The 72,089-nt window shown below is 37.2% G+C and overlaps 1 protein-coding gene and 1 pseudogene across 2 annotated transcripts; one reads left to right on the top strand and one right to left on the bottom strand.

The window, feature by feature from the left end:
• Window positions 1-18,716: 18,716 nt before the first annotated feature.
• LOC143570011 (ubiquitin receptor RAD23d-like) lies at window positions 18,717-27,023 on the bottom strand. Of its 2 annotated transcripts, none has more exons than XM_077055778.1 (12): window positions 26,884-27,023; window positions 25,669-25,830; window positions 25,546-25,593; window positions 25,389-25,456; window positions 24,672-24,728; window positions 24,398-24,572; window positions 24,136-24,294; window positions 23,938-24,012; window positions 23,797-23,844; window positions 23,599-23,705; window positions 23,444-23,522; window positions 18,717-19,007 (listed from the first exon to the last, which is right to left on the bottom strand). In XM_077055778.1, the coding sequence occupies exons 1-12, from the start codon at window positions 26,947-26,949 to the stop codon at window positions 18,891-18,893; spliced, it is 1,161 nt and encodes a 386-aa protein (XP_076911893.1). In that variant the 5' UTR covers window positions 26,950-27,023; the 3' UTR covers window positions 18,717-18,890. The 2 variants fall into 2 exon arrangements, with proteins under 2 accessions (XP_076911893.1, XP_076911894.1); XM_077055779.1 differs by having other exon boundaries at window positions 25,389-25,452; window positions 25,551-25,593.
• Window positions 27,024-67,974: 40,951 nt separating this feature from the next.
• Window positions 67,975-68,950, top strand: LOC143570009 (NAC domain-containing protein 72 pseudogene; annotated as a pseudogene).
• Window positions 68,951-72,089: the final 3,139 nt, after the last annotated feature.

Below are 72,089 nucleotides of genomic sequence, written 5' to 3'. Positions count from 1 at the left end.
GAACGACAAATCTCAGGGTCCAGATGGCTTCACTTTTAAATTCATCAATCACTGTTGGTATATATTGCAGCATGATTTCTTTTTGTTTGCCAAAGAGTTTGAACAACGGGGCTTTTTGAAACATGGTTGCAACTCTTCCTTTATCTCTCTCATTTCGAAATCTTTAAACCCCATCCCTCTTAAGGACTTTAATCCTATTAGTTTGATCGGTTGCATGTCGAAAGTCATCTAAAAATTTTTAGCTTTAAGAATCAAAAAGTTATCCCGTATTTATTCGGGTATGAGCAATCCGCCTACATCGAGGGTAGAAACATTCTTGATGGCCACTTGATTATAAACGAGGCTATCTCATGGGCAAAGAGTCGTCACAAAAAATGTTCGTTGTTAAAGATTGACTTTGACAAAGCTTTCGATTCAGTGAGTTGGGAATATTTGGACTCGGTTATGAATCAAATGGGATTTGGTTCTAAGGGTAAACTTTGGATCTCCTCGTCCCTTGAATCGGGGAGAGGCTCTGTTCTAGTCAACGGCTCCCCAACTTTAGAGTTTGATTTCAAAGGGGGGGGGGTGGTTAAACAAGGAGACCCCCTTGCGCCTTTTCTCTTCATTTTGCTATGGAGGGATTAAACGTGATCATGAAATTTGCGATTAACAACAACTTGTTAAAAGGTATGAAATTACCAGATAACGGCCCGATTATCTCTCATGTAATGTACGCGGACGATGTCATGTTAATTTCAGACTGGAACGCGGTCGACGTGGTAAATTTAACTCGTATTTTGCAGTGTTTTCACATCGCTTCCGGCTTGAAGGTTAATTTCAATAAGAGCAAGGTATTTGGAATTTGTGTGACTAATTCTGAGGTACGTAACTTGGTGAGGATAGTTCATTGCGAACCAGCATCCCTTCCTTTCACATATCTTGGGTTGCCGGTCGGATCGAACATGGGACTTTCTAAGCACTGGAGACCCGTTGTTGAGCAGGTAAAGAATAAACTAAATCAATAGAAGGCTTCCTCGTTGTCTTTTGGAGGAAGGCTCACACTTATCAAAGCCGTACTTGGTAGCTTGCCTTTATATTTTCTCTCGATGTTTCACGCCCCGTTAAAATCTATTGAAGAGCTTGAGAAAATTAGTGGACATTTTTGTGGGGCGGTCCTGGAGACAAAAGGAAAATTAACTGGGTAGCTTGGATTGTTTCGTGAAGCCTTAACGGTTTGGCGGCTTAGGTGTGGGTTGTCTTAAAATCTCGCCAAATGGTGGTGGAGATGGAAAACTGAAAAGGACCATTTATGGGTTAAATGTGTGAAATCTATTCATCATTCACCATTTTAGGTAGTTGGGAAATTGGCGAAACAATCCATATGCGGACCTTGGCAAAAGATAGCAAAAATTGGTAATCATTTCTTAAACTACGGGATTGATTTGAACAGGACTTTTGTTAGACATGTGGGTTCGGGTAACTCGACTCGTTTCTGTTTAGATGTGTGGCTTGGGAGATTTAAGTTGTAGGATTTATTCCCGAATCTTTACAAATTGTCAACCAAAAATAGTTGCTTGGTTAGCGACTTCATTGTATCGAATGGTAGGGGGCTTGTTTCGGTTGCTTTCGAATGGTCTAAAGTAAACTTATCTCCTGAATAGTTGTCTGATATATTTGACCTCAAAGAACTGATTGAATTGTTCTCCTTTAATGGAGGCAGGGAGGATGTGTGGCATTGGTCCGGCGACTTTTTAGGCAAGTTCACGGTTCATGCTATGAGACGGGTCATGGCAACCGCAACTTATGGTGACGGAGTTCCTATTTGCGGGTGGGAAACATGGGTTCCAATTAAAGTTAACTGCTTTGTTTGGAGGATGTTACAAAACAAAATCCATGTTGTGCCTAATCTAATCGCATGAGGGGTGTATTTGCCATCGAGTGACTGCCGAGTCTGCTTTTCGGAGGTTGAATCGAAGAAACATGTTTTTTTGGATTGCTACCGGGCCAAAGCGATTTGGAGATTAATGTTAGTTTGGTGCAGGTGGGACTTTACTGGTCTAGACAATTTGAAACAACTATTATACATCGCTGAGGAACCACAATGTAAACGTGAAAGGTGCTTATTGACATCGATTGTTACTCTGTTTTTTGGTTCATTTGGAAGCATAGGAATGAGAGGGTGTTTAGTGCTCGGTCATTGTCTGTAGATTTCACGGTTGAAGAAATTAAAAGGAGTTCGTTCGGTTTGTTTAAGCTTAGGTCGAAGCACAAGGAAGTTATTTGGTCTATTTGGGCCAACTCTCCGTTGCTTTGCACCAAGGATTGAGAGGCTCTTCGGGTTGCTTTAGTTGTTTTTACTCGTTCTCTTGTAGTTTCTGTTGGAACCCGAAATCAATCCTATAACTCTAAACAGATCTCAGATCTGTGTTAATACGAGAATGCCTTAACTCGGATCTAGCTCATAATTACGTTTGATTATGTGTTGTATGTGTATATATATATCAATATATTAGTAGTTGTATATGTGAATAAAATTAAGATGAAGATCGAGAGCGATTTGGACAGGGCTTCGTTAATTACTCTCAAAACTTAAATTAAACGTGAACAGTGTTCACCTATAAATAGAAGACGGACCTAGTTCGTTAACATCCCCTAACGAACTATAGTCCGCTTCGTTACATACATTACAAAGCAAATACCTTAACGAATCAACCCCTTATTCGTTAAACATCCTTAACGAATCAGGGGAAACTTAACTTAAGTCTTAGTTCGCTAAACAACCTTAGGGAACTAGACACTTACAATAGCGAACTAAACATAACTTAATTGTTTATTACATTAAACCAAAACGACAAATACATTAATGATAAATACAAAGACTCAAGACGCAAAACCGTGCACTAACAGACACCCCCTCTTCTTGAGCTCTTTGTCTTTGGTCTTCACTTGAAACGCTTGGACTGCCATTCTCTGCAACTATGAATTCCATTTTCATGACAAACACGCACAACGCGCTGGAATTGCATAGCCAGGTCATAGTATTCATCGCGCTCAAACAGAATCTTGTTCTTATGCAGCACATCATTGTCGGTCTCAGATAAATTAACCAACCACATCGGGTCAATTATCTTGATAAGCTCAGTCTTCAATCCTTTACCAAGCACAATGAGGGCCTTGCCAGTACAATTTTCGTAGTTCCAGCGGTCAAACGAGAGATGCATGTGTTGGCGCATCGTTTTCACAGGCACCCGCTTCATCGTCTTTGGCGGATTTACCTTAAGAACAAGTTTCCTCCAGCCAGTCCTTGGATCAATCTCGTCAATACGTTTACGTCTCGGGACCTGTGGCTTGAAGAACTTGAAGCCATGATTGACCTCGAACAGCAAGTGTTGATGAAACCACTCAGCTGTCCGGTCGTCACCACGATTGATAAATGGACGACTCGTGAGGGTACGAACATCCCAACGCGGTAGTGTAAGGACGTCCGTTATCGTTTCGTAGTAATGGATCCCCTTTTCCCATTTAACTATACATACCTTAAGCTCGGAATCATATAACCATGAGACGATATCACCATGTACCTTGGATCCAGTCCTGAAGGAGGTCACTTGGTTTGCTTTGACCCAAGCTGCAACTACGTCTTTTCGTTCTTGATCAACATACCGATACGCCTTGATAATTTTACCCGCAGCTTTGTAACTGAACCACTTAGCAATATCGGCATTGGTTGGATTTTCAATCGAGTTGAACCGAGTGTCCACAACCTTCTTACCCTTTGACGTCTTTTCCAAATCATCTTCAGCTGCTTTAACCGTTTGTTCATCGAACACTGGAGCACCTTGATCAACATTTGTGTGTTGAAACAAGTCAGGGTACTCCTCAGCAGTGACATCTTCCATCTCAACATCCTTGTCTTCATAAACAAAATCCGTATTCATTTGAATAGACGGATCATCTGTTATACCTTCCGCATTCACCACCTCAATGTCAGGCTCAGTCTCTAACACAGTCAATTGTTCATCATTTAACCCTAGCAGTATGGAAATCTGCTCACGTGTCAGAGACCTATCAACGAACTCACCAACCTTGATCTCATCCCTGTTCACCACACTTCTAACCACCCCCGATCCATCCAAAAATATCACAGTGTTGGCTTCAATCATTTCAATTGGCTTAACAGCAGTTGAATCCTGATACACAACAACCTGTTTACCTGAGTCATCACCGCCACTTGTACCAGCACTAGAAGATGAACCGTGTGCTTGTTTAGGCACACCTCCTGCACCAGACTCGTCAGGATCTTGATCATCATTCTTGAGTTTCTTTAAGGCATCCTCTTTGCAAGTCAACTGCAAGATTAGATCCTCTTGTTCCTTCATTTCCCTTGAGACTCAACAATCGCACGCAGCGCTTTAGTCTCCTTTTGACAAAATGAAATATAACTCATCATTCGTCTTTGATTCTCCAATAAACGTTCTTGATTCTAACGGTCAGCAGACATTTGGTTTTCATACAAATGAAGAAGATTTAATAGCATATCTGTCTGACGGTTCGGTGACAAGTTGTACAGGGATGGATGAACTGGTTGGATTGGTCCATGAGGCCGAGTAATTCTCATAAAAGAGACATCACTAGGAGGAGGAGGAGGAAGAGGAGGCCTCATGGATGGTGTTGGGGGGACAGTAGACGATGTAGCAGGAGGCCTTGGTATTTCAGATAAAGCCATCTGTGGAATCAACCAAGCCTTTCATGAGACACCATCGTCGTCGTTAATGTGAGCATCGGAGTGCTAGTTGTGGACGGCACTACCGGGTGTTGAGGCGTTGTTTGAAGAGGCGGTGGCACACCGATAATTACTCCAACCCCAGCTGACACACGTCTCTTATTTGATGGCTCTTCAGTTGCCACTCCTTTCCCTTTTCTCTTCCATTCTTGTTGAGCTGCAATAGTGGCAGCTAACGCAGCATTTACTGCATCTTGTTGCTCTTGAAGAGCAGCATCACCAACTCCAGCACTACCACCATCACCATCATCATTATCATCATCATTGTTCCCACCTTCTCCCCCCTCACTCTCGGAATCCGAGTCATCGTGGATCCAACGTTCATTGGGAGGACATACATAATTTGGATTAATGATATGACCAATCATCCGTTTGTCCTTAGGTTTCTCCTTACGGTAAATCTTCATTCGACGAACAGTGTCGGCCGTCATGTGTTCCATAGGAAGCACATCATTCACCAGTGTTTGATCAATAACTAAATTTGGTATCAAATCTTGAATGATCAGTTGTAGAAATCGTAGATACATTAAAAATTTCTTCTTCTGAGTCGTTTGCTGAACTTGTTCTTTCAGGTATAGATGTGATCGTCTATACCTTAGCAACACAATGATATACTTGAAAGTTCGAATTTCGAAGGTCGAAAAATCAGAGAAAATTTGAATAGGGTTGCTTTAGGTATAAGGAAGATGGTGAATAGTGAAAGGACGGTTCGTGTAACCTGTCTTATATATATTCTTACATGCTACCCAATGTATCCTATGTACGAATCAAGAGATTCGTTTGAATTCTCAACTAACGAATCAGGCAATTCGTTATCCCAATTCGTTATATCAGAGTAGCGAACAAGACATGTATCGTGTCTTGACTCATTAAATATGTATAACGACTTAGGACTGGTTCGTTACAGAGTGCGGAAGCGAAATAGATGAGCGAACTAGAAAGTATTTCTCTAGAAAACCACCTAATTTGTTATCCATACTTAACGAATTAAAATTTATTTAATTAAATAATGAAATGAATTAAATAAAGAATTAATTAAATATTATCCAATTAATAAATAAATGATTTAAATTAAAAGAATTACCGAGGACCTTTATCCCAATAATCAAATACTTTAAAAACGTTTCACATTTTCGAAACATAACTTAAAAACATTAAATAATATGTAAAGTAAAAAGATAAAATATTTTTGGTATTTTGTGAAAAAATTAAAGAATGTATTTACAGAAATATCCGAATTAAAAAATAGACAATATTTTTGTGTTTTTCTATATTTTTCAAAAGCAGTACATATTTTTATGTTTTTGTTGAGTTTGAACAGAGAATCATATTGACCAAAATGCCCTTCCATCACAGTTTTATATTTCAGCGATATTATGACTGGCGTTAAGTCAGTCATTGATATTGTTGTCCACTTAAATCTTATAACAAACCTTCGAACATTTTTGTGATATGATTTATGGTTCAATTAGCGCACAGAATATCAGAAACTATCAGCCTCTAATCTCGGTTCAAGCTTAATTTGATTTTTGCCAAATCACCCCAACTTGACTTAAACCATTATAGTGTTGATCAAAATTTTTGAATACCAATTGTGAAATTTTGAGCAATGCATCAAGTTTCCTTTACCGTGAGTGAGTATGCACGAGTCCATCTGTCGGCTTACATACATTGTATCCCTTGGGGTCCGTTTCTTATTGGTATTAAGACGCGCACAAGGGAGGAACAATTGTATGACTAACAGCGGTTTTTGATCAAGTCAGTAATTTGGATTGTACGAAGTACAGCAGTGATCAAGTTTAATGACTTTGGGTTTGCTCTAAAAGCGAGTGAAATATTCATGCATATGAATACCCAGATGATTAAGCTGCATAAAGACTCACAGTGTCCAGAATCCTAACGCTTGTTAATTGCTTTATTATATTTTTAGGTGACCAACAACTATAAGGCTTGAGTATGATCGGTTATTACATTTCTGTCATCCTTACCGAGACTTTTGCTAGAGACTAACACCTCTTTCAATTTGGCGTTTCTTTAGGTTTATATCACCTACTTTACTCTAATAGCTTGTTTAAGACCTATCAATGCACCAATGATTAAGCACTCAGTCTTTTAAGCTTATTTCTTTCTGGATTTGGGGTTAAATAATCAAAGTACTATCATTTTCTCTTTTTGCTTCAAAAACTCAAAATTTTGAGGAGCATAATAAAAAAGTATTTAATCTCCTCAGTTACTTTGAGTCTATGGATAATGGCTATCCTATCCATCTACAGGTAGATAACAGGACCAAAACATGCAAGCATGCTCCACAAACTTAAATAACTGATAAAATTTTCAGCGAGAAAATAAAGTAGAAAGCTTAACGAACGCCCCAAGTACTATCCATTTTTCAGGTAAATGGCTAACCTGAAGATTTACAAGAAATTATCAGGACCAAACATATATAAGTATATGTCCTTCAAAATAAAAGCAAATGACATAATTTTCAGCGAACATAAGCAAAAAATCTTTTTGGTTTTTCTCTTTACAAACTTAAAACACAATATTTTTGTCTTTTCGGATTTTTCTTTACAAAAAGAGAAATTCACATTCTTTTTGACTTTTTCAAAATTTTCTGTACAAGCAGAAATCACAATCTTTTTGATATTTTCTAATTTTAAAATGTTTTTGGTTTTTCAAAAAATTAAAATAAAACAAGAAAGAACACAATATTTTTTATTTTTTCAAAATTTTCTAATGTTTTTGGGTTTTATATATACAAACTAAAAGGCACAATATTTTTGTATTTTATAAGATTCACCCCTAAAACTTAAAAACAAAATAAAATTGAAACTTGAACAGACTAAAATAAAAGATAATCATCCTAATTTTAGGATCTCAGCAAGGGCCTTCAATCCATTTAAACCAAACAGAAAGTTAAAACGTGTTTTATCAAAGGCTTTGGTAAATAGATCGGCTTTCTGAAAATCACTATGTACTTTCTCAAGATCAATTAATTTCTTTTCATAACAATCCCGTATAAAATGATATCGAATTTCTATATGTTTTGTTTTAGAATGTTGTACGGGATTTTTGGTGATACTAATAGCAGCAGAATTATCAATCAAAATGGTAGTAGTAAGAAACTTCAAACCGTAGTCGCGAAGATGTTGTTGTATCCACAAAACCTGGGAACAGCAACTCGAGGCTGCAACACACTCAGCTTCGGCGGTTGAAGTGGAGACCGTTGTCTGCTTCTTACACTGCCAGGAAACAAGCCGGCTTCCTAAGAATTGACATCCCGCTGTAGTAGACTTAAAATTGATCTTGCATCCTCCATAGTCTGAGTCTGAATAAGCGGTAAGATCGAAAGTATCATCTTTGGGGTACCATAACCCGATGTCAGGATTTCCCCTTAGATATTGCAGAATATGCTTGACCGCTGCCAGGTGAGTCACTCGGGGACTAGCTTGGTACCTAGCACATAAACAAACAACAAACATTATGTCGGGTCGAGAAGCAGTTAAATACATTAAAGAACCAATCATAGCACGATAGAGGGTTGGATCAACGGTATCCTCCAATTCATCCGGTGATAAATTGTGACCCATGGGAAGAGGAGTAGAAGGGATTTTTCCGGCAGTAACCTTGAATCGGCTCAAGACATCGTTCACATATTTTGTCTGATGAATGAAGATTCCCTTCGCAGACTGATGAACCTGCAACCCTAAAAAGAAATTCATCTCTCCCATCGAACTCATATGGAACTTGGTTTGCATAGACTTCTCGAACTCCTTACACAATGTGTCGTTTGTAGACAAAGATTATGTCATCAACATAAATCTGAACGAGTAGAAGATCATCACCAATATTTTTATAAAACAAAGTGCAGTCGACAGTTCCACGTTTGAAACCATTATCCGTCAGATGGTCGGCGAGCGTGCCATACCAAGCTCTCGGGGCTTGATGTAGACCATATAATGCCTTGTTTAATCGGTAAACACGGTCAGGATAATCAGGATATTCAAAACCTGGAGGCTGTAAAATGAACACTTCCTCATGAAGTTCACCATTGAGAAACGCACTCTTGATATCCATTTGATAAACTTTAATATTCTTGTAAGCAGCATATGCCAGAAAGATTCGAATCGACTCTAATCTTGCAACTGGAGCATATACTTCAGTGTAATCAATACCTTCTTGCTGATGAAAACCTTGCACAACTAATCGTGCCTTTTTTCTCACAATTACCCCACAGTCGTCTTTTTTACACTTGTATAACCATTTGGTCGGAATCGCTTTCTTGACTCTAGCAGGTTTGTCGATAAGATCCCAAACACCTAAACGTGCAAATTGCTGTAATTCTTATTGCATAGCTTCAACCCAAGAATGATCTTGAAGTGCCACACGAGGAGTCGTTGGCTCAACTTGAGATAGAAAACAAGTGAATTTAGCAAGATTTGCAATCCCAGACAAGTGTAAGTCAGCATAGGCAGATAGAACATTATTTTCACTTGATGAAGCAACTTGATGTTGTGTTTGAACTCCCACATCAAGTTCTCCAATAATGTTTTCTTGTGGATGGTAATTATGAATCCTGAGAGTAGGATTCTCAGAAACAACAACATTTTCAAATAAATTAGTGTAATGTTCACCCAATTCAGGAGATGAAACATCACTATCAAGTTCAGTAACTTGATCTATAACTGCATTATCATCAGATGAAGTAGAAGCATTATCATAATGAACAGGAGACTCATTATCAGGTTCTTCAGTTGGAGCAACAATTGGAGCTTCAACATCATTTGAACTTGCAAACCTTGGAATTTCCAAATGTTCTTCAAAATAAGCACGAACTAAATCTTCATCTGGATGATCGGTTGTTGGAGTAAAAGAATTAAATAAGCCATCATAGTCAAACATCCAGTCGGGACCTTTTCCTTGAGAAGGAGTAGTGTACTTTTGACAGTCCACATGGTACCATTCTTCAACAAAACCGAATGTAAAGTTAAACACTCTTTTCTTAGGTGACGCATACCCCAAGAAATAACCTTTCAATGGATTTTTCATCAAACTTTCCCACATCCTTTTTCAACATAGTACAAGGACACCCAAATGGTTCCAAGTACTTTAAATTAGGTTTACGATTATTCAATAATTCAAAACTGATCTTCTTGAGTCTTTTAACAGTTAGAACTCGATTGAGTGTATAACAAGCAGTATTCACCGCCTCATTCCAAAACTGGACAGGAAGCTTTGAATCAGCAAGCATCGTTCTAGCAGCTTCAATCAATGTTCTATTCTTTCTTTCAGCTACACTGTTCTGTTGTGGTACATATGGGGCGCTGTATTCTCGATAAATTCCTTTTTGAATACAAAAGATGTCTAATACAGTATTTTTAAATTCAGTACCATTGTCACTTCGAATTCTCCTCACCTTTTGTTTGTATAGTGATTAGATTTTGAACAAGGCCCGGTGTTTTATCTTTTGAACTCATAAACAAGACCCATGAATATCGTGAATAATCATCTGTAACTAGTAGGCAATACCAGTCTCCAGAAATACTCGCACGATTCACTGGACCGAATAAATCCATATGAAGTCGTTCAAGCAGAGTATCAATGGAATTTAATAACTTAGATGGGTGCGGTTTCTTCTTCTGTTTGCCCTTCTTACAAGCAACACAGTGATCGGATAACTTAAAATTCTTTAACGACACACCCTCGATCAGATCATTCGCCATCAGGTAGTTTATCTTTCGAACATGTATATGACCCATTCTTTGATGCCAAAGAACTGAATCTTTCTCGGTTGCTTTCGAGACAAAACACGTTTCGATCGATGTAGATACTTTAGAATTCATATTCAAGACATAAATATCATTTGATCAAGGTGATCGCATGACAACCATGTCCTCGGGAATCACATAACCCGGTTTCAAAATCAGACATTCTTTATCTGTAAATACTGTAGTGTATTGCTTATCACAAATTAGCGACACACTCAATAAATTATGGTCCACTTTATCACAATAGTTAACTTTCTCAAAAGTTATCTTCCCATTCAAAACATCACCTTCTTGTGTAATCATACCCCCAGAATTCCCAGCAAACGCCACACCTTGAATATTTCTCACATTTGTTAAGAGGTTGAGATTCCCAGTAATATGACGAGAACATCCACTATCCATGATCCAGTTTTCACCAGAAATGGTCTTGGATGTACCCTACACACAAATGAAAGTGATTAGTTCAAAACGGCAGCCCAGGCCTCAGTCTTGGGCACCTTTTGGTTTCTTTGAGAAAAGTTAACCTTAGTTGCATTCAATTGTTGTTCAGCAACTTGAGAATAAGTTACAGGTTTCTTAGACTTTCGTCTTAAATACGCAGCTTGAACCACATTTGAAATAACGTTTTTGCAAATTGGTTCAGTTGGAATAAACTTAGGTTTAATGGAACCATGAGTTTCATTCACATGAACAACTTTTCGAGGATGTATATTCGAGAACATAATATGAGTATCATCAGCATACGACACAGGTCGTTTCAGAATCTCCTTTACCAAAGGAACCGGTTTGGAATGGTCCTTGATAAAAGGATGAAGATTCCGATAGTTCTTCTGGCCACAATTTCGTACTACATGACCTTGTTGATCGCAAAGGAAACAGCTTCGCATGTCAACATGATGATGTTGAGAATTAGTTGGAACATGTGACACAGATGATAAATGATGACTCACATTTTTGGTCATGCTCTTAGCAAAATCATCAGATAATACAGATTTCTTTTTCAAATAAAAATCTAAATTAGAACAATTTGAAAAACTTTTCAACGTATTTGTCCCAGTTGACTTTACAAATTGAATTTTCTTAGCTTGTTTTAAAACTTGCTTTGCTTTAGTCAATGAATCAGATGAGACTGATGTTTTCGCTTGAGCATATTGACGTTCAAGTTCACGAACCTTGGAAGTTTCATTGTGAAACACACTCTCAATCAGTTCAGGTTTAATGATACTTATTGGAATGTCTTTCTCAGTGAACATCGTGTCCATCCCCTTTAACTTAAACACACGAGCAGATGACGGCTTAGATGTATTAGGATTTATGAAACGCAACAAATCCTCATCAGAGATTTTAGGTTTTTTCTGATTTCTTAGCCTTCACTGGTTTGACATGAGCATCTTGTTTCATCTTAGTTGTGTGCGAACCATACATAGCCTCCTCAAATTCATGAGGTTCACAAAGTATGTGATTAGAACTTGGAATGTTCTTGTTCTTGTGTATAATTTCAGGTTCAAACACATCCTCAATGATAACTTTGTCAACATTTTCAACAAAGACTTTGTTGCTTTGAACATGAAGTTTTTGAGGAGCAAATTGGGTTTTAACATTTTCAGATTTATTGAGTTTAGGTTTTTCTGGAATCATGGGTTCTTTAACGATAACATCGTCCTCAGTAGGAGCAAAAGGATTAATTTTATAATCATTGTGAAATGGTGGAGGAATTTCAACAAAACCTATACCTTTCTTTGAATCTTTTTGTTTTCCAGATACTTCAGTGATTTCATTCAACAAAAAAGAAGAGTTTCGAAATTTTCCCAATTTTTTCTTTAACTCAAGAACCTCATTCTCAAGCTCGGTTATCTTTGAATGATGTTTCAAGATTTCTTGAAACTTTTGGTCGTTGATTGTCATTTTCACAGATAACTCAGCTTTGAGATCATGGTTACTTGTCGACAATACTTCAATCTTTTCACGATATCTCATTTGAGATTCGAGAGATTGTCGATAAGTGTCTTTTAGTGAAGCAATTTCTCTCACTAAATTGTCATTGTGATTTTTTAAAGATTCTAACTTAGGTTTGTTAGATTCACATTCAACACAATTTACTTTAACCGATGATGTAGCAGAAATAGAATGACTAACCTCATTGATCTTAGCCATGCAAGCAAAGACAGTTGTAGGCTTGTCACTGGAATCATCAGAATCCGATCCAGAGTCATTATCAGAAGACAACTCACTTCCACAAGCATCATGGAAATCTTGAGTCAACCCGAACAAAGCCAAATTAGCTTGATTATCATTACACAATAGTCGTTGTGACCAATCATTTCCATCAGCTAACATTGCTGTGACCCAGAACTTGATGGTTTCTTCTCAGCATCATTGCCTCGTGGTGTTGAAGAATTTTGACTTTGACCACGAGGACCATTATATTCCTTTTTCGGTTTGTCACATTCTTTTGCAAAATGACCGAATTCTTGACAATTATAACATTTCACCTTTAACTTGTCAAATCCCAACTTCTTGTTCAGGGCAGGAAGATCTTTTCCGGTTCTTTGCATAAATCTTTTCACCTTACGAACAATCATTGCCATGTTCCACTTTAAATCCATGATTTCTAAGTCATCTGGATCAATCTGATCATAGTCTTCATCAGTCAGATCACTAGTAGCAATTTTGCTACTCACCAGATTCTCGTAAGAAGTAATGAAAGCTGATAAGAAGGAAAAATTTTGTTCAGCTTCTTTCATGTTGATGTTTGAAGGTGATGAGTATTGATTTGTAGTGGATGAACTTCCTGAACCAGCAGACACATTTGGTGATCCAGAGTTACCAGCAGTATAAAAACAAGCTCTAGGATCACTATAGATGGTTGTTTCATTTTCTCTTACGTTTTGTGTCAGAAAAGCAGTGATCGGTGAAATTGTTGAACTTAGAGGCATGCTACCACCATAGAAAGCAGGATCTTGACTTTCCTTGGATGATTTTTGACACTTGAGATCATACTCATGAGCTTCAATCTTTTGTAAGAACTCACTTGCAGTCAATTCTTCATTGAAATAATTGTTTTCTTTTAATACCATTAGAAAAGTGGAGTACGAACTTGGTAGTGCACTCTTAATAGTATCAATCTTGTCAATCTCAGAAATTTCCAACTTCATTTTATCCATTTCTGCAATCAGGTGATTGAATCTCGTTGTCATTTCTTCAACCGTCTCACCTTTGAGTAAATTAAAGTTTCTGAATTGAAACTTAAGCATCACCTTTTTGCTTTCAGCCGTGTTTCCCATACTTCTCATTCGGATATGTTGAAACAAAGAGGCACAGATTTTTATACTACCCACTTGGTGAAATATATTTTCAGGTAAAGTCATGGTTAGAGTAGAATAGGCTTTGGTATCTATTTCTAATGCTTTCTTCTCTTCCTGTGAGTATTGAGATATAGCTTTAGATTTGAATCCGATAGTCTCATCCCTAGTCATAGGAACGGTATAAACTTCATCTAAACAATATGAGCAGTCAGGATGAACTTATCCTAAATGAGCACGAAACCTAGGTTCCCATTTGGCAAAGTCACTAAACTTCATCAATCTTGGACATTTCGAATGTGAACCTATCTTGGTATCAAGTTGCAACATTTGTTGCATTAACATATTCTGTGAGGCTAGTGCACACATACCAGCCATTTTTGACAAATATCAAAAATTTAAGGTTTAAATGTAACGAACTGTGAATGGTTGTAGCGAACTGTGAACAGTTGTAGCGAACTGTGAACAGTAAATTAACGAATCAAATCTTAACGAATCTAAGATTGATCATGTAGCGAATCAAGATTAATCTTAATGAATCAATCCAACGAATCAGATAGTCAACGAATCAGAATCAACAATAAGTCAAACTAACAAATTGACTAACGAATTGACTAGCGAATTGCTAAGTGTAACTTTAACGAATTAGAAGATTTTTAGTAACGAATCGCTAAGAAAGACTTAGCGAAGTAGATAACGAACCAGCTACAGTTGATAACGAATCAACTAATAGCGAATCAGGTTGTTACAATGGTTTGTAACAAAATCTGACACCGAATGCCACGTGGCAAAGGTTGTTATGACACCAATTCCAAGGTAGACAACTGTCACACGAATCTGTTAACACGAATCAGATGAGTTAGCGAACTGATTGACGAATCACTTGAATTTTATAACGAATTGCCTAAATTAATTAACGAATTAGTGTTACCAAGATGACGAATCACCGAAAAGATGATAACGAATTATAGTCATCTTCAAATCTTCAAATCTTCAAAGATTATTTCCAGATTTTCTGGAAATGAAGAACATCAAACCCAGAAACCCAGAAGCTTAAATTCGTAATACTACCTCAATTCGTAATCAATTTGCACAAATAACCTACCAAAAGACTCACAAACCAATCGCGAATCCAAAACACCAATACTCGTAACCGATTAACCCCTTTCTCGAATCCAATTGTACCAAAACCAAACCTCTGTTTCGGCCACAAACCAGAATCAATACCGAATCAAACCAAAACCAAACCAAACATCAATTCCGATTCTCCAAACCTTTCCTATACCTTAATCAACTCAAATCCAGTCCAAACCTTCCATAATTCAATCAATAATCCTCAAATTGATCCAAATTCAATCAAACAGAACATGAACAATTTATAATATCAATTAACAGTCTAATAACCCAAACTAACAATCAAATCAAGCGTAATTGAGCCCCGAAAGCTTTGATACCACTTGTTGGAACCCGGAACCAATCATATAACTCTAAACAGATCTCAGATCTGTGTTAATATGATTAATACCTTAACTCGGATCTAGCTCATAATTACGTTTGATTATGTGTTGTATGTGTATATATATTATCAGTATATTAGTAGTTGTATATGTGAATAAAATTAAGATGAAGATCGAGAGCGATTTGGACAGGGCTTCGTTAATTACTCTCAAAACTTAAATTAAACGTGAACAGTGTTCACCTATAAATAGAAGACGGACCTAGTTCGTTAACATCCCCTAACGAACTAGAGTACGCTTCGTTACATACATTACAAAGCAAATACCTTAACGAATCAACCCTTGATTCGTTAAACATCCTTAACGAATCAGGGGAAACTTAACTTAAGTCTTAGTTCGCTAAACAACCTTAGCGAACTAGACACTTACAATAGCGAACTAAACATAACTTAATTGTTTATTACATAAAACCAAAACGACAAATACATTAATGATAAATACAAAGACTCAAGACGCAAAACCGTGCACTAACAGTTTCTCTCTTATCTGTCTTTGTATTTTCCAGCTTCCCGATGGAGACATTCACGTCTTTTTTAATATGGTTTCTGTTCTTGCCGTGAAAAAAAAAGTTGATTGCAAACCAAATTCCCTTTGTTATTCCCTTTTAACAACTTTTTTTTCTTTTATTATTCACCCCAGCCTGCCTAGACATTGCACTGCACATATATAGATTAGCTTTATTTATTTCTTCTTGTGGTAGCCATCATACGACTTGCCAACTCAGTGGTAAGGAGGTGAGAATATGTGGTTGAGACATGAGGACTATACTGGCACCGCTTGATTTACTCAAGGTGGTGAGAATCTGTTGTTGAGACATGAGGACTAAACTTGGCACCGCTTGATTTACTCAGGGAGATGTTATTTACTTATTTCATGTTGCATATACACAATTTATGTACACCTCTCACCACAACCTTGATGTACCTCATGTTGCCGTTAGTAAGGTCATAGACGTATCGTAGTCTTTGTTTCAAGGATATTTCTTATTGTTTTAAGTTATGCCAGTAAACAGGGGCGAACTTAACTTAATGGCAAGGGTAGCGGACTTTTCCAACGAAGTAGAAATTTTTGTTATTGTTACACGTTTTATGTATTGCGTTACCCTGAAATTATATTATGCTACTCCTCAAACATCGACAGTACCAAGGGAAGAGTTTAGATGAAAAGAACTTCAAGAGATTGGATTTTCTTTTATTGACAGAGCAAATATATACGAAGCAGTGATGGATTTATCAGGAGACAATAAAGAAGATGACTTATTAATGGTGTTGGGCCCACCCTTTGTATTATACATATTTGTTTTTTAATAAAAGAAAGTTGCAAAGCATTAGTCCCAACTTTTAATAATATTATAGCTTTACAATTTTCTAAATCAATTTATTTAATACAACATAAAGAAGATTATAGGTCTTTTTAATTCTTCGATTAACTATTTTATTTGATTGTTTAATCTTTAGGTAGTTCTAATTTATTTACATTATAATTTATCTAATTTATTTATATTTTAATAAGTTTTGCGTATGAGTTATGCTAATATATTCTGTGTCGTTTCAATTTTATCCGATTTCAAACGAGTACTAAAAGCAATCAAAAATCGTTCTTGTGTTATAGTATATCGATTGTTAAAAAACTATTTAAATGCGAATGTAAAATCATAATTCTATTGGACCCAGTAAAAAGAACCATAGTTCCGTTAATGTCCTCCAATGTTTTTTAAAAGTCTTCTCAATGTTTTATTAAGAAGCATAACTGATAGAGGTGCACAAAATACCCGAACCGGACCTCAAAAAGAAACCCAAAACCGGTTTTCTTTTAAACCTGGGTTAACACCCATGAGAATCTTGTATGGTCGTTGGTGACAACTAAACAATAAAGATCTCCAACAGTACTCTGACGGTTAACTGGACCAAACAAGTCCATATGAAGTCGTTCCAAAGAAGTATCAATAGAGTTAATCAGCTTCAACGGCCGAACCCGAACTCGTACTTGATCTAAACCCGATATACCCGAAACCCGGTTCTAGGTATACCCGAAACCAAGTTTAAGTTATACACGAAAACCGGTTCTAGTTATACCTGAAACACAAGTTTTTTGCATACCCAGGTATTAGTGTTTATGCACCTGTTGTATGGCTGCCCACAGATCTATAGTCGTTCTCCAACAGATCTTTTTTGGAGCACATATATATGATATAAATATTTGTTTAGAGCAGCACCTTTTGATATACAAAACAACTGAAAACACATAAAATATGTGTTTTTATATCATTGTTTAGTTGTTTATATATGTTTGAATAAACTTTGAAGTTTGTATGCAAAAAAAATGGAGTTAGGATAAAAAAAATGAGGTAGGCCCGTTGACAGAAGAAAATGGTTTTTTTTAATATCCGGAAATAGGGTATTCAAAACCCATAAAACGGGGTTTTCAATACCCGAAAATAGGGTATTCAAATACCCCGGGTATTAAACACCCGCTTCAATACCCGACCTGGACCAGGTACACAAGGTGTGATTTTTCAAACCAATACCCGGACTGGTCATTGTTAATACCGATTTTCCAATACCCAATTTACCCGAACCCCGTTCCAAACTCGAACCCAATTTTTTCTAATACCCGATTTGTGCACACAACTGAGATAAAAAACCACAACTAGTTAATGATTTAAAAACCCACTATTTAATTAAAATATAGTAAAAAAAAGCCCAACTTGATGAGGGTTTTGAAAATTGACTCGAGAAAAACATAACAAAACCAAAGAAATCAACATTCGACCAGTGACCATCTGATCTGATATGACGGCTTACTCCTTGCCGGACCACCTGCTGCGACCGTGTTGATGCAACTAAAGATGATATAACAGCTCGATAAGCTTTCAAATGCCAGAGAGTAGGATTCTATTAGGTACATGTTCAACTTTATGCATTATGTTTTTTTTAATGCATAGTTAAAAAGATTGTGATAACCCTGGAATTATTGGCTAGATCCGCCACCGCCGATGAAACTCTTGCACTCAATGCCACCACACCACTTGTCGCCACCAATATGACAATTGTTACAACCAAGCAAGCCACTTGTTGCCACAATCACGCCTAGGGTTAAGTAAATGGTACCGGTACCAAATCGCATACCGAGCTTATCCCTGATCGCAGCTACTAACATCACAATCTCAGCCCATGTCACCACACCCTTGTCTATTCCTTTTGGTTAATACTAATATACTATACGCGCATTTATGTCATTGTGTTTTGCACTCCTGCAAAATAATCCATTATAAAGTACAAAGCCATTACACAAAAGAAAAGGCAAGCGCCATCCCACTTGAAGAAGAGACCAATATCACTATTGTCATACAAGACAAAATACGAAAGTCCAAAATACAAGACAGTTACGAATTAAATACGAGACGATAGAATCTGGTTACAATCCAATTTTGGTCTTTCCCGACACTCCATATTTCCACATTGCGGAAATAATAAAGAACCCAGAGAAAAAACCACCGGGATCGATTACTTACCATTTCATCATTCAACACTAATACCTAGTCTTCAAATTCATGGATGTGATCTAAAAGATAATTGGCTGCCAGCTCTTCGTTCTTGTTGCACGCGAAAAACACCTCTAATACTAGTGCTCTATCAAATCCCATTGCTTCAAGCTGAAACAAAACTCAAAACCATTATTTTACCTCCAAACTGTTTCCATTTTAATAGTTTTAAAAACGCTTGATTGTTATCCATACAAAACATAACAAATAAAACATATATTCAAACCAAAATTTGAATAATATACATATCACTACAAAAAACATGACAAATATCATATATATCCAACATTACAACCTAATTTTAAATATCTTATATAACTTTAAATCGCCCTGCTTGCAGTGAGCGCATATAATGTATATGTGTGTGAACCCTCGGGTGGGCAAAAGTGAAATTGCACTAATTTTGACGTTATTTTACTAATCTCATGAAAAGAATGTCAAAAGTGGCGGAAGGTTAATCAGGCATCATGTGGTGGCGTTGATAGCCGAAAGACAAGGGTGCATGCACCAATTGGCGGTGTCCCGATGGTTGAGTGTGTTATGTGCCTTATGTCCAAGGCTTAATGCAAAACTACTATCGAGCCGGGGGGTCTCACCGAAAGCAGCCTCTCTATCCCTATGGGGTAGAGGTAAGGCTGTCTACACCTCACCATCCTAAGACCCTACCATAACTTTGCTATTGGTGGGATATACTGAGTACGATGATGATGATGATGATGATTATATAACTTTAAAAGTGGCGGAAGATTAATCAAGCATCATGTAGTGGGGGGTGCATGCATCAATCAGCATTTGTCTCAATGGTTTGAGTGTTATGTGCCTTATGTCCAAGACTTAATGCAAAACTACTATCGAGCCGGGGGTCTCATCGGAAGCAACCTCTCTATTCCTACGGGGTAGAGGTAAGGCTGTCTGCATCTTAACTTTCTCAGACCCTACCATAGATTTGCTATTGGTGGGATTTACTGAGTACGATGATGATGATGAACCATCTAATTAATAGAAAAACAAAAGGTCTGATTCATTGTAAAAAATCGACCCAATGGAAAAAAAGTAAAGAAAAAAAAAGCAATAAAAAGAGGACTTAAAAAATGGTTAAAAATGAAATTTTAAAGCTTTAAGAAAATTACAGGGTAAATGGATGGGGGTACGTGTCCTCTTTAAAAAATAAACAGAGTACACATGGTCTCACCCTTCTATGAAATAAGTTAAAACGGATATATGATTCTTTGATTATACAAACTTGGTGGACACAACCTCATTAAGAAAATAGAGGGGGTGCGCATGGTCTCACCCTTTTATGTGTGTGTATATATATATATATATATATCTTACTATTCTAATAAAAGATTACTATCTTTTGCCACTTGTCAACCTCTCATCACTCCTCACATTTTTAACCCATATTCACTAATTTAACCCATGTTCACTAAAATGGTATTATTTTGGATCAACCCGTCTAACTAATATTATCTGGATCCATATATTATTCAACCCATTTGTTTCCCCTTCCAATAAAAAAACCCTACGCTGCAGACCTTCATTCAGGCGCCCGTCGCTGCCAATCTGCCATTACTTTGCTGCTTCTCCCTTATCTGATTAAACCTACGAGACCGTTCATCTTCACCATTGCTATCGTTCATCTCCGTCGTTGCTTCAGGCTGTTCCATTGTCGCTTACTGTTAGGTAATTTTACACAACCCCGCTTTAAGAGCTAACCACAACATTTTCTTATTTTTTAAGAGCTAAATTTGTTTTTTTTCTCCTGCAGTTTAACTACTTTAGTACCAAACCTGATCAATAACCACTTGAATAACTTTGTTAGATTTTTCAGTTAAGTATAAGAGCATTTCTGTCAATTTTTTTTATTTAAAGGACTGTATGGGTTAAATATACTTACCTTTTATTATTATGGTACTCAAGTAGTAAACCTTCGGATTTATGATTTCTGTTATCAAATGTGCAATTTCTTTGAACTTCTCGATTGTGGTCAACTGCCAACTCATGTTTGGATCGTAGAATTCGTGTTTGACGATAATTTATTTATGAAACTATATTAATTATTCACTCATAGACTAACCCGGCCCGACCCACTCAGTTTTACCAGTTTATTAGTTCTTGATGTGTTGAGCTTTCATATTTTTGTTTCAATAATAACTAACTTCTTTTGGTAATTTTAATTCCACTTTGCATTATGCATTTGCGTAAACATGATGATATTCATTATATTTTTTAAAATGTTTAGGAGATTTAGTAGCAAATGGTATATCAATATATAGACGTTCATCATTTTGCAACTACACAATTTTCATGGACATTATTGCTTCAATGCAGATCCCAACAACACTCTGTGCATACATGATCTTCAAATGGTATATAAGGTACATGAACTTACGGTTTTAACCAATAAACTTTATTTTTTTTCTTACGAGCATTTAAAACTTCATACCAATGCATCAAAATATAATGATTTGTTTACTCTGACTTCCACGTATAGTTATATAATAACAATACGCTATGCATACATGATCTTCAAATGGTAGATAAGGTACATGAACGAGTTAGATTCCGATATTGATTTTCACTTCATAATGTCATCTTCAGCGCGGTATTATTTTTAATGCCTTTATTTTGGTTTTGCTTAAACTTATTCAATATAAATATGGAAACCGACGATCAAGGATTATTAGTTGTTTAAATAATTAAACATTATATCAAACTAATTTAATATTGTAACAAATTACTAAAGTTTGACTAACCACACGGGTATATACTAACCACATGTATATATAAAATATTCGAAATTCAAAGTTTTCTTAAAATCAGTAAACTATTTTAACCTGTTTTACTAAAATGTCGCTTTACATATATTATTCAAGCTAAATATGGTGAGCTACAATTACGGTTATTATGTATATGTATAAATAATTGTATAACTAGCAAAACAAACTAACTCTTGTCATTTAAAGACTAAAATATTTAGCTTTACCATTATCGCTCAAGATACATTTGGTCAAAATATATAATTGAGTATCAAATAAAATTTACACACCATTAATTTTTATGATACTTGGTATTAAGAAACACGTATTTGCTAATATTCAATTTGCACACCACTATTTTTTATATAATTTTTATTTAACATATTATATATGTTTTTATAATAGGTACTAAATACATGAAAAGTAATAGTAAAAATAAGTAATCATTTATATTATGTTATTTTTATAAATTACATGGGTTAAGTTATATTAGTTTTCAAACTGTACATACAATTCTGATTTGGTGTGATTTTTTAAAAACGGTGACCCGATGATTTCCTATAATTCTTGAAACATTCATGGTTTTCTAAATGTTGAATATAAAGTTTATGTTAATATAAATCAATAAGTTTAGGTAGAGTTTCTTATGAAAGATATCAAGGTCTTATATTAGAAACTTACAATTACGGGTTTTTAAATCTGGTCAACTTATTTACCATGATTGTTTCATATAAATTCGAATTCATTTTATATTTGATTCTAATCACAATTTATAAATTATTTTAAATAATTATTGAGACACATATATATCACCTCAATTAAATCTTGCAACTTCTTTTTAAAATATCCACTAATTTTACGGGATTAGTATTTAAATTTTAAAACATTTCTTATCTACTATATTCAAGTACTATCTATAACACACAACATGTGGCCCTCTACTACCTCACACAAAAATCAAGCAAGAGTGGGCTGAAGATTCTGATTCTTGATAATCAATGTAATATGACCAATACAACCACAAATGTTGTGTACAAGTAGATTTTTCTTATTTGTAAAATACTTGGGTGATGTTTCTTTTGTAATTCCTGTAATTTCAATTTTAGTTGTAATTGTATTAAAAATATATGATAATTATGTTATTGATTGTATTATGCTTAATGCTTAAATATTATAATTTTCTTTAATTGTTCGTGTAACACACGGGTATCAAACTAGTATATATATATAGGGAACTAGGGAACTCAATCTTACACCATCCATCTAATCTTATAGTGCACCTTTTATGTTCTTTGATCCTTTACATCTCTAAAAAACTCCAAAAAATTTAAAACCTAGCATTTAATCATTTTATATATTTATTGTTTATATATGATATTAATCGTGGGTAGTATTAGGTAATATAATTATGTGCAATTTTGCTTTTCCAAAAAACAAAAAACAAAAAACAAAAAACAAAAAAATTATATGCAATTTTGTAATTACACATGTAATCGCAAGTTTACATATGTGAAATAGCTAAGTTATCAATATGTGTAAAAACCATTTACATACATATAATAATAAATTTACATATAATACATTAATACATAACAAAACAACCCTTAAATATATAAAATATATTAAAATAATACATATATGATTGGTTGATAAGAGTTCTTAAAGTTCTTAAATGATTTGGAAGTTCAGAAATGAACCTCATCCTATGTATATATATATATTTAATATTTGATTGGGATGTATATGAAATTATCCCTTTAGAAAATACAGGAAAAGAAGACTCACACGTTCAATGGCTTCCCGTTCCTCTGGTGTAACAGTCACCGCTTGTGGCATTGCTGCAGCAAGATCTCCAAGCGCATTCCTAAATTTTGCCTCTATTAATAACCATAAGTAGAATCGATCGAGTACATAATATATCGAATTATAATAAAACATACTCTCCGCCTTCAACGGGCTCATTAATCAAACGAAGAAAATCAGCTTGATGCTCTTGAATGAGCCTCACCAAGTGAGGATTTTGCTTCCCCAGCTCTTGCAGCATCGGCTGTCAACATCAAAATCATAAGTTCATAACGCGCCAACATCATAAATAACATTATTATTTACTCATGCGCGCGTTGAAAAAAATGTCATACCTGCAAGATTTGTGGATTCGCTTGCACCATGGCTCGAAGTGCTTGAAACTGAAAACAAGAAATTAGTTGGCTATCTATTTGATTTTGTGTGTGGGTGTGGGTGTGTTGTGGGGGGAGGGGGAGGGGCTACTGTGTGAATACCTGTGGACTGTTTCTGAGAAAATCAAGGTTTCCAGCTGCACCAGCGGGAGCATTAGCACCCATGTCAGGAAGGCCCTAAGTCAAATGTAAAGTAAGAAGTTTAAGTGACACTTTTCTGAACGACCAGTTTGACCCAAACTCAGTTTCACTAGAACAGGTTTTCACCCGGCTGGACAGATTGACTAGTTAAAGAAATACCTGAGGAAAGAGATCCAACGGATTTGCATTTGGTCCAGTTGAAGGCATAGCTGCAGGTTGTGTAGCTTGTGCAGGCTGAGCTGGCGGGTTCACGGCCTGCACACCTGGCACTGGTGAAGCTCCTGCAGCTGGTGGAAGTTCAGCTGGCTCGGGAATACCCTGACATGATATACGTAATTGTTATAAATTATCTACTGAACGTTCAGTTTCATAAATACTAAAATAACAAAGTACTAAAGAATAAGGTAAGAAAATAATTTACAGAATAAAGATACTCGACCGCTCTTTCTGGGTTGTTAAAGGCAGCTCGAAGAGCACGAACAACAGTATCGCGATCCCAGATTCCACCACCCATATCAAGAATATGCTGGATTGTACCATCCAAATTGCTTCCAGCAACAAGGTTTGATGCTGCTTGATCATATACATTCTCTGATCTATAATAAAACCATCACTAATATATAAGTGTTTATTAAATTGATAATGCGATTAGAATATAAGAATTTTAATATCCCGTCTTTTGAAGAAATACTAACGGAGGGTTCATGAGAGTTGCTGAATCTGGAGCTGGGGCGGAAGGAAGAACTGCAGGCCTGCAATTAAGTACAAGTACATTAAATAGCAGAAACAAGTATTAAACCCTCACACGTCAAACCACAAAAAAATAAAAATAATGCTTACAATAGAATCAGACCTAATCAAATAAAACATAAAATTGTGAGCTCGTATCAAAACCAAAATCTATAAAATGAATACCGGTAGCCGTATCGATGTTAAATGAAGACCAATAGTGGTTACGATAATACCGACACCAGTACCGATATTGTTTGGTCAATATCGGTCCGGTTTGTTTCGTCTAGGTACCAGCACTTGGTATAGTCTACATTACAATGCTACAAAAATGCTTTATTTCATATACAACTCCATTTCTTATAAAACTATATCGAAACATAGGAAACAAACAAATTATCACAACCGCGCATTTGTTTTTTATTTCTTTCAAAAAATGTTACAGAAACAGAAGTTAATACTTAAAAACGTATATTATCTATAGCATAAGGGGTGAAACTGAAACTTGAAGAAAACTAAATGAACGCCACATGGCAAATTTTAAGTGGCTTAAAATTTACTATTCATCACTCAAAAAAAAAAGTTGGCAAGTTGTATGCATATATAATTGTATTTTGAGTAATATTTAAATGATATTTTGATTAATATATAGCTATGCAAAAAAAGTAGCAGCTTAAGCTTACTGTGTCACAGCTGGAGGAGGAGCTTGAGTGGCAGCTGGCGCAGGGGGATTGGCGCTTGTCTGAGGTGCCTACATGGCATGGCAGGTTCAAACCATTCAATGCATATCACACACAAACTTCAGAACCAATAATAAAAGTTAAACATATAAGTTAATACCTTAGGGGCAGTTGCGGCTGTTGACGTTTGGCCAGTGGGTGTCTTACTCTGTATTCAAAGTTGGAAATAAATTAGAAAATAATAATATTTGGGTGCCTGGAGAAAAAGGGAATTTGATATTACCTTAGATAACATAATGACGAGAAAAGAATTTTCTGCAACTTTGTTCTCTTCCAAGGTAGTGGCATCTTTAAGCACTTTGCCCTGATGGATAAGCATCTGTTGTGCAGCAGGATAAACATCTGATCCTTGAACGGTTTCTATATTTTTCTTCACATCAGCAACCTGCATGAATAATAATCACACTATCTTACTACCATGTACACAGCTTCAATCACATCAAACATGTTAACAAAGGTGAGTTTTTATTGTAACCAATCATAGTATTCAAATAACGCAAATCTATAATCATGCATAAAAGGGCCAATGATGAAAGAAAGTGTGAAGGTGTTTCACACTTGCATACTGTAGGCATCCCCATAATGTAACAAAGTAAATAAGTTGGTGTTTATTTGGCATAAAAGACCACATCTTTACAATGTAACCAATTATATTCCACAAATACAAATAAAAAAAACACATTTCATATTCCAATTTGATGCGTACATAAAATCTGACATTTTTTAACGAATATCCTAATCATAGTAGAATACTATCCAAATCATGTTCTACAAATCGGTTGGGTGACAGCTTTCTACCACCTACTTTAAATTCCAATTGGGTTAAAAGGCGTTAGACGCACAGACCTTGCAAGTGAGGGCTTAAGAAAAGAAACGCACTTACATAAAAAAAAAGCATATGTTACGTATTAGAAAAATAATACTATTCTTCATAAAAAATAGAGAAAAGCTATTATATAACATTTAATATCATCTAATCAGTACCAAAAGTTCTAAAAGAGTCAAGATTCAAATGTAATCCCAAAGCTTGAATTAAAAAATTTTAAAAACATGAAAACCAAAAGTTCAAATGATCATTGTTGTTGATCCGTCATCAATGCCAATAGAGGTGTAGTGCGATGGCCTAGGAACTAGAAGCGCATGCTTTGTCAGGCTTATCGACAGCTGATTATACATTTAACATCATCAATAAAAACCTACTAGTGTATTATCAACCAACCAATTAGAATCATATCATATAATGAGAGCTCACAACAACCAATTTCCCAATATAATTCATTCAAAGTTAATAAAACCTAAGTGCATGATCAATTGAAATTCTGAATCTTAATGAATTGAAGATAAAACCCTAACAATTCCAAATGAATTAGAAACAGATTGGATTGGATTAAATTGAATAGAAATAAATAAAAAAGGAATTGAATTGAGAGTAAGCAACCGTGTCTTCTGGTGTGACTTGGATTTCAAAGTGGGTCCCCTTCAACGTTTTCACAAAAACCTTCATCTTTCAATGAATTAATATGTGGTCTGGTCTGCAAGGACAATCAATTAATTGAAACCCTAATCGGAGATTATTATAAAATAATAAGAAAGAAAGAAAGAGGGAGAAAGAAAGGTGTTTAGTTACGGTGGGACGGATACCCCTTTCTCAAGCCAATGGGAGGGAGACTTACCAACCCCGATTTTATTTTAACCAGCTAATGATTTTGTTAAAACTATTTTCTCAAATTATAATCATAAATACAAATAAGTAAAGAGCCTTTCAGATAACATAACCAAATTTATAATGGTTCGATTCATGTCTTCCGATCAAAGAGTTTTCCTCACTAGTTGTCTCCCTAAATGCTTTACAATTTATTCTAATATTACTATATCAAGATAGTGAGTCTTTGCCTAACAACTAATTAACTCTATATTAAGACAAAGTTCCCAACCCAATACAAAACTACATTATATCAAGATAGTGTGTTCCCCTCTCAAATCACCAACTAATGATGATTCCTCACTTGTCAAACACACTAAAATAACCTCTAGTGTTGACCCCTCAAATTACAAGTAAGATGGTTGGATGATAGCTTAGAAAAACTCTTCTTTTTTACTTTACACTTTTAGTCTCCTCTTTGAATAATTAAAACTTGATTAGACTTGAATAATGGAATAGATTAACCTTGTAGTGTAGGTTTACGACGAAACCTAGAAATTGATCACTGATCCAATTGTTGTAGAGCAAAGAGGTGAAGACTTAGTTTGAATAAGTCTTCTATTTATCACCAAATATGTGAGAAACAAGGTTGAGGGGACTGGTGGACCGACAGTCGCTTCCACACCGCCATCCCCTTTTGAATGGCAAACCCGATTCTATGATAACAAATGTTAGTACATGTTTTGTCGTCTCGGTCTTTGATTCGCAGTGTATTTGCTCTTGAAACGTATAAGGGCATTTTGGGAAATGTACAAGGGTACATTCGTTAACGTAAATGAGCCATTTGTTATGTGATGTATAACGAATGAGCTCATATGTATTTATTAGTCAATTCATCTAGTCTTTTTGACGAATAATTACAACGAATGGGACATTCGTTGTGCTTAATGTATTGATTAGGGAATGATGACGAATGGTGTCCATTCGTTATTGTCACACCCCAACCTACGGCGGAAATGCCGGTACGCGAACTGATTGTCACAGCTCTTAAGGTTACTATCATGCAACATTATTTAAATGACAATATCTATTAATTAAATTAAGTTTTCAAATAAATCAAATACAAACAAATACATAATCCAAATCATACAACAATACAACTTATATCACAAATGATCTTGATTAGTTATTTTATAACTTTAATTCTTCACAAAAAATCTTCACCAACCTGCATTAAATTCCTACGATAACCTGCATATGAATGTAAAATATAATTTTGTCAACAACACACGTTGAGTGAGCAACACACCAGTTTAGTTGTACATATGGTATATATAACAAAATACGTAGCTTCGACAAGTCATATGAGAATAACAAATTAACCAAATGAGCAAGTATAACTGAGATGTCGAGAAGCACAAAGGCTAACGACTGGTGTATGATCATACTAGACTGAGTTATGTTGGACCTCTTCGAATGCCGAAGCATACAAAGCAAATAAACACATAAACAAGTAAGATGTAAGTTGTTAACACATAAGACAAAGTTGTAATTTTTGAGTATAAGTGTATATAAGAAATATAATTTACGCATATGTCCCCAAAACGTGATAAAACGAGTAAAATAGGGGAATGTGTGTAACATCCCAAATTCTGATAATAATATTTTATATAATATTTCTCGTAATGGAAAAGTTTACTTGAGATAGTAAATAAAATAATTGTAAAGAGGGAAAGATATGTAGGCTAATTAGATGGATTAATCATGGACTAAAAAGGAAAGATGGGCCTTAGGTCCATGGGCTTAAAGGAGTATAAATACCCCCCTTAAACCCTAATCCTTTCCATTTCCATCTATTCTACACTTTGCCTTGCCTACACCTTAAAACAGACACACACCTTCTACTAGTGGCGGTGGAGAGAGAGAAGGTCAAGAAAGAGCAAGCAAACATTATTTGGACAAAATCGCTGTTATACAAGCAAGCTAAAAAGGCCAAGATCATGTACTAGCCCTAACCATAGCTTGAGGTGCATCATAAAGGTATGTTCTTGATCTTAAAGGTTACGTTTTTATGAACCAATGATCATGAAACTCAAACCTAGAGTAGATCGGACTTAGACAAACCATAAAGTAGCAAACTTGATGTTAAATGAACTTAACAAACTTATGGTTGTGAACGGTTTGATTAAAGGAAACCCTAAATCTAGTAAAGAACGTTTTATGGATTAAAGGTTCGAGCTTTATGCCAGAAACGGACTAGATCTTGATGATGGAACGTAGCGAATGTAAAACGACTAAGGAGGGTTGGGTTATTGGTAGTCAAAAGAGCCATTTCGGACCGATAATCGTTAGTATAGCCTAAAATGGATCTAAAGGTAGGAAGATCCGAGCTGAAAGTAAAATGGATTCTCGGTGACTAGGGTTCTCGGTCACTAAGAGTCCTCGGTCAGTTAGAGTTTCGGTAAGCATGGGTTCTCGCCCACTGAGTTCTCGGCCACCGAGTTCTCGATCGGATACGGGGTTTTGGTCAGGTATGAGTTTTGGTCAACATGGGTTCTCGGTCAAGCAGGGGATCTCTGCCAAGAGTTCTCGGCTGACCCAGTTTCTGTTTGGGCCTGACCCTAGTTGGGCCTAAGTGCTTTAATGGGCAGATGGGCCTGACCTAACTAAACCCGCAAGCTTTAAGCCCATAACCCATCTAACTAAATAAGCCCAACTTAAAATACCAACTTAAATAATTATACGGTTAATTAATATATGTATATATATATATATATATTCAACAGTTAGCCGTGCACAATTAAAGAAGGGGATAACAATTAACGGCGAACGCAACACGATTCAGGTGAGTTTCTAGCCCCATTTCTGTGTTATGTTTTCGGGGTTGTGTGCATACTCGATGTGATTGTTAATACATTTATCCTAAGTGATAAGTGTATGCTTTATGTGATTATGTGAAAGGTAAGAATGATTGCTTGTCGGTACGTGAACGATCTTTGGATATTGCACGTTCTGTCAAGTTATGATGTTATGTATTAAATATGAATGATATGTATGTATGTTATGAATGAATGTAAGAGATAGAAAGGTAGAAAAGGGACCGAGCCCTTTAATAATCTCGAGGCAGAAAAGGGACCGAGCCCTTTAATAATCTCGAGGCAGAAAAGGGACTGGACCGTAGTAATATCCAAGGCAGAAATGGGACCGGACCCTAATAATATCCGAGGCAGAATAGAATAAACTAAAGTAGAATTTGAAATATGAAAGTATGAATGAAAGTATGTATGTATGTATGTATGTATATATGTAAATTATGTTATGTTATTAACTAGAACTTACTCAACGTAGCTGACTTTTAGTATGCACGCATGTGAGTAGGATAAGACAGCTCTCTTGAGGGGAACACGTGGTATTGAGTAAGAGGCTGGCATCGGAAGACTCGAGACGCTTATGTTTAATATTATGATACTTTGAAAGACAAGATGTTTATTTTAAGACAAGTTACGGATTAATGTAATGTTTTATGAATGTTTTTATATTCCGCGTATGTTTTTATTAACTCTGATGAATAGAACTATGTTGATGAGTAAATTCAACGCCCAAATATGAGGCACCGGTAACGGGGCCTTACAAGTTGGTACAGAGCAAAGTTCGAGAGATTTAAGCATCCTACATGCTTAGACTCGAACAGAGAATGAGATTTAAATTAGAAAAGAAAGAAGATGCCAGTTCAAGAATGCCATGTGTCACTCAAGCAAGCTCAGTGAAGGTAAAGTGTATGATTGAATAATGAATGTTAATTGCTAAAGAAAGGATATGTGAATGTAGGGATAGGATTTCTTGATCTTTGACTGATTAACTGTTTGAGATTAGAACCAGCACAAATAGACTCATAAGAGGAAGTGTATATGACACGGAAAGTAACATGATCAGCTAATCACAACTGGCCACTGTTATTACCTTTTAGCCTTACTATCCTTGTACTAAAAAGTTCCTTGAGTGATGACGTTGTGTTTTCCATTTTAAAATACGATGGCTGGAACATGAGAAAATATGGGAGGTGGAGGAATTGTGAGAGCTGGAGGTCGCACTGGACGTCGTGGCAGGCCTCGTCGTGTCCAACGACCTTCGGTCGAAATAACTTCCAACACCGGAGATGAAGGAAGCACAACTGGAGGAAACCCGAACAACAACGAAGGGGTTCAACTGGATCCCGTAATTCAAGCAGCTATCGTTCAAGCAGTAGCCATTTCTATGACGAATATGACTCCTGGAGGGTTTGCTGGAAGCCGTGAAAAAACTGCTGAAGGGGCGGGTGGTGATGGTAGGAGAGATGAGGAAGGAGAGAGGGAAGCCTCGAGTGGGGTTAAGTATGGGAAAGCGGATGGTAGAAAGAGAGGCCGAGACGGGTGCAACTATAAGTCCTTCAAGGGATGCGACCCGCCGAAGCTGACAGGTTTGGGAGACGCAATTGCTACTCTCCAAAGGATAACCACTATGGACAAGATTATCCGCATTAGCGAGTGCCGTCCCGACCAAGCTGTGGGTTACGCTACCCAGTCCTTCGGAGATGAAGTAATGTATTGGTGGGAATCGATTGAGCAGAGGAAGAGTCAAGAAGAGATTAAGGCTATGAAGTGGGAGGATCTGAAAGAGTTGGTAATGAAAAGGTTTTGTGCTGATGCCGAAGTTGAGAGGGCGGAGATGAAGTTTCTAAATTTGAAAGCTGGAACGATGACTCATCGTGAGTATACCACCGAGTTCAACCGAATATCTAGGTTGGTACCCGACATGGTTAACACCGAAGCTAAGAGAATCAAGTGCTACGTGAGGGGGTTGCCACAAAAAGTCTGCATACTAGTCCGGGAAAGTAAACCTGCTACCTTTGACTCTGCTGTCGAAATCGTAGAGATGGTTTATGCAGACCTGGCTGCGGATGATGTGGTGGTGGAGGATGAGAAGAAGGAGAAGAAATGGGTCGCTACTGTTAAATGACCCGGTACCCAAATGTGAAACCCTAAGAAAAAGCAGCCAAGAGTTTGGGAGAACAGGTCGTGCAAGACTTGTGGCAAGGCACACAGTGGTGAGTGCAGGTGGGGTAAGGTTTTGGATGTATGTTATAAGTGTGGGAAGGGTCATGCTGGTGAGTGCAAGTTCGGTACGAATGTGTGCTACAAGTGCGGGAAGGTGGGGCATTACACTCTAGATTGTACTGCAAAGTCCGCCTGTTATAAATGCGGTAAGACGGGTCACTTTGCAAGGGAATGTACTGAGAGTGAAGCTGAAGGAAGTGGAAAGAAGGATGCAGAACCAACCAGGCCAAAAACTAGAGCCTACATGCTGACCCAAGAGCAAGCTAAGCAGATTCCAGATGTCGTGACCTGTACGTTTCTAGTAAACAGTATTTCCGCTTCAGTACTACTTGATTCAGGTGCTAATAAAAGTTTTGTAGCCACACCATTTAGCAGATCAGCTAAAATGAAATGTTGCCAAGTGTCTAAAACTTTTATAGTAGAAACCGCTAGTGACACTTCGATCAAAATAATGAAAATGGTTAAGGACTGTAAGATAGAATTAGAGGGACATGAGTTCCCTGTCATTTTGTATGTTATGACCTTGGGAGGGTTCGATGTGGTTTTGGGGATGGATTGGTTGTCTGAGTATGAAGCTCAGATAGTGTGTAAGAGTAGGAGAATAAGGTTAAAGTCCTTAGATGGTAGTGCAGTGACGGTTTATGGTGATTAGGAAAGTTCTGGGCTTAATGTCATTTCGATGATAAAAGCCGAGGGATTGCTAAAGCGAGGGTGCGATGCCTACCTGGCATATGTTGTCAACGCTACGGCAGAGACGAAAGAAATGAAAGATGTTCCTATCGTGCGGGACTACCCAGAAGTATTCCCAAAGGATCTTCCGGGGTTGCCACCAGAACGGGAGATAGAATTCCAGATAGATTTAGTACCAGGAGTCCAACCCGTCGCGAAAGCACCTTACCGTCTAGCGGCGTCCGAGATGAAAGAGTTAATGTCCCAACTGCAGGAACTCCTCGACAAGGGTTTTATTAGACCAAGTGTTTCTCCGTGGGGCGCGCCAGTGTTGTTTGTGAAGAAGAAGGATGGAAACATGAGAATGTGTATAGACTATCGCGAGTTGAATAAGCTTACGGTAAAGAATAGATATCCTTTGCCAAGAATTGATGATCTATTTGATCAACTGCAAGGTTCAAGTTGGTTCTCACAGATAGATCTCAAATCAGGCTATCATCAGCTAAAAGTGAAGGAGGCAGATATTCCTAAAACAACGTTTCGAACGTGATATGGACACTACGAGTTCCTCGTAATGTCGTTCGGTCTAACGAATGCTCCCGCAGCATTTATGGACATGATGAATATGGTGTGTCGGCCAATGTTGGATAAATCGTTAATCGTCTTTATCGATGACATATTGATTTATTCAAAGAACGAGATTGATCATGCTGAGCATTTGAGAGAGGTATTGGAGACTCTGAAGGAAGAAAAGTTGTATGCTAAGTTTTCTAAATGCACGTTCTGGTTAAGAGAAGTGCAATTTCTAGGTCACGTGATAAATCCCGAAGGGATTACCGTGGACCCATCTAAGATTGAGGCGATAACGAATTGGAAGAATCCACAGAATCCGACTGATATACGAAGCTTCTTAGGGTTAGCTGGCTACTATAGGAGATTCATCGAAGGTTTCTCCAAGATAGCCGCACCGTTGACCGGTATGGCCCGAAAGTCGGTAGTATTCAGCTGGGGAAAGTTTCAAGAAGAAGCTTTAGAGGAATTAAATAAGAGACTCACGCAAGCTATATTCCTTGCTTTACCCGACTGTGACGAGGATTTGGTTGTTTGTACCGATGCTTCGTATCATGGATTAGGTTGCGTGTTGATGCAACGAGGAAGAGTAATAGCTTACGCGTCTTAACAGTTGAAATTCCATGAGAGTACTTATCCAACACATGACTTAGAGCTAGCAGCTAAGTGTACCATCTACACAGATCATAAGAGTTTAAAGTACTTCTTCGAGCAGAAGGAATTAAACATGAGACAGAGAAGTTGGTTGGAGTTGATTAAAGATTATGACTACGACATTAAATACTATCCTGGTAAAGCTAATGTGGTCGCCGACGCGTTAAGTCGTAAGAATGAGGAAGTCTTTGCAACATTAAAGTCATACCAGCTAATTATGAATTCAAACCTTTTTGAAGAAATCACCAACGTACAGTCAGAGGTGTTAGTAGATGAAGGGTTGTTGGTCCCGAATAATAAGTCAATACTCAATAACAATGTCATAACTCACACATATTGTGTCGACAAGAAGGTTAATGACGGATTTCTAAATAAGGAAAGATTCTTGTTTGTTAACGGCAGAATCACAAACAAACAAGTTTTGTTGCTTAATAGGTTAACAATGGTAACAGACATGAACAATAACTCAAAAGATTTCCATTTATATAAAGCAATTCATACAAATGATATTCTATTAGGGTTTCTTGTCGGAATGTATAATCAATGAAACCTAGGACAGCCGTCACACTCAGAAAGGAATATTCGATCTTATCTGAAAAGTGTAAAGGCAAAAATCCGTTGTAGGCATGCCCTAAAATATTCTATTTATAGGCCTGCCACCTGCTGACAGCTTTCATTCCTTCTAGAAACCCTAATGATTAAAACATATTCAAATTACATATTCAAAACTATACTAAGTGTAAAACAAGTCTTCCGGGTAGGCCTCATAGCTGTAAACTTTTCCGAGTAGACTTTATGCTCTGCCTTCCTTTACTTACTTGGTAACCTTGAAGTATGCTTGAGTACAGTTCTCCGGGTAGACTTTACTTAATGAGTATTCTCACCGGGTAGACTTTAATCTTCTTGACCTTATCAGATTTTGCCCGAAAAGATCCTACTACCATAATGTTCTTCAAGAATCCCTTCAACTCATTTGTTTGATAACTTATTAAGCAACTATAGTGTGCTCGGTACACTATAGCTTTCTCTGAGTTGAACCTTGCCCGAGAAAGTAAGTACTTAATAAACTTTCAACAAGCTTGCCCAAATTCCACTTTATTAAGCAAACCTTGCCCGATAAGAACAACTTTGCTAGATGTAGTGAACCCTACTCGGATTATCACTAAAGAAGACTTCAAGAAGGTAACCCTGCCCGAGAGGCAAAATATCATGCCCGGCTAAGTAAAACCCTGCTCTGATGTCTCAGGTGTGCCCGGTTCCATACTTAGCGAATTCTGAGGAGGTTGAGAAGATTTCAATCTTCCTTATGATCATTTTAGGTCAAATCTTGACTCAGCAATCTCCCCCTATATTGGAACACCTCAGCTGTCCCAAAACATTTCTAAGGTTACATACACTTAGTCAAAATACATATTCAAATCGAAATCAAACTTTTTACATATCAAAAGTTAAAAATATTACATATTAAAAAATTTGTCCTTAGACATTACAAAACAAAGCCTATTCTAAAGATCTTTATCTTCTTCTTGCATTTTAGTAGGCTTGTCTTCGATTTATAATCACAGTTCCTGCCCTTTGCCTAAAGATAGAAAGGATTTGGTAATGAATGTGACTTTCAGGAATATCCAAATCCCTTATATCTCTTAGATCTTCATTGTGCAATTAGGTCAGGTCTTCATCTCTTCTAATTATGCCCAAGATAATTCCATCTGAGTTGCGAAGAATATAATGGCCTGTAGTTTCTTTGTATTCAATTTCTGCAATAATGCCATTCTTCTGCACAGTGTAGTTTGGGCGAGTCATTCTTCTTTCCAGTCTTATGCACGTGTTCATGTTTGACAATGGATTCTTATCTTTGACTTTCAACTGGTAATTCAATTCAGCACTGGCTATCTTTTTCAACTTGGCAGCCCTTCTTGTTTTCTCATTCTTTGTTAGCCTCCAGCTTTTCTTCTCTTTTAAGAATGGGAATCCCTTGTCAGCTTCATCCTTCAAGTACTTGGAGAGTTCATTCTGCTGTCTTCCTGCCAACTTGCTTGTGTCATGATAGTCATACAGATCAAGTGTGGCCATTTTCTCCAACTGTTCTTGAGTATACTCAGCAAAATCATCTTTCATAATAATGTCTCTCAATTGTTTGCTTACCATTATCAGCTTCGGAGACTGAATCAAAGTAGAGAGTTCTTGGAAGATCCACAAGTGATTGTGGTCTTGTTGTTCTTTGTGATCCAGCTCCACTTGATTCACTTCTGTGTGTTGTTGGTTGTTGCCTTGATGCAGATGGCCTGGTTGGTATAGACTTCATCGATTTGCTGGGCCTTGTTATTGTAAAAGCTTTCAAATACATAGAATCAATCAATTCACCAGAATAGAAGATTAGGTCAGCAAAGTTTTCACCAGCATCCCTTGAAAGTCTTGTAATCATCTCAGACATTCTTGGATCTTTCAATAAACCTGCAGGAACAAATCTTCCTCCTATGAAACTTCTGGGATTTTCTCCCTCCAATAGTACCTTTCCCATTCAGCCTTTTGCATATAAAAAAGTTCTTTCAATTCATGTTTATCCAGTGCATTGAAGGCATTAACATCCATTCCCTTTTGTTTTACCATGAAACCCCTCAAAATATTAATCATCTCTTCATTTTCCCAAGGAACAATAGGTTTATCTATTGGTTCTGGTTTAACTTACTCTGGGTTTGGGGTTTCATCAGCCTTCTCTTGAAATTGATCTTTCATTTTCTCCCTCAGATGCCTGATTCTTCTCTTCTTTGTAAGGGGTTCATCTTCATCTTTCTTGGTCTGCACAGTTGAAGGCTCAGGTTGTACCCTTTTTAATTTCTCCTTTATTTTCATGTTGTTGAATATTGATTCAACTGTGGCATTATCTAAACAATCAACCAGGTTAGGCTTCATCCCTCTCTCCAACAGGTATCCATACTTTCCTCCAATTTTTTCTTTCAAAGCCTCAATATTTTCAGCCTCCTCATTTTCTTTCATGAATTTTTCTTTTATATCTTCCCTTGTGTTGTTATAGGCTTCTCTCAGCTTCTCAAACTTGAAATGAATCAAATCTTTTTCAGAATACCCATGTTTCCCCAAATATTCTCTGTATTTCTGGGCATCTCTGTTCTTTTGTTCCAGTTTCTTCTTTATAGTATCTCTCTCTTTGTCCAACCTTTTCTGCAGTTCATCATCATTCATAGAAGATAAGGTTTCAAAACTTATGCCAAGGCTTCTCAATTTCATAACCAATGGGTTCTTCTTTTTAGCTTCCAACAAACTTTGCTCAATGTTTGCCCTTTGTTCTCGAGTCATAGTAACTTGTGGGGACATAACATTAGCAGTTTCAACACCTTTTCCTTGATCATTTCCATCATCATCATCATCAGGCTCAGATTCATCAGAATCATCCTCCTCCTTAGTTGTTTCATTCACTGCATCAATCTTAGGTTCATCAAGAGTTGGATTCTCAGGTGTTGGTGTTGTGTCATTAATCACAGGTACATTAGGAACACCAAGAACCACTTCATATGGCCTCAGTGTTTGTAGTGGAACTGCTCTTATTGGACTTGATTCCTCATCAGGAGTTTCAACAAATATCTATTCTTCTCATCCCACTTCCTTTTACTTCTCAACTCACCTCCTTCAGCCTGATCATGAGCCTTCCCTTTTCTTGTATAAAACTTTTCAAATCTTCCAACATTCTCATGAATCTTTGAGACTTTAGCCATCATTTACTCAAGGGTTTCTTCCTTTTGTTTTTTAGGTTCCTTTTCAGGTTCCTGATAAGATTGGCCACTAGTAGATTTAGCAAACATACTCACTACCAAGGCTAGTGAGTTATCAACTTCCTCAGCCATATTTAAATTAATCATTGCCTCAATGACAATCTGATCAGCAGCCTCTTCTTCATTTATCACCTTCGCAACATTGGCTTGATCAATCAATGCTTCCTTGTCTGCTAACTCTTTAGGAGACAAGATCTGGGCAAGTATCTCCCTTTCCCTTGTCTCTCTTATAAAATTTTCAAACTCTCTTTTGGCAGCAGCAGAAGCTTCTTCCTCTTCATCCAACAACTCTCTTTCACAATATCTGCCTTAACAGGCTGTTCTTCATAGACCTTTGCCTTTCCTTTATCCATTCTCCTTTTCAGATCTTCTTCAGTTTCAGACTGCTGATAATCATCAATTTCCTTTTCAAGTGCTTCCAACTCTGCATCATATTCTACCCTCTTGGAGCTTTGAGGTTGTTCAATTTCTGGTTCAGTGAATGTAAGCTCCTCAGTAGCAGCATTGTCATCAATAATCTCATCAGTTTGAGCTTCAGATAGTATGTCAATCAAAACATCGCTGGCCACATCAGTGGTAGCCACATTCTCTTCAATATTCATCTTTTCAATTCCATCCCCTGTCTCCTCTTCTCCTCTCACCTCATCATCCTCATCTCTCCATACCACATTCATTACCTCATCATTTACATCATAGTTTTGCTCTCCTTTTTTCAGACGAGTCTGCCTCATAATCATCATCATTCAACTCTCTTTTTCCACTCTCCTCATCATCATCATAAGCATTTAAAGTACATGTTAACCCATCAACATCAGCTATTTTAACACTTGCACCCTCCAATATCGGTTCATCAACATTCACAATAGCATTAGTTGGCTCTGTAACATTCTCCCCTTGTTTTGGGGCAGCCGAGGTCTTCTCAACCTCCTGCTCCAGGGTATGAATTTTCATCAGTGCCCGGGCCAACTTATCTAGTAGTACCACATTCTCCTTTGTTACCTCCTCATTTCTCTCCTTTAACCTTGCTTTTTCCAACATTAGATCCAAGTTTCTTTCAAATAGATAGGTTCCAGCAGGAGGGGTTATTGGTGGTGAGGTAGAGAAAGGTTCAGGTTCAGCTTGGTTTTGTTGAATTATTGGAGTAGTGATTGGGTTTGCATCTTCAATAATGTTTTCCCTGGTTGAGGGTAATGGGTTAATGGTTTGGACTAGGAGTGTTTTGGTGTGGGTGATTGTAAATGTTGGTTCATTTAAAGGTTGAGTTGGATTCTCAGGTGTTGGTGTTGTGTCATTAACCACTGATACATTAGGAACACCAAGAACCACTTCATCTGGCCTCAGTGTTTGTAGTGGAACTGCTCTTATTGGACTTGATTCCTCATCAGGAGTTTCAACAAAATATCTATTCTTCTCATCTCACTTCCTTTTACTTCTCAACTCACCTCCTTCAGCCTGATCATGAGCCTTCCTTTTTCTTGTATAAAACTTTTCAAATCTTCCTCTTCACAGCATTCATGTGGGAGACCTTGGGGCTTGACTGAAATCTAGCACAAACACAAACTGCAAACATGATATCTGTCCTTGAAGCAGCTAGATACATCAATGATCCAATTCTTGCTTTGTATTCATGCTCATCCACTGGCTCCCCCTTTTCATCAGCTACCATCTTTTTTTTGAATCCATAGGAGTTGAAGCTATCTTCAAATCATTGCACTTGAACTTGTCAAGTATGTCTTGTACATACTTAGACTGGTAAATGAAAATCCCATCACCCTTTTGCTGAACTTGTAGACCAAGGAAAAAGTTCATTTCTTCCATTGAACTCATGCTATACTTGGATTTCATCACCTCTTCAAACTCCATACACATCTTTTCATTGGTTGACCCAAATATAATGTCATCCACATAGACTATTGTAAAAGAGGGTCTTGTCAATAGCTCCCCTTTGGAAACCATTTTCAAGTAGGTGATTTGACAGTTCATCATACCATGCTCTAGGAGCCTGATGCAATCCATACAAGGCTTTGTTTAGTTTATACATCCTGTTAGGATAGATAGGATTCTCAAAACCTGGTGGTTGAGACACATATACCTCCTCTTCAATCTTTCCATTTAGGAAGACAGATTTGACATCAAGCTGGAATACCCTGATGTTCTTTGAGGCAGCATAGGCTAAAAAGATCCTTATTGCTTCTAGCCTTGCCATAGGTGCAAAGACCTCTTCAAAGTCAATTCCTTCCTCCTGAAGGCATCCCAATGCTACAAGTCTAGCCTTGTTCTTGATCACAATACCCCTTTCATCTCTTTTGTTTCTGAACACCCATTTTGTGCCAATTGCATGTCTATTTCTTGGTCTGTCTACAAGCTCCCAAACTTGTAGGTCTCTAAATTGAGCCAACTATTCCTGCATTGCTTGTACCCAACTTTTGTCCCTAAGAGCTTGAACAATATTCTTTGGTTCTATTTGGGATAGAAAGCATGAGTATAAGCAAATGTTTGCAGTTTCAGAGTGACTTCTTGTGACCCTTTCATGTATATTGCCAATGATGTGTTCAGCTGGATGATTCTTTTCAACATAGGGGTTTGATTAATCACATCAGTAGACACTGTTGTGTCAAGATTTGACTCATTGAGTTCTGAATCTTCCATACTCAAATCAGGTGAAGAATCATCAACTGCTGGTGTATCCTCATTGATCTGTCCTGAGGCGGATGCACCATTGTTTCCTGATCTTAGTTCTTCAAACAAGTCTTGAAATCTTGCACTTGTAGCAGTTGCTTCTTCACTTTGATTGCTTGGATCCTCCTCATCTTGTACTTGATCATTTTGCATTTCTTGATTGTCTTGAACATCATTTGCTTGATCTTGTACAGGACTTTCATTGTTCACTTGATTGTCATCTTGAGCTTGAACAACATCTGTCCTAGAGGAGTTCTTTATGAATGTGTATTCCTTTTCTTTTCTTGCAATCTTTTTCCACTACTTTTCCAAATCCACTCCTTTTTGTTTTGACTCTTCAATCACATTGGTTTTCAGAAAGGTTTCATCATAGTCTTCAGGATATATCTTGCAAGACTTTATCAATTTTTCTAAATCAAATAACCATGAAGCACCATCAGCTGTGTTGAATTGGTTTTCATTGAAAACTACATATGAGGATTCAATTACAACCAAATAATCTTTCACATACACTCTATAGGCCTTTAAGTGTGTAGAATAGCCTACAAAGAAACAGTCTAAGGACTTAGCTTGAAACTTGTTCAAGTAATCCTTTGTGTTCAACAGAGAACATTTGCATCCAAATGCTTTGAAAAACTTAATGTAGGGTTTTCTGTTATAGAATATTTCATATGGTGTCTTGTTGTGACTTTTATTTATCAATACCCTGTTCTGAACATAGCATGCTGTGTTAATTGCTTCTGCCCAAAATGTGACAGGTAGATTAGCATCAGCAAGCATGGTTCTTGCTGCTTCAATAAGTGTTCTATTTCTTCTCTCAGCAACACCATTTTGTTTAGGAGTTCTAGGAGCTGAGAATTGTTGAAGTATTCCTTTGTTGTTGCAAAATTCTTCAATCACTCCATTCTTGAACTCAGTACCATTGTCACTTCTTATCACCTTAATCCTTTTATTCAGTTGATTCTCCACTCTGTTAACACAGTTCATAATGGATTCAGCAGCCTCATCCTTGGTACTTAAGAAATAAACCCAAGTATATCTTTAATAATCATCAATGATCAAAAGACAATATCTTTTCTTTACAATGCTTAGCACACTCACAGGACCAAAAAGATCCATGTGAAGCATTTCAAGCACTTGATCAATTGAGTTGATGAGTTTAGTCTTGTGAGAAGACTTGTGCTGCTTTCCCTTCTGGCATGAGACACAGTTGTCATCCAATTTAAACTCTCTTGTAGGTAAGCCAATGACATGCTTACCCTTGACTAACTTATTCATGTTATTCAGATTGACATGACAGAGTTTCCTATGCCACAACTTTGACTCATTTTCAGTGGCTTTAGAAACAAAGCAAGTGCCACCCCTAGAAACAACATCCTTCATGTTCAGTTCATACAAGTTTCCATTCCTTGGGGCCATCATCATTATCATGTCAGGTGGAATAAGGGATGAAACAGTGAGAATCATCAAAGCCAACCTTGCAACCTTTATCACACATCTGGGATATGCTTAGAAGATTGTACTGAAGCCCATCTACATAGAAAACATTGTCAAAAGTAACTTTGCCATTTGTCAAAATTCCTTTTCCAACAATTTTTCCTCCATTCTCATCACTTCCAAATGCCACTGGTCCCTCAAACTTCTCTTCATAGTTGACAAATGACCTCTTGTCACAAGTCATGTGCCTAGAACATCCATTATCCAAATACCATACTTCATTTAGTGTAGTGGACTGTTCCTGCACAATACAAAGAAAGTGATTAGTTTGATGATGAAGTGCAAGCTACTTCAACTTCGCAAATCATCAGATTCATTTTCAATGGTAGCACTAGGAGTGAGTGTTATGGGTTCAGGGTCTTCATGTGTAATTTCTATGTGATCTGAATCATCAGTTTCATATCCACACTCTCTTGGAGTTTTCACAAATGAAGTTGTGCTTTCATACTCAGAATCTTCAGTGTTACTTTCTTGAACAACATAGTCTTTCTTACTTGAAAGTCTCTCATATCCATACATGCCTCCTCTTTGTTTTCAACTTTAGGTTTCCATAGGAAACCTTGAGGTTCATAGCCATGTTTCAAAAGGAATTTCTCATCTCCAGTCAATTCAGTAGGTTTCTTTCTAGGAAGAATACCTTTGTTTCTCTTTTTTTGAATGTTTGAAGATCCTTGAGAATCATCAGACTTAACAGATTTTGTGTCATTGTTGGGAATGATTCTCACTGGTTGGAAATTCTTTTTCTTTCCATACTCAGTCTTCTTGGGAGATTGACTTCTTCTATTTTGCTTATCAAATGGTTTTCTCAATCTTACTTCAGCTTTCTTCTCTTTTGCAACTGGCTGATCAGACTCATTTTTCCCTTTTTCACTTGCTTTCTCCTTTCCCAAGTATTCTTCATATTTCAATTTATAGAGAACAAAGTTTTGTCCAAACTTTTTCTCATTAGGAACATGGAAAGGTTTAAAGTTGAGTCTATCATTGCATGTGTCAGTGTGATGACCATACTCATCACATCTTTTGCACCACACTTTTCCTTTGAATTTTTCATGGTCTGCTCCTTTCTTAAACCTTTCACTTGGTCTTGGTGGATCAACTCCAAGTGTCTTTTGAGTCTTCAGACCATCAAAGTCAATTGAGAAAGGAACAAATTCATCAATCTTGATATCATTTCTTTCTATCTTTCCCTTGATAAAGAAAATTTTCTTCATGTTCATGGGCTCTTCATCTAGGATTCCTTTGTGCATTGATTGTCTCTTTTCATATTCATCCATGGTTTCCACTTCCCAATGTCAAATACTTCATGACTTGAAAATATTGGGTAAATTGGAATGAAGTTTTCACATACAACTGTTTCAGCCACTTTCTTCTTGTTGTTGTCTTTGATTCTTTGCAAAATTGCCTTGCTTGGAGGTCTTACTATACACATGTTCTTTTCTAAGTCTTTCATTCATTTCTTCATATTTGGTATCACTGGTGGCAGTTGTGGCAGCTTTTCAATTGAATCTGGTTTCTTGTACCTTCTACCTCTTTCAGCAGCTTTAATTTCTTCATCAGTGATTTGATCACTCAAGTCACTTAAATCATCAGCATTTAGATCTTCAGAGTCAAAGTCATCTTCAGATACTTGAATTCCAGTTGACTTGTCTTCTTTCACTTCTTCCTTCACAACATATTCTCCCTTTTCATTCACCTCAACCTTCTTATATAGATCAACAAACTCCTATTTATCTTGAAACACTTCTCTAAACTGCTTAAGATAACTATCCCTCTTTTCTTTGTCAACTTTGGGTAAAAAGTTGTTATTAAATGGAGGTGGAACAACTTTATACTTGTCTTTCTCACTAATTTGGTTTAGAATCCCACATATGTTTCCTGTAGAGACCAAATTCTTTAAGAACTAATTATCAATTTCCAGCTTTATAAGTCCCGAATCTGGAACACTACAATTTGATATCAACCAAACGAATATTGGTGCGGAATACCAATATTCGATGAATCAAGAACACAAACAAAACAAGTAAATGACACACGATTTGCTTCAAAACACACGTATATTATTGAATACGTCGGGTGCTTAAGCACTTACAATACTTCAACATCAACTCGGAATCAACAACCTTTACCCTATAGATGATTAGAATATATATAGACAAGGTAAACAGTAAGCCGACCCAAACACCAAAAGCCCACCGAGAACACCTAAGTGTTCTCGGTTTACATATGCATCCAAACACCGAAGCCTAAATAACTATAACTGAATGCAAACAAACTCAAACCACAAAAATAGGCCCAACAATCTCCCCCTTGGTTTGCAACTTTATCTTTACTCTTCCTCCATGTAATCAAGATTCGCATCCTTCAGTCCTCCAACCCAAAACTTGTTATTGATAATAGATGCCACCATGCTTGTGTATTCTTTGGCAGCTGTCTCAAAAATACCATCAGCAACAATCTGATGTGTACTGAGTGTCTTGATATCCTTATCATGAAACTTCAACAGATCCTAAGGGTCAACAAAGCGATATTGACCTTTCCCCTTTTGTAGCTTGACAACAACTGTGGTAGTAAAGTGATCATAGAACCAGAATCTCATATTATCTAACGTACCATCAGGAATGACATTTGGTACCGGAATGTAGGTGGCTTTCTTTGTGGGAGGCCACATCACATTCACCATAGTTTTCCCAGTTCGTGGATCCAAGACTCCTTTGGCTTTCTTCAGAAAAGATGCAGCAGTTGGCATATGTGGAAAGCCTTTATCAACTTGACGCTTGTGAAAGTTCCAGAAATCTGTGCCCCGCTTGTCGTTTGATGGATTTGTAAATGGAGCGTTTATTGAGTCACTCAAATCAACTTTAGTCCAAGAACCAAAGTCTTTCATCTTTTTGTAGTACTACATTGTTCCTGACTTTCTCTTAACCCACCATATATTCTTATCTGCGTCAAAGCCCCAGGATAGAACTCCAGATCGATCACCATATTTATCAGAAAATCCCTTTTGAAGCGTAACGACATATCTCTCCGGGTGATCCGAAGACACAACATTCTGATCGGAGTTCTTCATTACCAGCAATTTCTTCTTTCCTTTTTCAAGCAATTTATTCTTAATTCTATCAGATTTTTCTTTTGTGACTGATGGTGCATTCAAATACTGGTTTAGAGATTCTGATTCTTCTTGTCGACTAACGCCAATGTTATCATATGGATGAACATCAGAATCTTTGTTTTTATCAGTAGTTGGAGTTTGATATGTTATATCTTCGTTACATTTGAACTCATCTCCAAATTTCTGAACCAGCTTTTGTTGAAGATCGAGATACATAGCTGTCAAACCTCCCATGCCAGACTGCAACTCTCTAATCTTGGAGTCTTTATCCGAGTTGCTAGTCTCAAGTTCCTGGATACGAATTTCTTTAATCACTGAATCCTGTTCGAGTTCAAAGACTTGACGTTGTAGTGCCTGGACATCCATAGGAGCATTTTCGAGAACCACTTCTTTTCCCTTGTTCTGAAGATAGGTTTCCTGCATGGTCAGAATTTGAGCAATCTTTTCAGAAACACCAGAACTTGACTGACCTTGATCAAATTTACCAGCTGAACCAGAGGGAATATCTTCATTGTGCGGAATCTCTGCTTCAAAATCAAAATCATCACCAAAATCACTGGACAACAGCTCCATAAAAGTCGGTTCAGTAGTAGATGCAACTGGTTTAGTATGCGAATCTGGGGCATGTGATTCTGGTTGATCGGTGTTTTGTTGAGGGCTGGCTGTTGGTTCTGGTGCTGGTGTGAGAGTTGGTGTTGGTGTAGCTTTGGTTGTTTCAACTTCATTGACCAACTCGCTTGATTTCGAATCATCCATTTTTCGTTTACAATGGATGAGATCAGCAGTTGGTTCTTCAACATAATCTTCCTCAGTGTCTTCAGTAACTGTCTGAGAAGGCTTCTGAGCAGTTGACTGAAATAGGACTTTAGCAGCTTTGAGGGATCTTAATTTTTCATCATCTGTAAGAGTACTTGGCTGATGGTGCTCTTCTTCATCTTCCTCATCATCTGAAATCTCAAACGTTGCAGCACGTGGTTGGGTGGGTGCCACATGCTCGTTAGCAACCTGAGCCACGACAGGCTCAGCTTCGGTCTTAGCGAAATGACCGAATTTTTCCAGGGGTCTCAATCCCCTGTAAACCGCTTTGGCTCCTTTTCTTGATTGCTTCGTCAACCTAAAGGAATTGGGTCCCATAGTATTCATATCCAAGGTCTCAACAGTTTTAACCAAATCGATGTAATGAGAGTCAAAGATCATCTGCAAAAACCTTGGGTACATCAAAAACATCTCCTTCTTCTTTACCCTGAGATTGCTCATCATTTCATTTAAGACGAATTTGGAATAGTTGTAATTCCAACCCATGATCAGAGCAACAACAGCAGACGTCTGGGTGTGACTGATCTCATCTGACCCCCCTTTTCTTCCCGAGATACAAGTGAAAAACGTGTGCAAGAGGTATCTCCAGTACGGGTGAAACAATTTCTTGACTGCCGGTGGATAAGTGCCTTCATACCCCAATCTTGTAATTACTTCAGTAACCTCGGCTGTAGAATACTCTGTTGGGTAGTCGGGTTGATCCCCAAACATAAGTACCTCTCTGATAATGGCTTCAGTAACGGTAACAGGCTTCATCTGTATCTTGGAGTTGACTGAAATCACTCCATTTGCCCGTTGAGAACTGATCTTTGCGTTCTTCCAGAAATCAGTGACCATCTTCTTGCAAATGACAGGATTCTCACGAAGAGCATAAGATATCCTGCAAGTGTCGAGTCCAACAATCATCGACTTAAACTCCTTGTGAGCCAGTGGCGGGTCATACAGGTGACCAGCTATATTATGAGTATCTACAAACTTTAATGGATTTTGATCAGCCATATCTACACCAAACTAAACAAGTTAGATAATAGTAATGGGCATTTTTACCAAAAGTGAAGATACACTTGGATTATTAAGCAAAGACGGACTCAAAAGAAATTAAGTGACAATTCAAGTTGCATTGGATTGGACCAAAAGAAGCATCACTATAAAAGTACGGGCTAAGGCTGTGAGAATTTTGGGCCTGGCAGGAGGGGATCTCGGTCAAAGTAATGGAGTTTTCGGTCAACAGAGATTGATGAAAACCAACCGAGAACAGAGGTTCTCGGTCAATTCATAAAGCCGAGAGCAGATGGGTTTTAGGTTAGTACAATTAACCGAGAATAAAGTAGTTCTTGGTTAGAAGATGACCGAGAACGAGATTTAAAGGGGGGGGGGGGTTCTCGGTCAATGAAAGTCAAATCGTGAACCCTTTGCCAGCTGGGGCAGAGACCCTCTTGGATTCCACCTTGGAACATGTGTCATCATCTTCAACCTACCGAGAACCCCCAAAAACCTTCATTAAACCTGCAAATAATCTACAAGTAGTCAACCAAAAACCCATAATCAACACTAAGAATTCCACCGAAAATCCCAAATGGTCAATAATCCACTTTTGATTTATCTAATCGAGTTACAGTTGCCTTATCCAACACACTGCAAGTATTTGAGTCCCAAATATCATTCTTGTTCAGTACCTGCTTAGTCAAAGATGAACACTTTAAATGGTGATTAGCGAGAGAGATTATGATTTCGGCAAAGATGATTGAAGAAGACGATCTCGGCTGAGAGAGTTTGGGGTTTTAAAAGAGTAATTAAAAAATCATGTCTTATAAGAATATATATACTCAGATCGGATGGGCCGAAAACCCTTCGTTGGGTTTAACATAAGCCGAAACCCTAAACAGCCCAATAAGTTCATGACCCATAACAGGATCCAAATCTTTCAAAGCCCAAATTTGACAAAACATAATTTACACAAACGATTCGAGGAGAGTAATTTCGAGGAAAGAAAAGAAATTAGACATGATAAAACAAAACAAAAATAAAGTAAATTATCAACAACAGAAACAACTCCCTTTATATATAATGTCGGGATCAAATTTCAGTTCTTCGTAAAATTGCCGCCTTTTTATGAAAAGATCCGAACATGGAATCATATCGTTTAAGAGGCTGTCACAAGGATCCATGTTCAGCATTATTATGACATCTAAGAGACAGATTGATAGCGTGTATCCCATACTTAGCATGATCTTTCATCGCATCAGTGATATGATTAAGGTTCAGTTAGGCATAAAGCTTAAATGGACATCACTCATGGACCTGTGATGCCTCCTATCTCTTCTCAAAGCGTATTTTTCTTTCCCCAGATCACCCCAATTTGACTCCAACCCCCTAGTGCTTGATTAAAGAAAAAAAAATTTATACAAAGCAAGGCTTAGAATTAAGGTTGAACGTTGGACTTAGTGCCAGTAAGCTGACATGCCTTTCATTCGAGATATGACAGGACTTATTTGTGTACCCCCATCTCTGTAGTTCTAGTTTGAACCCTTAAAGCCTTGATAATGAGATAACTTTAATATACACAAATTACTTCAAACACAAATTTTTTTTTTAATAATAGTAGTAGCAATAACTTGACTATACAATATTTTTGGTGATCAAGACACTAACGGGCTCGTGTATGACTGGGTAATTGCTTTTCTGCCTATTATTCGGAGAGATGTATCTGGAGACATGCGCCTGTCTTCAAAATGACTCTCCACATTGAGTTTAGCAAATTTAGTTTATATCACTTTAACTTTTACGCATCGTGGAAAGTACCATACACATCAATGACTGTTCTAGAGCCTTTTAAGCCTAATAACTTCACCCGTTAGGCACACAAAAACAATATATCTATCACTTTCCAAAGGTTGGATCAATTTCCATTTGAAAATTTTGAGCTTCTAAAAAGCTATTAACTGAATAGTAATATCAGTTCCCGGAGATTTAAGTAAAACACACGTGTTAAGCATTCAGTCACCCCGGTTACCTTAAGCTTTCAGGTTAATGGCTATCCGTTGTAACCACAAGTGGTTAACCGGACCAAACATGCATGAAAACACATGTCCTTCCAACTCAGAGTTACCGACATAATTTTAAGTGAAAGAGCACGAAACACAAAAAACATATCATAATCACCCCGGGTGCTTTCAGTCGTTAGGTAAATGGCTATCCTGTGAAACTACAAGTAGAACACCGGACCAACCATATACAAGTATATGTCCTACAAACTTGAGCATCCGACATAATTTTAAGCGAAAATGAAACTTGAAAAACTCAATTTTTTTTAAATAAAGACAACGCACACACACTATTTTTGTCTTTTTGATATTTCTCCCCCTAAATTTGTGCAAAAACTAAACAAAAAGTACAAATTTATCCCCAAAAAGACTCAATCCTCGAAATGTAGCGTTTTAAGAAAACTCACAAGCACATTAAATTTTTCTGTTCCGACCGGTTTGTAAATAAGTCCGCCACGTTATTATCTGTGTGGACCTGTTCAAGATGAATCAATTTTCGATCGAAACAGTCACGAATAAAATGAATTTTAAATGTGCTTGGTTTTAGAATGTTGGACTGGGTTTTTCACAATAGCAATGGCCGTATCTTTATCACAGAAAATGGGAGTGTCAAGAAATTCCAAACCGTAATCCAGCAATTGATTTTGCATCCAGATAACCTGAGAGCAGCAAGCGGACGCAGCAACATAGTCTGCTTCGGCTGTCGAAGTAAACACTGTTTGTTGTTTCTTACACTGCCATGAGATGAGACGATCTCCGAGAAACTGGCAGCAAGCTGACGTGGATTTCCTGTCAATGTTGTCTCCACCACAATTGCTATCAGCAAAAGCATAAAGATCAAATTCTGATTGTTTGGGATACCAAAGACCTAACTTCGGTTGTCCCTTCAGATATCTAAAAATACGTTTAACAACAATTAAATGAGAGAGTTTTGGATTAGCCTGGAAGCGAGCACATTGGTAGACTGCGAACATTATGTCGGGACAACTGGCTGTGAGATACATCAGAGACCCGATCATCGATCGATAATATGTCTGATCTACGGGACTTCCATCAGGATCAGATGACAAAAGCGGTCTTTCAGCCATTGGAGTATTAGCACTCTTGGAATCTTGAAGCTCAAACTTAGCCAGCATATCTTCAACGTACTTTCCTTGATGTAACAGAATTCCCGTTGGACTTTGCCGAACCTGTAACCCCAGAAATGTTGTCATTTCACCTAACGAGCTCATCTCAAATCTTTTCTTCATAACGCCTTCAAATTCTTTGCACAATTCAGCACTGGTGGAACCGAAGATGATGTCATCAACATAAATCTGGATTAGATTCAGATCCTTTTCGATAGTTTTCCGGAACAAAGTTTGATCAATCGTTCCCCGCTTGTAGCCGTGGTCAAGTAGGTGCGCGGTCAGTGTAGCATACCACGCCCGTGGAGCCTGATGTAGCCCGTATAGAGCCTTGTCTAACTTGTAAACATGATTTGGCTTCTTAGAGTCAATGAAACCCGGTGGCTGATCGACATAAATTTCATCTTTGACCTCACCATACAAAAACGCTGTTTTAACATCCATCTAATAAACTGTGAAACCCATGTATGATGCATATTCCAGAAAAATTCTAATTGCCTCAAGTCTAGCTACTAGAGCATAGACTTCTGTGTATTCTAACCCTTCAACCTGGCGAAACCCGCGAACTACCAGTCGTGCCTTATTACGAACAATAACCCCGGTATCATCTTGCTTGTTCCTAAAAACCTATCTTGTATCAAGAGCTTTCTTTCCTTCTGGCAATTTAACCAATCTACATACCTTCAACTTCTCAAACTGATTCAATTCTTCATGCGTAGCATCAACCCAACTAGGTTCTTGAAGGGCCATCTCAACATTCTTTGGTTCAATTTGAGATATGAAGCAAGAGAACATGCAACTGTTTATGTGTCCGGTCGGACTTCTGGTGGAAACACCCGCTTCAACGGGTCCTATGACGTTCTCAATCGGGTGATTCTTTTGAATTCTTAAAGGAATTGAATGATCAGAAACATCACTGTTAGGCTGAAGATTTGTTACATTCAACCCGAAGTCACTAAGGGGGTTTTTCCATCCAGATGTTGCTGTACTGTGAGAGTACGAGGTGCCGGCAATGTATTCATTTGGAATGGCGTCGGGAAATAATGTGCTCCCGAATATCCGACGAACGGAAGTCTCCCCCTCAACGTTTGCAGTATTCTCAGACGAGATTGGTTGTGAATGATCGGTTTCTGAAGATTGGATAGGCTGATTATCGATTGTGGTAGAAGCACTAGTCACCTCAATAATCTTATCATCCAGTGACGGAGAAATATGAGACAATGATTGAGAACTTTCTTGAGTAATCTCCACTGTGGAAACACCTTGAGAGTCTGTGATCATGACTGGAAACACATTAAAAGGCTTGAAGAATTCATTGTAGTCGAATAGCCAATCAGGACCAATACGGGCATCAGTATCATTTTCTTCTAACCAACGAACTTCATAGGACTCTATAATCTGTTTGGTGGACTTGTTGTAAACCCTGTAGGCTGTATTACCGGCATATCCAACGAAATAACACTCATCTGCTGCGGCCCCAAACTTTGGAGTGGTTTCTAGATTTAGCAACGTGCACGGACACCTGAAAGCTCTGAAATGTGCGACAGTGGGTTGATGACCATAAACAATCTCATACGGAGTCATCATCTTTGACTTGTTGATTATCACCTGGTTCTGAACATAACAGGCCGTATTAATGGCTTCAGACCAGAAAAACAGTGGCAATTTAGAGTCACATAACATCGTTCTTGCTGCTTCGATTAGAGTTCTGTTTCTTCTTTCAGCGACACCATTTTTTTGAGGCGTCCGCGGAGCGCTGTACTGACGAAGCATCCCCTTTTCTGAGCAGAAATGATTCAGAAATGCATTCTTGAATTCCGTTCCATTGTCACACCTGATTCCTTTCAACTTTAGGTTCAACTAATTCTCCATTAATACCACAAACTTCTTGATCAGATCTGCAGTTTCGCTCTTATTTGACAAGAAAAACACCCATGTAAAACGTGAGTAGTCATCAGTAATAACTAGACAATAAGAACTACGAGACAAGCTTAACACATGAACTGACCCAAAGAGGTCCATATGAAGTAACTGGAAGACTGACGAGATGGTATTAATTAACTTAGGCTTATGAGATTTTCAATGATGTTTTCCCAAAGCGCAATCCACACATTTTTCAACAGTCACAAAATCTTTGATAGGTAAACCACGCACTAAATTGTTTTTAGCAAGACGATTTAGATTTTTAATATTAGCATGACAAAGCCGACGATGCCAAAGCATCGCATAATGTTCCGACACTTTTGAAAACAAGCATGTAATTTTGTCGGGAACATTTTGGTTCATGTCGATCACATAAGCATTATCTTTTCGTTGTGATCGAATAAGAATCCATTCTTCTGGTAAGATTATACCAAGTTTCAGAATTAAGCACTCCTTTTTAGTAAAATGAGTTGAAAAATCTTTGTCACAAATTTGTGACACGCTTAAAAGACTGTGCTTCAATTCTGGAACAAAATTAACATTTTCAAACTTCAACACACCGTTACTTACAGTACCCTTTTGAGTGATTTTTCCTTTCTCTCCTCCCGCAAAGAACACATACCCACCATTAAATGTTTGAATGTCGTGTAGCTGGGTGATGTCTCCTGTCATGTGCCTGGAACAACCACTATCAACATACCAAAGTTTGATGATATTCTTCCATAGATGTCCCTGCACAAAACACGGGATTAGCTAGTTTTTGGTACCAGTCCATACTTACACTGGGTGACCCTGACTCATCAACTTTTTTCACATACTGCCATGTCATATCCTTTTGATCATCAAAAATAGAATGATTAGATGCTTTCGCCGGATATTTAGGCAACCATTTATGTCTGGAAGATTTGGAATTATAAGTACGAATGGTTGTCATGATCTCCGGTGCCTTAGACGTAGAATTATTACATGAAACCGTTTTCTTCTCCTGTTTAGGTCTAGTGTTAGTGTTTATTTGTGATTTTGAACTTGAAACACCTTTACTAACCCTTCTTTTGATCATGTTGGGTTTGGTCTGATGAGGACTAAACCTGCCAGATTTGTTTCGATTCCAATCATTGTTAAAGGAACTAGCCGAATAATGTCTAAACCCTTGCCTATATGCATTATGAGGCAAATATGGCATATTCCTTTGATAAAATCCGTAGTATGGAATGTACGGACGATGTGGACAATTTCTGGCAATATGACCAGGAGTGCCACAGTTAAAACATGTCTGACGTTTTATGAAAAATTCACTCTAGGCAGCTCCTTGTCTGGACTGGTTGTGTGGACTAGTCTGTTTAGATTTGCGAGAATTCACATTTTGCCTTTTTAACTTATCACCTTGTTTGTCTTTAGAGCATCCCTCCTTGACAAACTTAGGTGCAACATATTTTTCTGATGTTTTAGAATTTTTTGAAATTTTGTTTTTATTAGAAATCACATTATTAGAATTTAAGGTTTCAACCGAATCAATCACACAAGTATCCTTGCTCTTTAAAATAGAGCCCACACAAACAGTCGGAATAACATAATTTAAATCAGGAAGTTCTAAAGAAACATTAGAAACAAAATTATTATCAAAATCAAAACAAGGGTCGTCATCCTCATCAGTCCACTCATTCACAATTAATTTTTCTGCACATGAAGTAGACACGTTAGAATCGTTCATCTTTAAAATAGACGAACCAACATCAGTAGAGCTGGTTCCATCACCTTTGTCTTGTTTACCATACTTCATATCCTTTATCTTTTCTTCTTGTTCTTTGGTGACAGGAGTAGGGACATAATTGTGATTGCATGGTGGGGGAACTTGATTGAAACCTATCCCCTCCCCTTCATTTTCTTTCCACCATAGTTGGTTTTCAATCATCGAGTTGACTACTTTACTGGAACCTTCTTAAATTCTGTCTTTACAAACTTACTAGTTAGATTTAAAATTTCTAACTTGGAAGCTTCCAGTTTAGCAGTTAACTCAACAATTTCTTGTTTGGCATCACGGTGGTGACAGCTCTTTATGCCAAAATCAGATTTAAGTTTCTTAATGTCCTTGTTCAGAGATTCAATTTTGTCTAAAAATCCCTTTTCATTTTTCTTAAGTTTGAAACATTCTGATTTTATTCTTTCCATGTCTCTACTTAAACTGTCATTATGAAGTTTATACATTTCTACTTTCTCACCACAATTTAAAGAGCATGGTTGAAAATGTACCTCAGACGAATCTGGAGAAGCGAATGCCATGTATGCAAACTGGAGCTCCTTGACCTTCTCCTCAGCAATGTTTTCTTCTTCCGAGTCTTCAACAGTTGCAATATTTGCAGTCTGATTTCCAATGTTTAGCGCAACCATCTGACCTTCCCACGAGAATGTTTGAGCAACCATACTTCTTTCACCATTTCCCGAACTCCCTCTAGTTTCACCCCGAGCATTCCAGTTGGAACCAAGGCCCTTTCCGTATTCCCATCTTTAGCCAGATTAGTGCATTCACGAGTAAAATGACCTGGCTCGTGACAGTTGTAACACCTGAGAGTCTCCTTGTTAAAACCCAGTTTTTGATTATTTGGCATGTTCCAGTTGTTTCTACCCGTCCTTTTGGTAAACTTCTTAGCACGGAAAACCACCATGGCAATTTGCCACGAGATGTCTATTTCTTCAACATCGTCAGGATGAATCTGATCAAATTCAGTAGCAGCCAAGGGTTGGACCAAATCTCCGGCCAAAAATGCATGGTAACAATTCATAAATCCCGCCATTAATGCGATATTCTCTTGAGTTTCTTTTGGTATGATGGGAATCTGGCTGAGGTTCTGACTAGAAGTGGTCTTTCCAGAATCATTTGTAGACTGACCAGACTTGGTGAAAAATACTGGGGCTGAGTTGGGTGATTTGGATGACGATGATTGACAAAGGGTAGATGAGAACATCTGAAAGTTTCCCTGAGGTGGTTGTTGGGTGGGCTTGAACAAAGAGAAACTATCTTGTGACATGAGGGCACTGTTTGACGCAGCGTTATATCCTATAGCACTGTAAGAACTGACATGATTTATTGCCCGTTATTTATCATCCATATCACAGGCTTTAATGGTAGCAATCATCTCAGTTATGCTCATTCTATTAAGATCTTTAGTATTTTTGATAACTGCTACATTCATGTCCCAATTCTTTGGCAGAGAATTCACCACCTTGTTGTTAATTTCTGAGGTTTGCAGAAAAATTCCTGCATATCTCATTTCAGTTATGAGAGATATAAACCTTTGAAGTTGGGAATCCAATGTCTCTCCCAAGTCATGATTGAACATATTAAACTTTTTTCGCAACAGGTCTTGACGACTTCTCTTCATAGCCTCATTTCCTTCATAAACCTCTATCAGTGCGGCCCACAATTCCTTAGCTGTTCGGAGTTCTCTAAACTGAAGAGCAATCTCGGGTGCAAGTGCCATGGTTAGATTTGAAAGAGCTTTCTCATCTTCTTCAACCTTAGCAAAATCATCATCATCATAGTGAGCAACCGGCTTTACAAGAACCTCGGTTGAATTTTCTCTTTGATAAGTGATCACTTGGGGTCCCCTTAGAATGCTTCTCCAAATTTTTGCATCTTTCATTTTGACATAATGTTCGAAGCGGAATTTCCATTCACTAAACCCCTCGTGGGACAATAAACGAGGTATGCGAGTAGCAGTGCCCATGATGGAATCAAGCTCTTGGTGAAGAGACGAGTTGATGGAGCTGCTGCCATTTGTTAATTGGGCCATGTTAAATTTGTTACTGATTTATTTTTGGTCCAATAAGATAAGCCCAAACCAACAGACTGGGCAGAGAGCAAAAATTTTGGGCTGATCGAGAACACAAAGCTGACCAAAACTTTGACCGAAAACTACTCTTGTTGACCAAACTTTTGACCGAAAACTCCCTTTGACCGAGAACTCAAGATGATGACAATTTGTTGACCGAGAACTGCCCTTGTTGACCAAATCAATTGACCGAGAACTGACAGTGGCCGAGAACACTCAGTCACCGAAAAGATCAGTCACCAAGAACTACGAGTTGCCGAGAACAGATAATCACCGAACACACTGCTCAGCCGAGAACTAATGTTTTTCACACCCAATGGTCAGCCAGACTGTAACAAACTTCCCAATAAAATGGGATTTGATTTAGTTTCCAAATTAAGTCCAATCTTTACCAAAACCTTACCCTCTCTTCTTCTCCGATGAACAATTCGCCGGAAACACACCTTGTAACATTGCAAGTGATATTCTTGAATCGTTGATACCACAATAACGAGCCTGAATTCGTCAAAGGCTCTGATACCAATTGTAAGTCCCGAATCTGGATCACTACAATATGATATCAACCAAACGAATATTGGTGCGGAATATCAATATTCGATGAATCAAGAACACATACAAAACAAGTAAATGACACACGATTTGCTTCAAAACACACGTATATTATTGAATACGTCAGGTGCTTAAGCACTTACAATACTTCAACATCAACTCGGAATCAGCAACCTTTACCCTATACATGACTAGAATATATATAGACAAGGTAAACAGTAAGCCGGCCCAAACACCAAAAGCCCACCGAGAACACCTAAGTGTTCTCGGTTTACATATGCATCCAAACACCCAAGTCCAAATAACTATAACTGAATGCAAACAAGCTCAAACCACAAAAATAGGCCCAACAAGCTTTGTGTTCTTCACCTATTCTTCAATCAACATCTTCTTTAACCCTTCAATTTCAGTACAATACCTCTGTTGAGCTCTATAGCTACTTACACAATCATCTTCTAAACTTCTGATCTTCTCTTCACTAACAGCATCAGTTACTTCATGCCCATTTATGATGCTTTTTTTTTTCTGAAACACTCACTCTCTAGTTTGCCTATTTTTATATTCAAAGCAGTAATTGTTTCATTTAAGTCAGTGATAGGTGATTGTATCTGAGAAGATGATGTTCCAGCCTCATTCTCAATCTTTGCCATGAATGCAACATTAGCAGCTTTGATGTCATCTTCATGATTACTACAGTCAAAATCACCATCTTGTTGTACAGCAAGAGCTACATTCCCTTGATTCCTTGGTGGAGATTGATTGGGTCTGTTGAGGTTGTTTTGAGCAGCTTGACGGAATTGGTTTCTTTGGTAGTTTTGATTTTGATTTTGAGGAACAACTGGTTGATTATACATTTGTGATTATTGAAAGTTGTTGAAGTTGGGATTGTTGTTGTTGTTGAAGTTGTTGTTTCTATTTTGATTCTGCTGAAAATTCTGATGATATTGCATTTGGTTTCTTTGCTGTTGATTTTGAAACTGATTGAATTGAAAGTTTCTGGGCTGGTTACACTCCCTAGCAAAGTGTCCTTGCTGTTGGCAGTTGTAACAAATAGCCTTTGACTTGTCACATCCAATCCTTTCAATTGGCCCAGAGACCAATGATCTACTAGTTCTATTGAATAGCCTCTTGCTTCTCAGTGCTAATATTGCAGCTTGCCATTTCAAATCCATATCCTCAAGGTCATCAGCATCTATTTGCTCCAAGTCATCTTGGATGACACTTGTGTGGATTAGGTTTTTAGCCAAAAATGCATTATATGACTCAGTGAACATTAAGAAGAGTGCTTGAGTGTCATTTCCTTGACCAATGTTTCCACCATGGTGTGGCACATGTCCACCTGCCATTGAGGCAGTGTCATTTTCTTCAATGAGTTGGACATTGAACCTTGTCTGATTTCCATGACTTGAGCTACCTCCAACAAATGATCTCGGTGTATCACCACCATGTTCTGTTGGTTCCTCAATGATGGGAATTTGCTGTTGGTTCTTGGTAGACAAATTTCCCATGGGTGCAATCAATGCATTAGAAACATTGTAACAGGGCTTCTCCTCTTTGATCATTTCATTTTCGATCATATAAATATCTGCAGCCTGAAGGAAGCACACTACATCATGCACTTTCAAATCATTGAAGTTGGGCTTTTGGAGAATGAATTTGCAGGCAGTATACCATTCCTTAGGGATTGAGTTGAGCAGCTTGGTATTCAGATCAAAATCAGTCATGACATAGTCAGTTGTTCGAAGGTCATTCATAATTGCCAAGAATCTCTCAAGGATGGACTTCAACCTCTCTCCATCTTTGTACTTAAATCTCTCAAGCTGTTGCTTGAGCCTTTGGTTCTTTATGTTCTTGAGCTAAGTGTTTCCCTCGAACATTTCAAGACTTGCATCATACATTTCCTTTGTGGTAGGATGATGTGCAACCTTGGTAAGTATTTCCCAAGACAGTCCTATCTTTATCATTGCTAAGGCCCTGTCATCCACTTTCCTCAACCTATCTCTTACAGCACCAGTAGCTGCACCATCAGTGGCTCGTGGCCTATTTTTGATCGAAGCCCACATGTCTACATCATTGTAGCACACAACCGCTTCAAATAGAACTTTCCATTTGGTGAAGTTTTCCTGTCCATAGAGTCTAGGTATTTTTTTAGTGGACACTTCTTGTTCTTCAAGACCAGCCATTTTGATGGTTTGAAAAATGGAAACAGAGTAAATGTCAAGTTTCAAATGAAATAATCAGATCTGACTATCAAATCCTCAAATCTGATGAATCTGTTCCGATTGGAACAAGAAATGATAATAAAGATGTAAACTTTAACTGAAATAAGGAAAAGAAAACACCGGATGTTTGTAGATCTGGACGGAAAAGAAGAATAGAGCAACTGACGTCACTTTCCAATGGAACAGTGCTTTGCTTACGTCATTGTTCTTCTTCAGATCTTCAATCAGCAACAAATATTCCAAATCAGCAATTAACAAGCTCTGATACCACTTGTCGGTCCCGAAGAATCACTCAATACTCAATAACAATGTCATAAACCACACATATTGTGTCGACATTAAGGTTAATGACGGATTGCTAAATAAGGAAAGATTCTTGTTTGTTAACGGAGGAATCAGAAAAAACAAGATTTGTTGCTAATAGGTTAATAAAGGTAACAGACACGAACAATAACTTAAAAGATTTCCATTTATATAAAGCAATTCATACAAATGATAATCGATTAGGGTTTCTTGTCGGAATGTGTATTCAATGATAACCTAGGACAACCGTCACACTTTATCGGGAATATTCGTTCTTATCCAAAATGTGTAAAAGCAAATCCGTATTCCGTCTTGTAAGTCTGGAGGCGTGCCCTAAATTATTCCTTTTATAGGTCTGTCACCTCCTGACAGCTGTCATTCCTTCTAGAAACCCTAATGATTGATACATATTCATATTACATATTCAAAACTATACTAAGTGTAAAACAAGTCTTCCGGGTAGGCTTTGTAGCAGTTGTCTTTTCCGAGTAGACTCTATGCTCTGCCTTTACTAATAGGCCTGGTAACCTTGAAGTGTGATCGGGTACAGTTCTCCAGGTAGACTTTACTTAGAGTATTTTACCAAACTACTCACTGGGTAGACTTCAATCTTCTTGACCATATCAGACTTTGCCCGAAATGATCCTCCTACCATAATGTTCTTCAAGAATCCCTTCAACTCATTTGTTCGATAACTTATTAAGCAACAATTGTGTGCTCGGTACACTGTAGCTTGCTCTGAGTTGAACTTTGCCCGAGAAAGTAAGAATACTTCTTGATAACTTTCAACAAGTTTGCCTGGTTTCCACTTTATTAAGCAAACCTTTCTAGATCTTCCAATGACTGGCTTCAAGAGCTTGGTTCAGTCAAGGGTTTGCAAGTAGCAAACTGTGCCCGATTAGAAGAACAACTTTGCTAGATGTAGTGAACCCTACTCGGATTATCACTAAAGAAGACTTCAAGAAGGTAACCCTGCCCGATAGGCAAAATATCATGCACGGCTAAGTAAAACCCTGCTCGGATATCTCAGGTGTGCTCGGTTCCATACTTAGAGATTTCTAAGGAGGTTGAGAAGATTCCAATCTTCCTTATGATCATTTTTAGGTCAAATCTTGACTCAACACCCTCATTTATTAATCATTTAAGAGATCTTATTTATTTTGTTATCAACATAATTAATATTTCTCTTCCTGCTTGCTAGCATGACTTCAATGGTTGATGAAAATGATAAATGGCCTGCTTATCCAAAATCCGGTGGCTGAAATGGCTGTTTTTAGGAGTGTGGATTCATAACACGGTACAACATGAATGAAAGATGACATACTCAGGTTTAGGATTGCTCACTAGCTGGTATGGCGTGAACTATTTTCACTGAAGAAACTTCATTCACTTGTGCATTTACTTTTGGTTTTGATGTGCTAACTATTGATGGTGTTAAAGAAGCTTGTGAACTTGGTGGTGTACTAATGTTTGAATCATTTGATGGAATATTGTTTTCAAGTGTATAAATCTATTTAACATTGGTTGGTTATAATGAAAGTTTGTTTTAAAATTTATTTTGGTTGGTTATAATGAATGTTTTGGTTATTATGTACAATTATTAGGAGCTATGACTAAGCAGATATATTTCATTCATCATAAATAGTTTAGAGGGGTAAAATAGTCACTCTGCGCAATCATTCAGAGGTGCAAACAAACAACATTTTATTGGTTCAGATTCTTTTAATCATTCAACTCCTGAGAGATTCTATAGTTCCTGAGCTACCCCATGATGAGAATAAGGGAAGAAGTCCTTAGCTATTCCTTTGGCCTATAATAAGAAAGGTCCATCAAGACTTAGAAATTACCCTCGATCTTTTCAATCCCTCTAGTAGATAGTTCTTAGCCTTCGTCTTAGAAACCGAGCTCTCACAAAGCAAGTCATTACTTATTGTTTACACACACTTTCTAGACCTCTTATTGATTCAGCACTTAATGGCTCAACACTTGCCAAGCAGCCCCTAAGTGTTTGAGGTTGCAGGTTTCATCAAAAATGGTGGTTTTGACGTTGTGGAGATGATGACCCAGATTTTGAAGAGAAACCCAAAGGGTTTTCCTGGCCGAGATCTAAATATCTCGGGTTCTCGGGACGTTTGAGTGAAACCTGTGGTCAAACAGAGAACTCTTGAGTTCATTTGAAATGTCAAGGGTTCTCAGTTGACTTGTTGACCAAGAAGCTATACTTAGTGACCAAGAACTCTTGTTCTCGGTGGATTTGGACTTTTTTGGACAGAGAACACAACCTTTGGACTGAAAACCTATTATTTGGACAGGAAACTCAATTTTGGACCGAAAACTTATTAAAATTGATATTAATTTACATTGAATGACCAATATTATCTATATTAACATTCTTGGTCCATGTTCTTTAGTCAATTCGATATTTGTATTTATAATATTGAGTAATTGTTAACTTAAGTGAATGTTTTATTAACTTGGCTCGATTGTTGCAGTCATGACTGATCAAGCACCATTGAAGTTTGTAGATACACACTATATTTCCGGATGCTTATATGATCCACCTCTGGTACACAAAGAATTCAAATCCATGATTGTCGGACTCAACACGTGCAGGATTCTCACGCTATACGAGAAACTCCTATTATTTGCAAAAAGATGGTAACGGAGTTCTGGAACAACGCCTCCATTAATCAACGGGGTGCCGGGGGAGTCGTAAAAATTGACTCTAAGATTCAAAAGAAGCCTGTGGTTATTTCAGAGGCCATCATTCGTGAAGTTATACTATTCAGCGATCAACCCGACTATCTGACTGAATATCCCACTGATGTCGTTGCTAAAGTTACACTAAGAATGGGATATGAAGGATCTTACCCTCCAGCTATCAAGAAACTTTTCCATCCTTACTGGAGGTTTTTGATTCACACGTTTTTCACGTGTGTCTTAGGACGAAAAGGAGGCTCAGACGAGATTAGCCGCATTCAGATGCCGGCTGTGTTTGCTCTGATCATGGACTGGAATTACAATTACTCCAATTTTGTGTTCGATGAGATGATGAGCAATCTCAAGGGAAAGAATAAGGAGATGTTTTTGATGTACCCGAGGTTTCTACAGATGATTTTTGACTCACACTACCCTGATCTTGTCAAATCTGTAGAAACGCTCAACTTGAAAGCTATGGGCCCCAACATATGTGGGTTGATGAAGCAATCTCGAAAGGGAGCAAAAGTCGTATACAAAGGCCTTCACAAACTTGTCAAGTTTGGGAAGTTTGCTGAAACCGAGGTTACTCCTGCTGGTGGCAGTGCATCGATTGCTGATGAGCTTGTGACACTTGCTCAGAGGTTCACTGCTTCATATGAGACTATTTCTGACGAAGATGAGCCATAAAGTTCTCATTACAACACATGGAGACTGAACACCAAGAAGAACATATTATCCCTATGGCTGATTAGTTGAAAGACTTCGAGATGTTTAAAGATCAGCTCCAGTCAACTGCATTTAAACCTCCTCAATCAGTTATTTCGATACAACATGAAGATCTTCCTGAAGAACTAGCCACCGATCTCATTCCACGAAAAAGAATAAAGAATGATCCGTGACCGGGTTTGTTGGTTACTGACACTACACCATTGAGCAAACAACAAGAACATGAGTCGGAACGTACTAAGACTCATATTGATACAAGTCCATCAACTGCTGATCCTCAGACTCAAGAATAGATATTTGATGATATTGCTCATGAGTTCAAGTTTGAGGCAAATATTCAATATGCTGAAGAGCCATCTGGATCGTCTAACCCGATTGGTCAGTCAAGCTCCAGCGCTGCTGACAAGATTGCTCACATTCTTGCCATGTAAGATAAATTTATGCAAGATAAGGGCAAGGGGATCACCTTTGATTCTGAACCGGTTGATATACAGGCCTTACAACGACGAGCCTTTGAACTTGAACAAGACTCGGTTGTGAAGGATGTACGCATCCAAGAGCTTGAAGCCAACAACACTGATAAAGATCTAAAGATCAATAAACTTCAAGCTAAAATGGGTGGTCTCACCACTATATACTTAGACCTCCAACAAAAGCTTATTCAAAGGTTTGGAAATGAATTCAAAAAAGGTGAAGACGTTGCTGCAAAGACACCTACTGATAGTTAAGGTGGCAGCTCCAGTGCGCGTCCTGCTTCTAACATTGACGCTTCTAAGACACTGGAACAATACATTGCTGCCACTCAGAAGACAGCCGATCAAAGTGAAAGACTTCAAAAGAAGATTATGATTAAGAAGAATTCAAACCAAAACGTGGAGTCTTCTGATCACCTTGATAAGTTGATTCTTGAACTTCAGTAGGGTTTTTCTGACGAATACGGTGATCGATCAGGCATGGTGTCTTGGCATTTTGATATTGACAAAGACATGTGGTGGGTCAAAAGAAGGTCTGGGAATACCGAATATTACAGGAAAATGAAAGATTTTGGTTCGTGGACGAAAGTAGATCTTAGAGACTTAATCAATGCTCCTTTCCACAACCCCAACAACGACAAAAGAGCTATAGATTTCTCGAACTTTTTAAGAAGTCAAGTGGATCGGGGGTTCCCAGATATGAATACTGCAGAATCTTTCTTGAAGAAAGACAAGGGGTAAGAGATCCAAAAACGGGAAAAATGATGGTTAAAGCAATGTGGCCAGCCACAAAGAAAGCAAGTCGTTATCTATCAGAATTCCCGATGGTGCGTTGGATGAGATTAAGTTCTGGACGGTGAGACAGCAATAGTCATCGTTCGTCTACGAAAAGGTCAGTTTAGATTAGTTGATCCACGTGATTTGCTGAAGTTTGGCGAGAAAGATATTAAGACTCTTAGCGAATTTCAAATCATGGCTGAACCGTATTTCGAGCCAACTGCCAAAGCGTATACAAGTATGGTGGGGTCGATTATCAGAACAGGTCTATGGGCTGGCGCTTACAAGGAAGCAGAAGCGAATATTCTTGAGCACGATTGAAAATGAAGATACAAACCAAGGGGGAGATTGTTGGGCTAGTATTAGTTTGGTTTGTACTTTGTTTTGGGCTTATATGTAAACTGATCTCTCTTGGATCTCGGTGGGCTTTTGGTTTGTGTTGGGCTTAGGTGTAGTGCCTATATATACATGTACTTAGGTTATTGTAAGGTCGTCCGTTCATAACATTGGTGAACAAGATATCAGTGTAATATTGTGCTTAAGCACCAGACGTAATATACGTGTGTTTTGAAGCATTCTCCTTGTGTTCTTCATGTGCTTAATTGTTTAACATTGAATCATCTCTTGTTAATTTCCGCTTAGCAACGAGATCGTTGATATCACATTGAAAGATCTGTCTAAAGGACTTACAATCTGAGTAGCTAATCGATTTTCAAGTTGCTAGACGTTTAAACCGAAAAAGACTATTGAGTATGTTGTTGCCTTCTTACCAGGTCTATCACAAACATTAGCGTTACACGATTGGTCAATAATACACCAATTTCTACGGCCGTTTGTCATCCAAGAGAGAACTCACCGGGTGGGGTTTGTCAAACTTAGTAGTACTACACAATATTACCCTAAAAGAATCCCCTCTATAACGGTTCAAAAATGTGAGAACTTTAGTGATATAATGTATCTAGTACACAAGTAACACACACACACATACACACATAAACACATACACACATATATATATACCTACTAAATCTAAATGTTGCGAATGCGTTCTTTCCCGAAACCAAGCATATGAAACAATGGTGTTTTCTTCTCGAAAATAAGTAATGAAAATCGTTTGTAATTTATTCTTGAAACAAGTAATGAAAAGTATGAACTCACCTTAAAGGCAATTAAAAATAAGAAAGAATTTTCAACAAACCAAATTCTCTCTTTCAGCGTTCAACCACCTAAAACTACTACTAAATTCCCTAATACCTGAGGTTTCTTGAGTGAAATCCACCTATCCATTCGGGTATCTTGATTGGTACCATTATCAGTCTGAGTCTAAACATTAAAGATGCATAAATCTTTCAAACTTATCCTTCAATACAAACTTGTAAGACCCCATATCTGATCACCTCGAAGCAGTCATACTCACTCATGAACAACGTTATCATGAGAGAACCTTACTGTTGAAGTGGAATTGAAAACACTCAAAACTTAATACATCTTGCCTTTTTAAAACATAACATAAATAAAAACTTGAATGGAGGTTGGTCTTCAAGGATTGCCACAATTCCTTCAAGCATTAACTCAATCAACATGAACTTGCGTGCATACTAAAAGTCAGCTACCCCGAGTGATTTATATTTAAACATAGGCTAACATGATACCTTTACACATTCATTAACATTTATTTTATAAAATACACATAATTTTTGTAACCTAACCTATCAAGGACGACTTTAACTTAACTTAACTTAACATTCCTAACACATTCATGTTCATAACTTACACATACAAACCATGAGTACGTACATAGTTCGTAGTCTATCCCTATACTCATGGTTGTCATAAACTTACAAGGTTTGTAGTCCTTCCAAATGCTCACCATTCATGGCACGTACAAGGTTCACAGTCCATCGCTATGCCAACTTACACATTCATGGTAGGTACAATATTCACAATCCTTCCTTATGTTCTTCATTCATGGCAAGTACAAGGTTCACAACCCTTCTGTGTGCCAATTTACACATCAAGGTGCGTACAAGGTTCACATTTATTCCATATGTTCATGAAAACAGTCAAATTCATGTTCATGGTGCGTACAAGGTTCACAATCCTCCCCTATACCAGCTTATACACATACTCATTCCATGATAGATAAGTATAAATACTTTAGATAACTTAACTTTACTTTAAATGTTACCTTTCATTTACATTAGTTATTAATGAACTCTCATGCATATGGCATAAAACATTACCATTCAAGTCATTTAATAAGAGTGTACACATCCCCAAAACATCAAAGAAAGGGGTCTAGAAACTCAGCGGGCTTGCTTAGAACACTAAAGAGTTCTTGAACGTTTAGATTCCTGAACAAATGTTCAAGATCTAAGCATTAGAACAACCTTAACACTTCTTACTAAATCATTCACATTTGTAAACTTCTCCTATTCGTAAACGGTCATCATCTAAAATCTTCTCACATTCATTAATGGTCATCATCCACAAACTATCACATTCGCAAGGCACTCCCATTCGTTAATTGTTATCATCAGACCATTCGCAAACTATACCATCCGCAAACTGTTTCGCTTGCATATGCGGTTTCTATTTACGTTAGTTTAGTTTTACGAATGTGGATACTTTTTATGAACTAAGCTATTTTCGGATGTGGATGCTCAAATTTGATCTTTTGTGGGTGAAGATAGACTTCATTGTTTTTATCAAGTTTCCAACTTTACTAATCTTAAGTGTCTAGTATACCCTTAAACAACTTTCTCGGATACAACACTAAAAACAAGTATTAATTTATAGGCTAAGAAAACACCTTTAAACTCACACGAGATTCAACTTGAACTTGGATCTTGAAATAGGCTAATTCCTGAAGAATCTCTAACGTTTTAATGAAGATTTACAACTCAGTCACCTTCGACCTTGCACGAGATGATGATTTCGTGTTGATGAAAACCGAATATAGATAGCGGAGCGTGTGTAGGTTTGAACGTGTAAAATGATGTAAGGGTTATTTATACCCTCAAGCCCATAGACCCTTAAGGCCATCGTTTACATCCTAATCCTCTCCAAAAGTTCTTATTTAAATTAATAATTTCTTTATTAATTACTTAAGAGTCAGGATGTTATATTCGACTAATGAACGAACTAGAATGAAACACTAACCGGTAAGAGTCAATGGAAAAAAAAAACCTAACTTTTCATGAAATCTGGCGATGTATCTCTTAATCCGATACCGATCTTATACAATCCAAATTTCAATACTAATCTCATACACAATTCCACAACTAATACGTCTATGTGTTGTTTTGGATTTTAGATATTCTGATGTTGTTCGGTTGCCAACCCTAATTATACACAATAAAACTTTGATTGGTGAATGTGGTGACATCTTGTGTATTACCTTCATACTAACTTATGGAGAAAATGAGTTTTGTATTTTTCTATAATATCTTTAAATAAAATATAATATGAAATTATTACCTGTGTTTTTTATACTAGATTATATTACGTATTAATATTGGTTGGTATATGTGCAAAATATTTATTTTTTAGTCTCAGTTCCAACCATTAGACATTAAATAATATACGGTTTTAACAAATTTAGTTTCCATTTGATATAATATTCCTCTACTTATTTACGTTCGTTGACTTTAAAAATGATACCGAACACAAACTTCTCTATCTCTCTCTCTCTCTCTATCAAGATATTTCAGTATAAATATTGTTGAAAATAGAATTATAATCGAAATATGTTATAATTCGGTACTGTAAGTTATACGAATGTCAATATTATTTTGGTCATAGGCTAATTTATTTTTTTGGGTTTACTCTTGTATTTTATATAGCAAGTGTCAGTACCGTAGTTAACCGAATCTATACTAACTAGGTTCTCATTGCATCGCTGTCGGAACACGCGGGTTTTGTCAACTAGTTCGTATTTATTTTTAATAAAAGTATTGTTTTTCTTTCATACATTAAATTATATATTCACTTTATTCCACTATTCACGAACCTAATTAATATGACATTCTATTTAGAGTAAATTACGTCAATCGCTATTATGGTTTGTTGAGTTATTAAATTTTTCCTACTATTTATCTTTCAACTTAATATCTTTCCGTAACCAAATTACAATTTAATTACATCAACATATTATTATCGGTTAGTTATACATCTACGATAAGAAAAACTCCACGTGTACGATGAAGATCTCAATTTGGTATGGGTTCATGCACCTGATCCTAGAGACATCTTCCACTCCTATAAATACCTGTCCGTTTCTTACTTTTTGTAGAACATATTTCTCTATCTCATGCCCTGAAAAATCTAGTTAAACAAATGGAAGTCCAGCTCCCATTGACTAATCAGATGACACAGATGAACTTACAAGAGGGATTTCGGTTTAGTCCCACTGACAACGAGCTTCTAAATTACCTTTATCGAAAAATAGCAGGCGTGGAATATGGTGTTAAGATAATCGGAGACGTTGAATTGTATAAGGTTGATCCGTGGAACTTACCGAGTAAGTGTGTTGATTATACATATTTTTATTCTTTTTACTAACATTTTGATCCAGTTGTGACAAAACTAATTAATTAATTGTGAAATCATTTAATTGGTGATTGGTAAGGCATTATTTGGAGGAAAGGCATGGTATTTTTTTGTCGGAGAGATCGAAAATACCAAAATGGGACCCGTCCTAATCGAATGACCAAGTCGGGTTACTGGAAGGCCACCGGAACGGATAAAGATATCGTGTCCGGGAGTCGGAAGCGTGGGGTTAAGAAGGCGATGGTTTTTTACACCGCTAATGCTCCGACAGGGGAAAAATCTGATTGGATCATGCATGAATATCAGTTAACTGAACATTTAGCAATTGATAACAACAGTTCAATGGTAAGTAAAGTCCTGACACAAACGATCGCATAGGTGAACAATATATAGAACTCAGTTTGTATTTTGTTAACAAGTAGATGACTGGGTTCTTTGTCGGATCTACCAAAAGAAGGCAAGTGAAAAGATGATTGGCCCCCCGTCATCATCATCATCATCATTCCTATTTGATGACTCTCTCAACAATTCTTACGTCCCTAAATTTGACTCCGGGAACGATTATTGGACGCGTTCGGGTGCATTCGGTTTACCAGAACCGATCAACAATAATAAACCACACAAGGGTGGAATTCCAAATGAAATTCCAATTCATAGTATGGAGAACTCCGGTTATATTGTTGCACAAGACCTTTTCGACTCAATGGATCCTTTTGATATCCCATACCCAACCCAACAAAGCAGCTCGAATTATATACCGTGATATATGTATGCATTAGGGTTTGGGATAGACATGATTCAAGTTAGGTGCGCCATGAACCGAAAAGGGTACTTAATTAGGGTTTGTATTTGTGGATAGTCAAGAGTACAATCTATTTCTTCGTATTCCTATTTATATATAAGTATGGAGTCTTGTTTGGTGATATTTTGTTTTATAATCTTGATAAAATTAAGAAAATCATAATTACAAATATGAATCTAACTTAACGTGAAACCTAAAATATTTTGATCCATGACAATTGTAGTTCAACTTTAACAAAGTCGGATATATCAATTAAAACTTTTAATGCTCATCAGAAAAATCATAAGCTTGTATATTAGTCATTAATCGGGTGTTTTACCAGATAAAACTAGAAATGAAATACTTTTATGATAAAATCAAAAATACAGTACAATTTAACGTTTGGACACATAATTATGAATACAAAAAAGAAAGAAAACATTATATCATCGTTTTTCATGCATATTTCTCAATCAACATGTTAAAGTTATAAACTGCACGCATCACATTTCATTAATTGTAATAATTTTTTTTTCATATATATATATATATATATATATATGTAGGAAGGGGTTATAAGAAGTGGAGTGTGTCTAAGAAGTGTAAGAAGTAACCTGATGCGTTAGATATGTTAATCTGACGGTTGATATGGAAAGTTTGTTTATTGTGCGGTTTGATTTATTTTAGTTCCGGTGTGTTTATTGTGTGGTTTGTTTTATTATATCTAATGGTGAAAACACACTTCCTATACTTTTTAGGAAAAATCTACTTCTTATTATAACATTTCTGTCTCTCTCTCTCTCTCTCTCTTTCTATATATATATGTATGTATATATATATATATATATATATATATATATATATATATATATATATATATATATATATTTATAGGATTTAGATCAAGTACAAATTAAATTAACATGCTAACTTTGAGAATCAAGTAGTGTAATTATATAGACAAAATAGTGTAATTTTGGTTTAGTGTAATTACAACATAATGTAATTACATTACAATGCAATTACATAATTACACTACTTGTATATTGATGTGTGTTCGTAGTGGTAAAAAAATTGTTATTTCAAAATGTTTTGCATCACACAAAATCGAGTTTTAAATTTATAAAATGATTTTTTGTCTTAATTATACCACACGCAAATCGGCAAGTGTATTTATCGTATTTGTACTATAGTATGGGTAAGAACCAAGTATATCCACGGACATACTTATTTGATTTGTACAACTCAATCATTGTATTTATTTTAAGCAGAAGTGCACATCATAGTGGTTTTGGTTTAACAGGTAAATTTCATATTAATTTAAAAGACACAAATAAAAGACAATTATTTTTACGGAGATGATCAAGGATAAAAGTGTAAGGCCCCGAGTCCGGTACCCTACTTTGGGTGTTGGATTTACTCATAACCACATGTCTAAATATCATAGTGAATTAAAATTTTTCACGGAATAGATAAAAGTCAAGCATTCATACATAAGTCTCAGAGTTTAAACAAACATTCAAACATGTCTTTAAGTTCAAACATAACCAAATATCATAATTCCCATTCTTCAGATGCAACTTCTTTATTTTCCTGCCATATTTCCCTCCTCAAGCCAGCTGTTTTGTTGTACTCACCAGCATGCATACTAAAAGTCAGCTACGCTTAGCGAGTTCTAGTTAATCAGGCAATATACATCACATTCACATACTTATAAATACATACCCGAAGGAATATATATTACATACTAACATGTTTACCTTTCTTTCATACATAAATTCAAACACTCCTTCTTACATACATACATTCTTTCATACTTTCATACTACACGCATAACTATCTCTACCATCTTAGATATTAGTAGGGTCTGTCCTTCTATCTCAGATATTATCGGGGTCTGGTCCCTTCCTTTTCTATCTCAGAAATTAGTAAGGTCTGGTCCCTTCAATCTCAGATATTAGTATGGTCTAGTCCCTTCTTTCCATACATCCATACACACTGTTACCTTTTCTATAATATTCGTATATCATTCATTAAGTATCCACATAGCATACACTTACCACTTAAGATATGTGTGTTAACAAAACACATAGGAGTGTGCACACAGTCCCGAAAATTAAAACAAAAGAAATGGGGCTATTAGCTCATATGTGTCATGTTCCCCTCTTAGTAAACTGTAATGTATCTCCTCAGCTGTGCATGGCTAACTATGTAATAATTATACGTATTAATTAGCTACTTCTGAGTTAGTAAAGCCCTCTACGAATAGGGGTCCGGAGGCAACGCCTCCTGGCAGCGGGGATCTAGGGGCGGCAGCCCTAGCAGGGTCAAGGGGCTTCATTTAAAATTCATCAGAAAAATGCATCTTTAAACGATTTGGTTTCTTTGATAGTTTTGATTTTGAGGAACAACTGGTTGATTATACATTTGTGGTTGTTGAAAGTTGTTAATGTTGGGATTGTTGTTGTTGTTGAAGTTGTTGTTTCTATTTTGATTATGCTGAAAATTCTGATGATATTGCATTTGGTTTCTTTGTTGTTGATTTTGAAACTGATTGACATGAAAGTTTCTGGGCTGGTTACACTACCTAGCAAAGTGTCCAGATTGTTGGCAGTTGTAACAAATAGCCTTTGACTTGTCAAATCCAATCCTTTCATTTGGCCCAGAGACCAATGATCTACCAGTTCTATTGAATATCCTCTTGCTTCCTAGTGCTAGCATTGCAGCTTGCCATTTCAAATCCATATCCTCAAGGTCATCAGCATCTATTTGCTCCAAGTCATCTTGGATGACACTTGTGTGGATTAGATTTTTAGCCACAAATTCATTATATGACTCAGTGAACATTGAGAAAAGTGCTTGATTGTCATTTCCTTGACCAATGTTTCCACCATGGTGTGGCACATGCCCACCTGCCATTGAGGCAGTGTCAGTTTCTTCAATGAGTTGGAAATTGAACCTTGTCTGATTTCCATGACTTGAGCTACCTCCAACAAATGATCTAGGTGTATCACCACCAAGTTCTGTTGGTTCCTCAATGATGGGAATTTGTTGTTGGTTCTTGGTAGACAAATTTCCCATGGGTGCAATCAATGCATTAGAAACATTGAAACAGGGCTTT

Source organism: Bidens hawaiensis, unplaced genomic scaffold (assembly GCF_021521415.1).
Source record: "Bidens hawaiensis isolate Kalapana, Puna unplaced genomic scaffold, B.hawaiensis_p1.1 tig00024815_1, whole genome shotgun sequence".
In the NCBI taxonomy this organism is placed as follows: domain Eukaryota; kingdom Viridiplantae; phylum Streptophyta; class Magnoliopsida; order Asterales; family Asteraceae; genus Bidens; species Bidens hawaiensis.
This window is presented reverse-complemented; position numbering and strand designations above follow the sequence as displayed.

Bases quoted from the DNA above. Each gene is read 5' to 3' on its own strand.
- LOC143570011 (XM_077055778.1), bottom strand. From the start codon at position 26,949: ATGAAGGTTTTTGTGAAAACGTTGAAGGGGACCCACTTTGAAATCCAA. The intron at 24,729-25,388 runs GTAAGCTTAAGC...ACTTAATTGCAG, and splicing joins CCTCCTCCAGCTGTGACACA to GCCTGCAGTTCTTCCTTCCG. The intron at 24,573-24,671 runs GTTAGTATTTCT...GTTTTATTATAG, and splicing joins GCAACTCTCATGAACCCTCC to ATCAGAGAATGTATATGATC.